The following is a 72,089-nucleotide window of genomic DNA, read 5'->3' as shown; positions in this document are numbered from 1 at the left end:
TCCATTCCCACAATATCTGAAATGTCACTTTGCAGTGGAGCAGCTTCCATCCTTATATCAATTACAACATTTACATCCAGCTCCCCCAGGGTTGCTGGCATTTGAAGAGACTGTCCAGTCCAGTAGCTCCCAGCAATTTCTAATGAGAAATGTCAATAAGACATCACTGCTTGTCCCTCATAATGGTAACTGTGAGCTCTCTGGAGCTTTACTTTAAGCTACTGTCTTACTTATCCCCTTACTAATCATTGACCTTCCTCTGTCCCCTTGCCAGCACTTGGCTTTTAAGCCAGAAATCCAGAGACGGCTCCATCCGGGAGGACAAGGGGTAGTGAGTGCCATGTGCAGCCCTTTCCTTCACAGAAAAGGGGCACAACCCGTGAGTCAGGTTAATGGCACAGGCAGCAAATGCAAACCCACCCCTTGGGAAGAAACAGCAATGGAGGCAGCTTGTCCCAGCACAATCTTCCTATAGCATCCATCAGCCAAACTGGTTTGCAGCATGCAAGGGCTTACATTTCTAAAGCAGGCAAAAAAATACACAGTGTAAAACTCAAAACAAGTCCACTTAAGAATTCCCTCTGATATCTCTAGTCTTTCATATGACCTATAAGAGACATTAAAATTCTGTCTGATAACTGGTTTCCTGAGAGCATGAGAGCCAGGCGAGACCACGTCAGCCTCAGACTCTACCAATATTTCCCCTGGATTAAAACAGACACTAAGATAAGCCTGGAAGTTATCTATGAAACCAACCTATGTCTTAGACTTTGAAGATTATTCTATGATTCACAAGGAAGCAGAGAAAACCAGAGGTTATTCCCCTGGGAAAAGGTAGAAAACCATCACTGGAAGCTTATATCAGCCCTTATATCAGCCAGCAGCTGGGGCAACTGAAGGGAGGTCGGCTGTGGCCAGGACCGGCTCTAGCAGAACTTGGAATGCTGACCATCCATAGGCAGCATTTCCCCAAATCTCTCCCCACATGCACTGCTGGTGTTTACAGACCTGGTAGGATTATTGCTGTCTTTGAAAGTGAACAGTGACCCTAATGGAGGCAAAAGTTAGTGAGGAGAAGAGGGAGGGTATAAGCGGGCACAGAGAGACAGATCATATGACTGCATAAGCCTTACTTTATTAGAAATTAGCTTAAAAACAGTTTCCTCTTATTCCCCAAATCTTTACTTTCTTGTAATTCTCACTGGATACAGCAAATGTATACAGTTCCCACTGCTGTAGTGTTTCACCTCACCAGAATATTTACTGTATTCTGATTTAAGACACTCCTGTCAAATAGTTATTTCTTCACCTGTGGGTTTAGTTAAGACATTATCAGCCTTTGCTCATCTGCACTCACATTTATGCCTGTGGCATCGAGTGGGAAACCAGTCCCAGAGCGTTGCTGCAGCCAGATCACAGAGCCCTTCTAGGAAAGGCTCTGTAGCATGTGGAGGAAGTGCAAAATGCATCCTTGACAGCCTTGAAACAGAAGCTTTTGGCTTCTGCAGTTTTGTCAATCCAAAATATTGACAGTTTTTCTGTGCCTGTAGCTGTGGATGAGTGTAGGGATAGAGATCCTCTGTGCTGAAAACAATTCAGAGCCCCTGTGCCACACAGATACACACAATGGTCCAAGGCATGTTTATAGGTTGCAGGCACTGGCACACAATTCCACCTCTGATCTTACTGTGACTCCAGGAGAGGAAGAAACTCCACACTTACACACAGCTACTCTGACTTCAGCTGGCCTCTGCATGAAGCTCTTCTTGGGTAAGGTCCACGTCAGTGCCTGCACAGCCAGGGGAGCAAATATTCCAAGTCAACTTTTCCATAGTCTCAGAATAGCTGCTGTAAAAAAAAAACCAACAGACTTTCTCAGTGTCTATTCCAATAATAATAATAATAAAAATAAAATAATAAACCCATTGGTATTCACAAAAAGAAATTCTAACTGCAGCCTTCCACCAATATTGCCTGAATTAGCACAGCATCCCAACAGGATTGCAGACCCCACCCGAGCCACGTGGCACCTTCTCCAGCTGGTGTCTGTTAGGACAAACCCACACAGGTACAATCACCTCTAAAATGCTGAGGCTCAGGTATTTCTCACTGCTTCACAGTCTCCATGTCCATCCTGCTGGAGCACCACCCAGGAGATGGTGAAAACCTGCTGTGTTGCTGCTGATGCCTAGAGATAATTGCACAAAGAAGGGGCTGCTTAACATGGTGCAATTCTCTCCCCTTTATCTTATATTTTTGGACAGTGTAATTTCTTTCTTGTTTTCAGGTTTTTTGGGGGCTAATTTATTATCTGGACACCTTCACTCAGCAGGTTACCTCCTTCCCACTTTCAGGCCAGCTGTTGTCTTCAGAGGCACTGGACAGCCAGATGGACTGAGGGATGCACACATCTATTTGACACTGCACTCTGTCAGCACTGCTTTTTGTGAAGGGTAAGAGAAGGATATGGCCAACACCAGTGGATGGGGTTTTTCCACCTTTTCTTTTTAAAATGGCAACCTCACATATGTTTATTCCAAACAGAGCATTTTTTATTTCTCCTTCTCAGAATCAAACTGTGGTGGAGCAAGCTGCTGCACAAACTGTCATTACTAGCAGTTAATGCATTGTTAGTTTTTAATGCATAGAGGTGGGCACTGGAAATAGATGCCTGTTGGCCCCGCAAGTTTATATGGAAGGATGTGAGAGGGAAAAGGATCATCAAAAGCTGAAACAATTTCTGAAGGTGGGCAACAGTGGCAAGTCCTTGTTCAACACTCTGATCCCATACTGTGGCCGCAGGGGCAAACGACACCCTTTTCCAGGGCGAAGCTGCCTTACCATGGAGGCCAAAATACTGGATTTGGTACTTGCTCCTAGAACTTTTTGAACATATACACCAGGGAGTCGAGCAAGTAAAACCACAGCTGCCAAATTATCTGCCTTCCATCAATATACAACTGAAGTGCTAATACCTACCAGCTGTACCTACCTGTCAGATTTTTGAAACTAAGGTAATTTCTTTGTTGTACCAAGAGGAGGAGAAGGTCAGCAAAGACATCCTAAGTCCAGGTTCTGAACTGATAAGAGGGCTAGTGCAGGCTCTTAGTTCTTTCCTGCTTCAGGAGGTTGAAAAGGCAGGAGCTGGACTCTCCTTCAGCACAACCTGACATTAAAATGGCATTCTTTGAAAAGTGCCTGCGATAAAACAGCATCTTCTTACTGAAAAGATGTGCTCCCAGCAAGGATCAAGGTCATATCTGCTGATTTTAATGACAGAAAAAAAGCTTGTGACATATTACTTGTGCAGAGTTAACTTGGCCAAGAGATAATTAATGGAAGATGTGCGGTTGAGTCCTGTGTGCCACTCTGAAAATCTCAGGCTGTAATTGGTACCACTGGCTTTGGTAAAATAAACTGTACTTCTGATCCAGCTCAGAAATCAAAACACAGCACACACACACACACAGAAAGGCATTTTACTTTAAGAAGTGTCCTTCTGATACAGTGATTTTAAAATTCAGAGTGTTTGAAGTGAGTTTCTAGCTTCTAGTGCTCTTACTCTCCTCAATATTGTGTTATATACTCTCTGATTTCCCTGCCACAGCTCATACTTTATGTAGCTGGTGACTCTTGATGACGCATTTTGATGCATTCAGCACAACCACACACTAGCATGAACCAGAGATCACCATATTTCTGGCTGTGGATCTAGAATAAACATGGACCTGTGCCCAGACAGAGTTGGCAGTGGCTGGAAAACCAATACTGAAAGTCTAACAAGAGAACTGGCAAAAAATCTGTTCCACTGAAAACATAGTCCTGGAGCAAATATGTCATCTTTCAGTGTACCGAGGGCTTTCAGGCAGCCCAGTTTTGGTGTCAGGAGCAGGCACTGCTCATCCCATTTCCCTGGCCCCTTCCCACTCTTCACAGTCACTCAGGAGCCATTTCCACATATCCTACTTATGCACACAGATCAGGCAGAGCTGATAAGGAAGGACAGGAGGGTCTGATAGCAGAGTGGCTCTGCCGCTGACTCTCTGTGTGGCCTCATCACTCCACGGCTCAATTTCTCCCCATAAAATGACTAACGGCACTTCCCTACCTCCCGGAGGGGTTGGGAGGATAAAAACAGTGACAGCCAGAAAGCACAAAGTTATTACAACCATCCGTCCAGAGTGACTGTCAGCTTTAGCACGTAGGCTGCTGTCAGACATGACACTGAGAGCATTCCCAGCAGCTGCCCTGTTGGATGGAGCATGTGGCAGGCTTCTCTGGTATAGGTGCCTCTAGGCTCAGAGAGTTGAACCTCATACAAATTATATTCTGCCTCAGAGAGAAGAAGTAAACCTCTTTCACCAGGTTTCTTATTTTCTTCCAGGAGAAGGCAGCAAAGGAAACCTCCGCCACCTTGGACATGCTGTGTAAAACTGAGCGTGGGCTCACACTCTGCTCTGCAACAGACTCCTCCCCTGATGGGAAGTAGCTGAGAAGCAATACTGAGAGCCATACTGGAAGCCTCTGCTCCTCCCTCCTCCACAAAGGCAACAACTAGGTGTGGAAAGATGCTGTCAAAACCTTCACCACATCAGTTCTTGCCACAAGTGCTCCCTTGCCTCTAACCACCCTGAAAGGAAGCACAGTGTAAACAGTCTAGTAAGATGTATTCCAGACGCCTGCTGTGGTGCATCAGGAGATTAACATATTAACTCTTAAAAGCCCTCTAATTTTAAGGGGAACTCTGTACTTAAACTGAAAGAAGTTTTGCAGAGATCAGCAGAGTTTCTCTGATGCTAGGGAACCAGGGAAACCTGTTAAAAGCAGACTTTGTGCATAACTGAGAAAATTATTCAATGCTGCTTTTAAAGTACTTTGGATTACAATATTGCATGGGCTGGTAATACTTTTCTTCTAATCTTTTCAAATATACATTTGCAATGGTTTGTTTATTGCTAGGTTTTGCCTTGCAATCAGACAAACACAGGCTTTGCTTCAACTGGAGCTTCAACTAAGCAGAGTAAGCCAAGTCAGACATGGCAAGAAAGACCATGGACAAATATGTCTACTTAGTGCAGGAAGTTTGGGGGTTTTTTCAGGAGTGGCTTTGAGTATAGTGTATTACATACAATCTGCCACTGAAGTACTATTTGATAAAAACCAAGAGAAGAAACCAACATCTCGAAGTTGTTCAAGGACTTGAGATGGATACCAAGGCAGCCCACGGGGCAGGGAGAGGAGAAGCAAGTACACGAGAGAGCTCAGCACAGCAGATGAGAGGGATAAACCTGCTGAAGTACACAGGACTGGCACCATGCCCCATATATGCATCCCAGAGCCTGGCAAACTTCCCCTAATAACAAGTTTCATGAGCAATGCTCCATCAGTTAACTATCCTGCCACTGGGTCTGATTAAGGAGAGCAACCTGCCTATGACCGGCTGCATCTTCTAGGTAAAAGGGAGGAAGAGGGGTGTGTTACACCTCTTACGCCACAATTTTCTTTGTTTATGTGTCTTTAACCATGCTATGTGCATAAGCTTACCAAGCTCTACAGAAATCAGCAGTGACAAATTCACAGCCAGCTGCTCCCATGCCTCCTTCACTTGGCCGCATAGGCAACATATACTTCTTTTTTGTTATCAAGGAGCAGTCACAAACAAACGCCATGAAAATCTCAGAGCAAAAATTAGCCCTGGAGCAATTGGATGTTTAGGCGTGTTTCCCACTTTTTCATCTAGACATGCTAAGCAGCAAGAAAGCTGGTAAAACCAGAGACCTGGCTGCTGGGGTCAGGTCTGGAGGATTGGTGATTGGTCTGGAGGAGCTTCTCCATGCTCCAGGGCAGGCAGTGCAGCTGGAGAAAAAAGGAACACATCTAGGGCAGATTAGGCTGCCAGGGAGCCACAGCATGACATGGCTTGCAGACACCAGTCCCAGCTTGCCCTAGAAACCATGTCCTCGACACAGTGTGGATCTGTCCTCTTCTCATTCCTGAGCAGCACCACATAAAGGGCCCAGCTGGGACAACCACCTTGATTTAAAAACACAAAACCAAAACTAGTCAACAATTCAAGAACTCAGAGCTCCTGCCTTTCTTCAAGGTGGATTTTTTTTGAAGCTAAGAATCTGTATTTCCTTCTCAGTCTTGTCAGCAATGGTCCAGGCACAAGCTGTTTGGATAAAGTAGGCTGTTGCCCCAGTTTTGTCTTTGTCCCTTTCACCTTTACCTCACATGAGGACAATGCATATTCCATTTCACATGAGCCCAGAAGTATGTGAGTGATTATGTGTGACCAGCTACATATAATTATCTTAGATGTAGGCCTATAAATGATTCATTAAGATCTGTATCAGCTGGTTATTTAATGTGTCCTGCTAATTAAAACTTTGTGATAAAGACAACTACAGCTTTTTGTAATTATGCCTCTGGACAGTGTGATGCACTTCCAACTAGTATTTGCAATCCTGGGCGTAAGTTGACACCTAAAGTAGGGTAGAAAAATATAGGTTAACTACTGCTCTTAATTGCTCTTTGTTACTAAGATTATTGTAGAATTTCATTGTACAACACCCCGAGACTCTTCTGCATACTGCACGTTACAGGCACCGTTAGGGTGCTTACACTGCATTATCCTGTTGTATACCTGAGAATCTTGTGGGGCAAAACCCCAAAGTTTACAAAAGGCTATTTCACCTAGAAGGAATGTGTCTGGCTTGGCTCATCCGGGAGGGAAGGGAGCGGACCAAACACGTTTGAGGAAATGCAGTGTGTTTTACCCTACATGATCAAATTTGGAATTTCTTGGTCAAACCAGAGATCCTGCTAGGCTTACCAAGAGCTTCTCCTGAGTAAAGTCCACAGATCTGTGGTCACCATATGCTTCCAGAAGAAAGAAACACAGCATTTCAGAAAGCAAAATAGGTCCTGTTTTGTTGGTCAAAAAGGAAGCTGCACTAAGTTTATGTCAGCGTAACTAAGTAGGCATAACTCAGTTTGTCTCCAGTCTTGTTCTGGGAATATGTTTATGTATGAAACAGGTAAGGACATTAAAACATTTTTTTGGGATGGCTATCAATGTAATAAAACATCACTATCAAAGTGATAAATGCTAAATAAAAGAAGCTTTTCCTGAGAAACTTAAGCTAAGAATATAAGTCTTGCTCGGCTACCAAAAGGCTACATTAAGTGTCATCCTTCTAATCTCATTGGCAGCCTGATATGACCACTAGGAGAAATGTTAAGATTGATCCCCTCAGTTGAGGCTTTTCCACTGCAAGTTCTGCTTGGTTAAACACAATGGGAGATGACTGTGCTTGTGTCGACACTTGTCATCTCCCGTGAGGATGCTTGGCTGGCTTCTGTCGTCATCGGTCAAGGACATGTTTCTCCCACGGGAATGACTCAGGTATAACTTGTTGGCTCTTGTTAGCCACAGAGCATTGCCTAAGCCCTGAAGTCTGCATCCCATGGGAGCAATGCACTAATCGAATCTCTGGTTAGTTTCTATAAACACTAATTTGTGAAGACAAAATGAAAACTATAGAAGATAGAAAATCAATCTATCAAATGTGTTTGGGTCCCCAAAGGTGACCTGGTATAGTCCGTACCACTGTGACCAGCACCATTAAAACACCAGTGTAAGAGAAGCAAGAAGTAAACTCCATGCTGACCCTAACTGGTTTCTTCTCCCCGCTGTCTCTTTCCAGCTTCTCATATCCACCCTCATTCATGTGGTACTACATCCTCAAAAGCTACTGCAGGACAGAAGTAGAATGGAATAGCTACAGAAAGTCTTCAAATATAATTTTGCTTTGGTTAACAAAGTTTTTACTAACTGACTGACCTTGTGCCTATAATAGCATAGAACTAATATCTAAAAACCTTAACCATATTGTACAGAAAAACCTAATGAAGCCCAGTTTCCTACAGACCTGTGCCTAGGACCACCTTACAGTGCCTTCTCTATTTACTTTTCAGTTACTTTCACAATATAGTGGATGCGATTAGTCCTCGGTAACTCTTGTCTCATCTGTTCTTTGCCACGTGTTGATGTCTGACTTTCAGGTTAAGCTTTTCAGTCATTTCTGATTACATTGCTGATAGCAGCCTCTGGTGATTACTCAGGGGAACACTCACAATGTAGCTTTCTACTCTATGGGAGCATTTCACAGAGGTTCTCTATCCAGTGATCTACTTTAATTAAACTGATTAGAGCTTAACTATAGTTGAGACTCCTACTGATAGTTTATCAAAAGTGATTCAGACCGGGCAGTTTCACATAAGGAGGTACATAATAATAAGTGTTAAAGTCTCAAATTTCCCATGAGATAAAAAAGTTCACAACACCAGATAACCCAGTGAGTGCCAGCTCCAGCCTGTGATGGCTCTGACAATGCCAGCACATTGTTATTAACTTCTAGAGAAAGGATCCAGGCTTAGAAAAGAGGGAAAGGAAGCTGAAGCTGTTCAAGAGTTCCTCAGCAAGCACCAGACTTGCTCCTCTATTTGAGGAATGCTGTTGTCTTTGAAAAATGCCTCAAACATCTTTGTTCCTCTTTAGGAGCATCTTGCAGTGTAGCCCCACTGACCAGCACTATTCCCAGCAAGGGAAATGGGGTAGCAGGCAACCCTCAAAGGGCTCATCTGTAAGTGACTCAGCTCCATTGTCCCAAGCTATTTGTATGGCCACCTCAGCAAAGCACCCAGGACTGACAAGAAGTAGCACCACTTCTATGGGGTGATAAAATCCAGTCCAGTTCGCCCCAACCTGAAACTATAAGGAAAGACAGCTGATCCCTCTCAAGGTTCACGCTTGAGCGATATCGTAGGGCTGTAGCCGCCAGTGACTGAATGGCAGGCATAAGCAAGGCTCAGGCTGAACTGCAGACACAGATGTGTGGCCATGGCAGTGCAGAGATGGAGTACACACAGGGTGTTCTGACACCTGGCACAGCAGCAGTGGGAACACCTAGACCCTGAAAGGATAGGGAGGAGAAGTCTGCCTGCTATCCAACAAGGGCCACGTGGAGCCCAGCGAGGGGAGAAGGGAGACTGTAACAGCACTTACTGTGCCCCGGCTCAGCGAGCAGCTCCACAGCTGCCAACAGCCTTGGTGCAACTCAAGACTTGCTGTGGTTTTCATCTTGCATATTCTCTAGGTGCAGCAGCACTGCTGGAAAAGGCACAAATTCCCATTGCAAAACCCATTTCACTGAAGCACTTGAACAGGGGAAATGCTATTTCCCACTTGCGCTGCAGTATTTCCCTGTGGCCTTTGGGTGACATCATCCTGGCATTCTCCTCCAAAAGCAGGTGGTTACAGGCATTGACTGATAGTAGGAAATGAATTATCATCTCCCCTGAAAAGATATGGAAACAGAACAGGATTAGATATCTTACCCCAAGGGCCATGAGGAGAAATAGGGTCAAATCCAGAACTAGAGTGAAGGTGCTCTAACAGTAGGCTACGAGCTATAGGTTTGCATGCTGCCTAGCACAATGTGGCCATAATCCTGCTGAGGCCTCCAGGCAGCTCAGCAATATGCATCATCATAATAATGAGTTTCTAATCCAAATCAAGTGCCCAACCCAGTAGGCACGCCTGACTCACAGAAAGGATTAGCTGACAGATGTAAACAATAGTTGTGGGAGTCACTGGGTCCATTATGCAATCCTTTTATGCTGAGTATACAGAAATAGCTGAGAAAATTAGGAGCTTTTGCTAAGAACATAAGTAACTGAGATTTTCAAATATAAGTAATGGGTAGTCTCATTCTTCAGCCCTAGGGATAACCCATCGATATCATTGCACCCCATTCCTAACTCTTGAATCAACCAGATTAACAAGGACAGGGATGCATGTTCATACTGTGAGACAATAAAGACAAGCTACTTACCAGATGATCCTCTGAAGCATCCAGATCATGCCTGCCTTTTCCCATGAAGAGGTCCTACTTTCTTTCATCACAGAAGTGCCTCTGTCACAAGTCAGAATGTGTGGGAGAAGCAGGGGGTGCATGGGAAAAATCAACAGAAATTAGAGAAATTCACATGTCTTTATGAGAATGAAAAAAACTGGAGATCAAATAGATGTTTTTATATTGAAGTGTATGCTACTAGTCTAGAATTTAATTCCAGGAATAGATGAGAGCTGGCATCTAGGAAAAGGTCAGAATTGCTTGAGTTACCATAACTCAAGAGGACAGACAGTGTGGCTCAGCCACCAACTCTGTATTACAGACCATACTCAGAGACCACACTGTGCAGTTTCACCGAGCTTGGGCTTCACTGTTCACCTCACAAGGGAGCTGCCTAAGCCATCCACCCAACTCAAGTTACAGGGGAGATGTATTAAAAAGGAGTCAGCTAGGGACAGTCTTCAGGTCACACTTCTAGTTAACGATGAAGAAAAAGAAGTTGTTTTTTATTAATTTCCCTCAGTATCCAGTCTTTGTAATTTATGATGTTTTCATGTAAATAATTTCTAATTTCACCACCTTTTCCATAAGAAAAACAAGATATACAATAATAAATCAGACCTAATACATACCATTCCAGGTTCCTTGGTAGAGGAGACAAAGCAGGCTCTCAGAAACAAGGATTGCTGCTAACCTTGTCTGCAGGCATAAAAAAAATCAAGGGGAATTATGTGTGCTAATTTTGTTATCTTTCTGAGGTTTGTGATCTCAAAAATCCTCAGGGGTTTTTTGAGATGCTCCCTCTCTCTCTGTTTCAAATAGGAAATGCGCTCCATGCGCATTCCTCAGATGAACAGCAATTAACAGTGAAACAGCAGTTATGATAAATGATGAGCAATAATACAACAACAATGAAAGGAGCAGTAGCTCCTGCCTCTCCACTTGCCTCTTATGCACCATCACAGCCTACACTTTTTTTTGACCAAGCAGGACATACTCCAGCAAGACTGAAGGCAAAGCACTTGTGCTACTGACTTCAGCAGCAGCAGCAGGACAGAGCTAAGTGAAAGGGATTTTGGTATGATCAGCTGAGCCCTGTAAAAGAGCCCTTTAAGCTTTCCCTGCCAGGTGATGGTGGAGCCGACAGCAGCAATGAGCACTTTGTTGGTGGCATAGTTGCGGTCGTGCCTGTTGGATGTGTGTGGGGGCTACTGTCTTGCACTGGCATCCTCATCAGCCTCTGATCCACGAGGTGGCCCATGAACAACAAAGATATTAAACTCAAACATGCACGGCCAAGGCAACAGAGGGAAGGGAGGACGGCAGTGCCCTATCTGGGAAAACTCCCCCCACACCCCTCAGTGTAACTGTAACTAACAGAATTAGGTGTTAAACTAATGTAAATGTTGCTTACTATCACAACATGCTGAAGTGAATATCGCTTTGGGAGGAATTACTCAATTTACCCTTCTCTTTGGGCTCCAATTTTCACTTTTCTCACATGCTCACGTGCTCATAAGACAAGCTTCACATAGCTGTCTAATTTTGGTAGGTTTCAAGTCACCTACCAAATCACCACCAGGATTGTGAAAGAGGTGTACAACAAGCCAGAGACTACTATTTAAAATAAGCTTACTTCTGTAGAAGAGAAAAACAGCTAGGGAAACATGGGCCCACATAGCTGTTGTTGGGTCGAGTTGTCAGCTCTACTCGACCCAAGTAAAAGCTCGCTCTCAGTGAGTCCAGTACCAAGTCTCATGTTGGCTTCGAGCCAGGCTGAAGTATATGCAGGTTGCTAAGAACACTGAAAGAAAGCACTAGGGCTGTTCATAAAGGCCTGGAAGTAACGTGCCTAAAATAAAAAGAATAATCAAGTGCGCTGTAAGTACCTCTCAGACTTACAGACAATTTTTATCAATGTAACAGCAAGGGAATAATAAAGGAATTTTGTCATTAACTGTAAGGTTTAGCATATATTTCCTTAGTTTCACAGGCCTGGCAATGATTTAGTCACACACAAAAGCAGAAGGTTGCTCCTTACATGTAGTGCTGCCCCAATACCATGGTGCAGAAGACCATACTTCTGCACACTAGAGCATCCTGCAATTCATTTGTTTTCCAGAGAATGAAGTCAAAGGCTGCAGCTGACTGTGCAGCTTATTATTCTCTTTGCCCTCTTCCTTTCTCTCCAGTTTATTTCCAGATAGGCAATAATGTAGATTATTTTTGCCGTTGCTAGAGTGTCTCTGTAAAGCAGAACAATCAGATCCATCCATACCTGTTTAGTAAAGCAGGGGAAACAGTTAGAAACAAAGCAGGGCTCAGTGACGGGAAAAGGCGAGTATTCAGCTCTGATCACAAGGCTGCAGAAAGTCAAAGAATGTGAAACAAGACTCCAAAAAATGGTCCTTGAGCAATGCACAAGAACAAGACAAACTCCAAGGTTTTGCCAGTTCGCCACATGAGGAAATTCCTTCCTATCCCAAATGTAGCCAGAGCTTCAGCAGCATGTCTGGGAGCAAATATCATTAGGGCTGATCTAGCTTGTTTTTATCCAGGCGCGACACTGGCACTCAAAAGATGATGTTAGGTTTTGATCTCGCATTTCAACAATCACACAAGGAATCTCCCACGGCAAAAAATTCCAAATAGTGATTAACCTTCTAGGGCAAAAGTCAGATTTTCCATGTGTTTGATCTAAATTCAGTTATTTTTTAATTTCAAGGAGTGGCTTTTTTTCTTCCTGTCACTGCTTAGTTCACATATATTCCTGTGTGGGTCCTGAAGATTTCCTGAAGACATGTCAAACCCTACATAGAGATCTGAGGTTCAGTAGGAGTTAATGCATTTAAGCTGTGAAAACAAGTTTCTGTAAGTGGCAGCACAGCTGTGTAGAAATCTTGAATATGAAGTAACTTCACATACAAGGAATGTCTTGCTGTTCTTGATGGAGTTAGGTTGCTCTTTTAATTTCCATCCTTGGGGTGGTAGTGGCTTCTCACTGGCAGAGAAAGCAGTGTGGGGCTCTTACCCCACAGATGAACCTCCTGGGGAGGCACTGAGCATGTTGGCTTTCAGGGAGTGCAACTGGAGTTGAGGATATTCAGCACTACAAAGGATCTGGGCTTTCAAATGCTTTTCACTGTTGCAGGCCAAAATAATAAAAAAATCAGGGGTATCCTGTTTATATAGTGATGTTTCCCATGTCCAGGCACTTTATGATACTTACAATAGTCATATAAACTGCTCCTAATCTGATCTGGCAAGCTGGTCTAATGACTCCTGCTTCTGATTAGAAGTGTTTCCACACTTGCTGAGTGAAGGTTTAACTCCAGCTAAGCCCTTGCACTGAAGTGATGAACAGCAGATCCAACAGATCAATTATAAATACCAAACCTTGTTGTTTAGTGGTACTTGGCACAAACCAACTTCATTGCTGCCTACCTCTCTGGATCCACCTCAGAAGACAGATAGCAACTTTCTGGAAGCATTGGGTGTCCCAAGAGTGTGGGAGCAGAAATTCAGTCTCTATAATCATGAGGAGAAAAACTGGGCTCAGTTCTGCTAAAATAAGCAACAACAAAATAAGCAGCATTCTTCAGTCTCCTTGCAGTTCATCATCAGCCCTGCTCTATGTAACATAGCTTTCCCCAAACAAAAGCTGCACTAAGGTATAGTTAAAGGGAGACAGTTCAAAATAGCATTTTGGGATAAAAACTACAGACATTGCAATAATCCAAAATCTAAGCACAAGACATTTGGCATGAAAAATGCACTGAGAAATAATGCAAGCCTGGCTGAGCACTGAAGTAAATAGTCACTTGCAGTCAAACTATCTTGCCTCCGTTCTAAGGTGATTAAATATCATGACCATGAAATAATCTAAAACTGTGGGCATGTATGTATGATTAGAGTATATAGTCTGATTATCTTACAAAAATTTAAGGTTTAAGATTTAAAAATTAATAAATAAATGTAGAGTCTGAACATTAGCTGGCAGGACAAAACAACATTACCCTACAATATATTTGTAACATGCTTTAACAAGACTCTTGTGTCTTCCCTCGTTCTATTGCCTGAGCTAGTGTATAAATATTTTTGTAATTAAAGAATAAAATATCCTCATGTAAGGTGGGGAAAGACTGTATTCTGATTAAGTCCTTAGGAGACCAAAAAAGAGGATGGATGAAAGAGTAAAATTCTATATATATTTTATTATATTCCTGATCACAAATTTAAGATCAGAAACATGTAAGTATTTGATCTCTCATCATATTAGCTATCTGAACAATGGGACTGATGGAAAGCAGAGAGTAGGATCAAGCCTCTGCATCTTACTTGGAGCAATTCCCTTCCATGGAGTTATCTGGAAGCTGGTAGCAAGGAGATGTCCATGGAAAAACACACCCTCTGGTGATGGCATTAGTGCCATGGCCAGCGGCAGTGTGGAGAGAGGAAGGAGAGGGAAACATCAGTACCTGAATTGCAAGAGTGCAAGTACTGCTCTTTCCTCTCAGCTTCTCAGTACATCCTGCACCAGTAGCTCCCTAAAACCAGACATGCTGAAAGAGCCACAGTTCTCTTGCTCTTTTGCTGCAGTGCCTTCTAGCCAAGCTCCTCTCTGCGCTGAGCTTCTGCACACGCTGATGCCTTCGCTCATCATCAAACCTGCAGGAGACAGGAGCAAGAGGGAATTTGATGTCAAGAAAAGCTGATCACAGAGCTATAACTACATGGTTGTCATTGGTGATGCTGAATCTGCTTGCTGCATACCCACTTAGCCTCCTATGAGACCTCTGTGTCACATTTAGGACATTGTCCTATTTCAGTTTAGCTGCTTTGTTTTTATTGTGCAGAGCAGTGGATTTTAAGATCTGGGAATACTGCAAACCTCATACACTGCAAATAGCATCCAAGCATCTTTCTGCATCACTGGAGTTCAGACATAGGAGAAATCCTTTCTAACCTGTGGATTTTTCCAATCTTTTTTCCCTCTTCAGACAGGAATACACACAGAGCTGAGTGTTTTATTTTATGCTAAAACAAAGGATACATTACATTATGTACATTATGTACATTACATTATGTACATTAATCTGTGCTCTAGGATTCATTAATTCCTCTTTTACTCCCATGCTGTCCCTAGGAGCCAGCCTGCCTTGTTCCTTCCAAGGCTATGAGCACCACTGAGATCCTGTATGTAATCCTGGTCTCTTATACATGTTTCCTGCCTGGCATTATCTCATCCAGGACCTCCAGCCTCTCCAAGATGCAAGAACTTAGATGTTTGTTTGCAGTTTAACTATCCAGACAACCAGGGAGATTTGCAAAACTTTTAAAAACCTCTTCCTAAACAAAACCAAGTTACTTGTAGATCACAGTAAGGAGGTGTTCAACTGTAGAAAAGCAGAATGCTGAGCACATCTCCCTACCACCAGGTACCCATGCTGCTATCAGGCCCCTGATATTTGCAGGAAACCCAGGGACTCCAAGCCTCCTACTTCTGCCTCTTACTCCAGAGAGTACCTATTCCTTGGTGGAAGGCATTTCTCTTTAAAACTATTAGTCCGAGGCACTTCTGCCCATTCCCTCTGTACTAGGATTTTCCATGTGCCAGTCCTCAAGCAGAAACATTGACAGAGCTATTTCAAGTCAATGACTACCAGATGCAGCCAGGGCTTTGCCAGGGTGGGGTTCCTCAAGGTTAGTGTGCCTTGCTTCAGTGTCTAAGGCTGAGCTGGTTTTCTGGTGCCAAAAACCTCATTATATGCATCAGAACAAAAACGCATTCATAGGCTGCCACTGATGCTCTCAAAATCTTTGCTGTCTTTCCAACTTAGGAAATGGAAAATAGAGAAGTTCTTAGAATCTGCCTTTCCTACATGGGGTAGGCAGTATACAAATTGTACCTTACTAGTTTGGGATTTAAAACCTTTATTCTTTTAATTTGAAACCATAACACAGTTTCCTACACATACTGTATGAGAGCAGTTCTTGCTCAAAGATGCATTACCAGTAAAACCCCCACCCTGTACTTGCTGTGGGTACCCAGGGTGAGATGAATCCTCAGAGACTGCACACCACAAGTAGAAAACAGTGGAAAAATCCCTGTGAAGGAAAAGTTAGTCTCCTGTTTATATTTAGAGCTAGTGTTACATGTAAGTTGTGATGTTACAAAGTCAAGCGTGTGTAGTTTTATAAAGACATTTCTCCTTGCCCCTTTGTACATAGCTTGACAGAAGCAAGAGCAAGTCTCTGACAGATGCTGATGAAATGAGCTATCTGGTTACAGAGCTGAAATATTTGGAAAGGACACAAGTGAGAACAGAATTTATTGCCTTTGTGAAAAGGGGATTTAATTTCTAAACTATCCACACGTGGCAATGAACAACCTTGTCTCTGCCCTCTGGTGACAGCCTGCAGGCACCATGCAATTATGATTAAAGCCTTTTATTGTTTTTGTCCCAGATTAGATTAAGTTGGTATTTAAAGATACAATTTTCTCATTGCATTGTCATGCCAGAACAGAGACGTGGTTGTCTGTGCACTTTTACTGAGGTGCAAAAAAGAAATCTGATTGCTTTGAGGTAAACATGGCTAGCAAGACTCCTAACTTCGAGGAAGAGCAGGAGAAGTAATTACAATCCTTCTAGATTATTATTAATATTAATTCTTATTGTTCGGTTTAACTGGGAAAACAATCTGAATGAGTTCACACTGCCAGTAAAGACAAGGCAGGGAAGAGAAGGCCACTGTACTTGTTTCTAGTGCAGCCTACAGCAGAGATCCTCTCCCTCCCTGGGCACAGCAAGGTCAGCATCTGTGCTCCCAAAATCATGCCATCTTTGCACATAGCCACACTGGGTACATTCTCACCCTGCAGGATTGGGACATGTCTTAGTAACAAATCTTAGCATACAGCATCTGGAATTTATGGATCAATTTACACAGAGAGACCTATGGTTCGATCAGATGATGACCTACGTAAGGATCACTGAGCTATGTGCATCCTTCATCACATAAAACAACATCTCAACTATTGTTGTTAACACTATTATGGTTTTACACTACCTACACAGGTAGCTCAGATGGCTGCAATAACCACAGGTACACAAAGAAAACCAGAGTGGCTCAATGACATATCAAGTGACCCATTGATACAGAGCCACTGTTTTTTGTCCCATGACAGTGTGATCTCTTGCCTAGGCATCACATGGGCTCTCTAAATTGTACCTTGTTTGTCTTGTGATGGTTTTATCCAGTTAACATCACTCTCTGGCAAGCCTTGCCTTTTTGCTGATGATTTTAATCCACCATTTTGAAAGTCAACAATAATTTCTCTTACAAAATAATTTTACTAATCCTTTTATATTTCATACCAATCACCTTAAAGCAACAGTTTGCACATTCATCTCTGGCAGCCCTCAGGCATCAAGAGAGGGCCGTGTGGACCCCAGTGGAAGTGCTGCAATGCCTTTCCCTTTTCATCTGACACTGTTGTACTTCAGAGGACACCCCTGCTGGATGGGGGTGGTCTGGATACTATCCCCAATCCCTGGGAGCTCAGCACAAGCTTTCCAACAGGCTGAGCTCCCCCATCATCTCTTAAAGCTGCATCTCTCAGCAGGGAAAACCTTCACATTCCCAGGCCAGTGACAGTGCAGAAATGGGACTCCAGCCCTTGTTTTTGTAAATACTCAAGATAAAGTAAGTGACCGTCTGCAGGAACAGAGAATGAAAGCAACCCCACTCCTCTTTACCTTGGATAGAAGATCTTAATCCTCACCCTAGGAACTTGCTTTTTTTTTCCTGTGGGCCACAGGGAATATGGCAGTATTTGTGTAAAGCAAGACAAGTTTGGCTGGGGGAGTAGCCTTCAGCAGGGTAAGGAAGAGTTCCATCTTAGAAGTGGGAGATGGGGATTCACCTGCTCAGAGGCAGAGGACAAAACAGAGCTCAAATCTTGCACAGTCCAGGAATTCACCTTCAGGGATGGTCATCAAGAAAAGCCCAACACAATGCTGGCCACAAGCTACCAATCTGAAGCAGAAGTGCCTCTGCCAGCCTGGCTGGGTACCCAACCACCTATCCATGGCCCTGTCTGTGCATGATATGACAGCTGCCTTGCAAACTCTCCGTTCAGGGCTTTGGGGTACCCTTTGCTCAGCCCCTGCTCTGGTATCTCTGACCATGGGGTACCAATACAGGGCAAGCCTGTGTGCCAGCACGCTGCCACAAAGCTTCTCAGATCAACAGAGCTGCTTCATGTAAGTCCTGGGTCCATGGGTCCCTGCTCACCCAAATATTTTCCTCATTACAGATATTTGAGTCAGGTCACACCAATCAGCTGTACGCACGGGACGGTGGAAGGTGGCTTTAATATTGATGTCTCAAATGGCCTCACCTCAGACTTATCTAAGCTGCTGACTTGACCATTTTTAACCTGCTATAATTATAGTGATTACATGCAATTTTTAATAATTAGGATATTTACAACCTAATATTTTTCAGTGTTACCTGGGTCCAAGATTTCATTTTTTTATATGGAGAGTGTGAGTTATCTGTGCTACTCGGACATCAGGAGTACTCATAGTAAAAGATTTGGCACAAGTACTAACCTTCTTAAAGGGCAAAACCTATAACTAATTTTAACTCCAAGTTAGTTAAAAGATATATTTGAAAATTCTCAAAAAGAAAAAGTGCTGTTTCTATTCAGTGAGTAAATGTTGCAAAGTTTGTAGAAGACAAATTGTATTTTTCATAAAAGAACATTATATGTAAACTAAACCTCGATTATAACTATAGTATCATGACTATTAGCTCAAAAATTACAGTAGGAGTGGGAAAAATAAATAATAATGACTTACACTAGTTTGGATAAAAATCATAGTACTCATTAGCTGTATTCCAGCGTTACAAAGCAAATGAGTCTGAGTGTGAGACAGAGCTAAGAAAAGCCTTCAGAGCAAGGAAAAGATGAGAAGGAGCAATGCACAAGTACTTACAAATATCTAACATTCCAATTTTAAGAAAAAGGACTAAAGGTTACAATGAATAGCTAATTGACCAAACAATTTCAGAGATAAGGGCATGAAGGAAAGAAGAGACCAATCGGTAAGGAGGCTGAGATGGCATGACAATGAGCAGCAGCTTGAAACTGAAAGTGCAAATGAAACATTTTCAGGAGTGCCATTTAAATTCCCCTTCCTATTCCAAGAAGCAATGGTTGGCTCAGGGGGATTTCTCTAGCACACCACTTGCCAAGTAGGCCCCAAGGGACTCTGACTGAATTCTGTCTTACAGCACTTTTACTATGGGAATTTTCTACACTTTGCACAGAAGGAAGACTCCTGATTTGTTTCAGGATTTGTGGAAAATCAGCTGATTTTTTTCTTCCTGTGGGGATACAGAAAGTTGCCCAAGAATTGAAAATCACACCTTTTTACTATGAAAGTGCATGGAACAACGGAGTCGTATTTCAGTGTGTCACTTATCAAATGCAACAAGAGCTCCTCCAGCAGTCACAATGGTGCCAGGTAATGAGGCCAGCACGTGCTCATCCAACAAACAAGAGACCAAAGGAGCTGTAGGCTTGCTGCATACAGAACCAGAAGCACCAAGGACTCTTATATCAAAACAGCCTTTGGCAACATGACATGTTTGCTCTGGCTTGCATGGGCTTTTGCTTTCAATCCTTTGGGATTGACTGCGATGTTCTCTATACCCATTCATTTCACCTCACCAAAATGCACCAAAAAGACCTTATGGCAAGATATTAAATCCAGTGCATCATGGGCAACACCCATGCAACTGATTGGATTCACTGCCTGATTGCCCAGTCTGTGCAGTATTGCTGCCTGGACAACATTACACTCAGGGGTTAACTTCAGCTGTACTGGCAGCAAAGCAGTGCCCCAAATGGGCAGCTGGTGTGGATGGATACCAGTGCCTTCTGCAGCATGCTGTGCTGCAGGCAGCAGAACCTCTCCAGTGCCTGATTACTTCTAATTATAATACCTGGCAGATGTGCAGTGTTTTGGCACAGTGTTTTATGTTGCTTTAGATTGACTGAGGGAAGCAAGCACCATCAGCTGAGCTGCTCCCGGGGCATGTCCGTCAGCAAAAGCAATGCTCTCCAAATCAGCAAGTCAGCCCCTTCTGCCTGAGCACCAAAGTTCTGCAGAAAGAGCAACTTTCTACCAGCAAGCAGCTGAGCAAGAGCTCCTGTGTCTGCCACCACCAGTTCAACCACAGTGAGATGGGGGCTCTGCTAGAGGGCAGCGCTGGCAGAGATGTCAGGCTGGTACTCAGGAAATTCCTGATGTTATCCCTGTCTCAGCTACCCAGGCTCACCAGCTACATGGTGGGCCCTTCCTTACCCCCGCCATCCTTTGCCTTATACATCTATGGGAGAAGATCCTCAAGGCAGAGAGTGCCTTTAATACGAGGCTGGGCGACAGCGCTTCCAAGGAAGCCCAATTTCAAATGCAGCCCCATGTGCTGTTACACAAAAGATTATGAGTGATCCCAGCTTAAACTGATCTGGAAAAAGACCCTAATACTTGCCTCAAAGAGACAAATGGGTTCTATGCCCTGTCCTGCAACCTACAGTCTAGGCAGAGCTGAATGGCCTGCATTAGCAGAGCACGTTTACTTTTTTTAAAAAATAAAAACCAAACATTTTATTGACTCCTTCAATGTCATCTCTCAATCTCTGATTTGGGAAGTGCGTTTGTGCCATTTTTAAATTGAAAATACTTGAGTAGTTCATGAGACGCTGAGAGTCGTATAACATGCAGAAAATCTATCAAGTCCCCATAGAAATTGGGATAAGTGTGGCTCTATGGCTTTCTTTAAAAGACACTTGAGAACAAGACTTCATAACAAGCAATGCTGAGAATCTGCAACTGTCACAAAAGGGAATGGAAATACAAGTACTATCTTAGAAGAGTCTCTCTGACACACTTAAGAAATAAAGTTACAACAGCCCCTTCAGGGTAATCTGTGTGAAAGATCTAGCTGGAGAGATGTATTTCATATACAGGCAGAAAATTCAACTTGTCTTCCATTCCTGGGCTCTGGAAGCACTTTCTTTAGACCTGTCTGAGATTTTTCTCCTAGTTTTTCAGCTTTTACCTGATGAGCTCCTGCTCACATACAGTCCTATTCACATGGTTGACCACCCTGAGCTCTAGCTGGGCCCCTCTAATTATTTTTCAACAATCTAGCAAAAGATCTGAGAGTAAAAAAAAGTGACTTCTGAATAGGAACATCCAGAGACTTAACACAATTAAGAATATTAATTTCATGGCTCTAGTGTATTTGTCCTAATAATCACAGGCATCCCACTAATGACTGCTCTTCCCCCTTCTCTCCTACCCTCATTTAAAAAGCAGTAAAATTAATGGAGCCTGTGTTTCTTTAGACTTGCGTTTTCTGTTTCCCAACAATCCTCATCATCCCAGCAATAATCAGCTCCTACCCTCTGCTTCCACTGCCATATGGATGGGCAAGATGCTGGATCAGCATCAGATGGACTGAGCTATGAGCATGGAGCCCTTAGTGGACCCCTGGCTGGGCCCAATTCCTTGATTTAATGAGACTCTTCATAAATCTGCTGAGAATATATAATTAACTTTGAGACTCCTGAATTTATCTCAAACTCTGATAGATTTGGCCAGTGGGATCAAAATTTAACAGTAGTGAAAAACAGCTGAGGGTCACTGCCCTGACACCGGGGACTGGAAAAGGTGTCCATTCCATGAGTGAGGAACAAACTCCTCCATGGTGCCCACTACCCTTTGTCTCGTACTGCCTCTCCTCATACAGTGGGTTACACTGCTACTGCAATAGAGTGTTTCTGGGAGGCAAGGAAGACTTGGCAATGGATGGATGTCAGTGGGGATCTTTTTTGGGGTGCTATTCCCAGTCATTTCGCTCTTCCCTTACCTGCTTTCTGTGAGTCTCACAGCCCATTTTTGAGTCTCTTGACTTAATTGGGTGTGCTCCAGATTGTAGACATCTGCACGCACCCCCACTAATTATACTGCACAAATAAATGCTTCGTACAGAGAAAATAAAGGAGGAAGACATGAACTCATCACCCTCCTCACCTGTATTATCAGGGTGTTTTACAAACACAGCATCCCTGGCTATGCCCCCAAGCTTCAGGAAAGACACCCAACAAAGTCACCTGTGTCTGACCTGGAGGCTACACAACTGCTGGCAGGAGGTCCCAAGTAGCCTTTCGTGATGCTCCAAGCTTTCTCAGTGGAAAGCTGTCCTTCTCAGCTTCAGCTAAAGGAGCTTCCTCCAAGGGAATAAAATCTCCCTGTTATGCAGGCTGAGAAGGGTCTATGAACAACTGGCCTTGGAAGTGACCATCCAGGATGACCTCCACACTCCCTAGGTTGTCTGATCGATACACCTGCACCTCAATATTTAAGAGACACTCCCCAGGGTTGTTAATAGCTTCTTTCTTTACTCCTGAAAAAGCAAACCAAACTGCTGCTGCTAGAGCACAAAGCTTCCAGCATTTTAAAAGCATTTCAGGAGAGAGTGCACCCTGTAAGGATGAGTGGCCCCAGCACCAGCCTGCTTTGTGTCCATTCTGGAGGAATGTGGCCTCTTTCACTGCCTTTTTCTCTGGCCACTGAGCTTACAAATCTAGCACAGACAGTGACATTAATATAGTGAGTCCTCTGAAAAGCTAAACAGAAAGAGGCTTTTGGAGGAGGAAGAACAGTACAGGAGAAATGTGATACAATGAATTAAGTTTTGCAATACAAAAAATCCCTATTTCTTTGGCAAATAAAGAAACGAAACTTTGCTTTCTGAGACGGAAAAGAAATGTGTAATTTCAGACATTGCCAATCCCCACCCAGGATGATGTCTGGCACATCCAAAATTCTTGAGGCATTCAGGAGAGCAAGCAAAACCTTACCTGGGCATGAGGTTTGGAGGGTGAAATCATGGTCTGCACAATACAGGTCAGGGCTGAGTCCTCTCACGACCGGTCGCTCAAGTGAACAGTTACTGAAACAGGCAAATGTCTGCGAAGAGTTTCAGTGAATCAGCATCTTACAGCAATATAGATTACAGAGGAGAGATGAACTCCAGGCTGCCAGAGGTCGCTAGTCGTCATGACCCCCTCACCTCACAGTCCTCAAAGGGCTCTCAGGAGCTTCCCCTCACCCAGTCTCAGATTTAAAGCCCAAAAACTGCTGCACAAGCTGCAGTTGCCAGCTGCCAGTTGCATCTGCAAGCTGCCTCTGCCAGCTGTGCTCGAGAAGCTGGTCCAGGCACTTTGGGCTCCCCAGACCTGCAAAGGGGTGAGAGCAGCACTGCAGCCCCATTAATGAGAGCTTCAGTCACCCGGGGGTGCTCGGATGCCCGAGAGGCACCTGAATGCACACTGCTTGTTTCTGCACAAATTTGCTTGAATGCACAAACCTGGCTATTTTCTTCCAACAAGAAAACGTGAAGCAGTCACATCAGCTACAGGGAAGGTAGGAAATAAAACCCCAGAGAGCAACACCCACCCTTGCTGGACGAAGTCCCCAAGATAGTCAACTGCCTAGGCAGGCCATGTGCTGCCTGGGGCACATGTCAGAAACCTGGTTTTGCCAAAGAACAAGGACAGTGATTCTGGCATAAGATCAGGCATTTCTCCTTTCCAAGGGTACCTGCTTGAGAAGCAGGGCCTGATTGGTAATTTAAGAGAGAAAATAGGAGCAAAAGTGAGAAAAAAAATCCCCATAAGACTTGCAGGTGTAGAGACAAAGCATAATTATGCATGCACACACTTTGATTATTTCATACTCTTAAAATGGGAAACAGCTTCACTCAAAAAGATAACTTCTTTTTTAAAAAATGAAGCATTATTTATTGTGGTTTTTTTCTATATTTCAAGGATGCTCTTTAAAGGTTTCAGTTTTGTAAAAGAGTCTTTGACTTTTCTATATCTCTCTGTCTCTCTGTCATTGCCTTCCACAGCTGGGAGAAAAATCTAAGGGCCTTAAATAAGTTTAAATATGAAAGTCAAAAAAAGGCTTTGAAAATAAGCTGTGAAGGAGCACTCTGTATTTGAACTCCACACAGAAAATTAAAATCAAGGAAAAACGTAGAGCTGAAACAGTAATACATCAAATTTTTACATGTATTTATATATATATATTTCAATCAGAGGACTCAATGTCTTACTGCTTTCAATGGGACTTTTGTTTGTCTAAAGATGGAAGAACAGAGCTCTGTTTCACCATGGCTCTGTGCTTTGTCTGCTGTCTCCAGTCCCCAAATTTTTACTCCAAACCAGGGTAGGACACTCGCCTCTCAGAGCAGCTGAGCTTGTGTAGATCAGGAGTGTGCTCCTTTGTGCAGCGCTGCCAGCACCAAAATCCCAGCTCTGCTGAAATCAGTGGCAAAACTGCCCAGCTCCAAGAGAGCTGGCTTCCCACTGCCTGGCATACACGGCCACCTTGCTGACTTCCCCAGCACCCTGCCACCCCATGGGGCGCCCGTCATGTAAAACCAGTTGTGCTTGTGCCCACAGGGACTTTGCCTTGGTGGGTTTTCTTACCTAGGGATGAGACGGCCCTTGCCACAGCCTGAGCTGCCACTGGGCTGGTTTCCATCACATGCTTCAACCCCCAAAACCAGACTGGAGCAAGGCAGGGCCAAAGGCTGCGTGGACACCTATTTGTGTTAGGTGCCACCCTCAAATGACTGCTTCTTCCTCTTCACAGCTTGCCTGCTGATGGTTGTGTGAAGGTCTCTGTGGAAGGTTCATCATCCATTCATTGCCAACCACACCAAGGTGAGCCTTTCCTAGCAAAATCTGATGGACACCACCCCCCACCCTCCATGTTGCATGTCCTTCTGCACAAAGTACAACATCCCACAGTAAGGAAGCACTGCCCTGCAAACAGCCCTAACTCAGTGAAGAGCAACAGACATACTCTGCAGGTTTTCTTACATATTTATATGGCCTGCTCCTTCTATCCATTGAGTCATAAAATATGGCCCATCAGTGTAACATCCGAGCACAAGACTATACATGGTGCACACTGCAGCCCCAATAAACTGTTCCCCTTTGGTGTCAAGGAACATGATTTATAAGCAACAAAAGACTGGACAGTAATTCAAGGGAACAAATAAAGTTTCCTAGTAACTCCAAGGCAGAGGAAGGCAAATCCTGCTACTTTTACTGTTGTGTTCGTAGAAGCAATGAGTAAGATGGCTGGAAAGAGTCTATTTTAACAACAGTACTCACAAGCCAGAGAGGGGAGAAAATTGTTGAAGATTCCATCAGTGTCGCGCGGTTTCCTTGGTTCCATGTGCAGGGCTCCAGGGGACACAGCAACAAGCGCAGCATCACAAAAACCTCCTTTTTCTCCCCTCTTCTACTCCAGAATCTCTCCAGCCTTGAAGAAACCTCTCACCTCAATGCCATGGCTCTGCCCCCAGGAACAAACACAGTACCCACCTGCATGAGCCACTGTGGACTCCTCTGCTCACCAGGACTGCACGGATGCCAGGTGCCTAATTGCAGTACGTTTTTCCTCTCTTGTAAAGCCAGTTCTAGTTCTACCTGGATTAACTTGCACAGAGAGTGAGAGACCTGCTTTCTGTCCTTGTCCTTGTCTCTTTCAATCACAGAGAGACCACGGCAGTGCCTTTTGCTTTTGATTAAAAGAACTTCAGGTATCTGTTAAAGTGCACTGATCCGGCTTTTATCGACTAACCCCACTGGTACAGCTCTCTTTTGGGAGGCTGGATCCCTCAGTGGAGCTATTACAGCAACCTCACATCCCTGAAAAGGGTAATTCTCCAGAATAAAAGCTAAATGACGGAGCGAGACAGAGTGGGTGACTGTGTACATAAACATTAGACTTTGTTTGCTAATGCAAACAGCTCTTGGGGTGAGAGGGAAATAGCAGAAATATTCGGTTAAACATTTATGCAGGATTTACATATGGTGACATACACAGAGGTGGTGTTTGAATGGCTGACACTATTGGCAGTGTTGGATTTTTTAGGGATGCTTTCCCAGAGCATTTTTCTTGCCAGGAGAATCTTTACTGAAATTGTGCAAGTGTAACAGATCCATCATTCACATACAGAACTCTGCAATTTTTCTTCCATCCAAAGAACAGCTTGTTCCCCTATTTACAAGGTATTAATATAGGAGGACCTATTTCTGAGGCTTAGATACAGCTTATCAGGTTTCCCACATGGGTTCAGATTTCAGCTGATGTAAGCCAGTGAGGTCAGCACATAAGATTGGAGGGAAGTTAGCAGGTTAAGAATCTTTTCTTTAAACAATAAAAATGTTTCTTCTATGTACATATTCCCCTAGGAAAGTAAACCCCTGGGCCAAGGACTCCCTTAGAGCACTTGCTGCTATTACAGCACTGTGCTAAGGGATGCAGATGAAAATTTAAAATTAACCAGAAACTCTGGAAAAAAAAAAAAAAAGAAACTGAATTTTACTTTTCTCAACCCAACTAAGATGTAAATTAGATAAATGATGCAATTACAAAAAAGCAGAGCAGGATCCCGAAAATTGTGTGAACTTTGCTAACTCAGGTTTTGCTCACATTAAGATGTTCTTAAAGAAGCAATATTTTGCCCAAACAGACCCTGGGATAGGATACTCCAAAGTAGTGAGGTCCCATTTCAGTCACGTGCTTGAGGCGGATACATTTCAGGTGTGCCTTTAACTTCTCATCAGCTGTGAAAGTCACCTGCATAACTGACCTTACAGCTCCAAACAACAGGGCCTGATTCTGCTGCACTATAACCAACCTGTCTCTCAAATTTATGAGACAAGGACTCAAAAAAGCATTTATGAGATGAGTCTACTTACCTCTCTACTTACGTCCTCATGCCTGAGTTCTAAGGGTTCCCTTTTTCAATCTCATCCACAATTAGAGGCAGAAACTTTTCCTCTCTTTTCTTTCTGAAAAGGACAACTGAAATGCAGCAGGACTCTCACGACTCCAGGAGGAGCTGCAGCTGTAAAGAGAAATGCACAAACACTTGAGTGCACACACTGAAACCATGAGGTTGTTGTGAGAAGTGCCATTTTTCCTGGTCCAACGGCAATTAATTGGAACATTGCTACTGTTTCCAAGACCAGCAGGACTGCCTTTTCCTGCCTGCTGAGCTCTGTGGCAGGTGAGTTTCAATGGGATGAATTCCAATTTAATTAACAGAAAACCATTTTCTTAAAAAAAAAAAAAAAAAAGGCCCAGACAACAAACTGTTCTTACAGTTCTCTCAAAATGAATACATACATCATATAAAAACCAAAAAGGTAACACAAAGAAATTTGGATGCCTTCCACTTCTAGCAGATGCTGAAAACCCATTTGATACTATGTTTCAAATACCATTTTTACAAGCACTTGAATACCTTAGTTGGAAGACCCCATGATGGATGTTTTTTCCTCTGTGAAAAGCATCCCTTTCCTCTCTTAGGCCACAAATGTAAATATAGAAATGGATCATTCTGAATTGGTCTGTTTACAATTATTTATTTAATGGCTAACCACAGTGTCTCGGGCTACTAATACATAATTTAAATGTCTCACAAATACAGCACTTTGTTTCCAATTCATTCTTTGTACATATTCAATAAATTGAGCATGTGAAAATAATGAAGAAAGCAAGGCCTTAGTTATCGATTCTGACAGAGTTCATGGTCCTCCTAAATGTGTCTTTAAGTCATTTTAGCTTGCCTTTGAACATAATGATCATGACAGGCATGGCTTTAACTAAGTCAACAGAGCTTTAAAATAAATACTGGAAGCTGCTTGCTGAAAGTTGAGGCAAGGTCTGAGTCCCAGTCTGGCAAACATCCCCATTTCCCCCAGCAGCCCCAGTCCTGGCATAGCCCTGGCAGGCTGAGGATTCCCAGGACCTCTTTGCTAGCCAGGGTGAGGGGTATCAGAGATGTCTGCTGGAAAGAAATGCTCAGCCTTGAAATTCAGCTTTTGTCATCCCCCCACTTCTTCTTCCAAAAATGATCTGGATTTGGGGTCTGTTTGCCCTTTGCACAGTGGTGAACGTCCCCTCTGTGCACCCCAGAGGAGCAGAGAAATCCTCCAGGCTTTCTGCTGAAGTCCAACAGGACAATTGTGTTGCCTGCTCTTCTGCACATTTTCGGTGCTTATGCTAAAGCTCTTTGCATGTCAAAGCATTGCAGCCCACTTTTCATGCCTACACTCATCTAGGCTTTACCAGCAGATCCATTTCATATTGCAATTAAAAGCTACTCTAGCATGCTTTTTAACAAAAAGTGCACCTTTAACATTTAAGCACACTGTATCGTAATGCAGGAAGTCAGATATTCAATGAAATCTAGTCTGCTTTGATTAATAATTGATGACATTTTTGCATAGGAAAGTAAAAAAAACCAGGAGATCCTTTCTATTGATCTGAGAGACTCGAGTAAATTAAACAGATTAAAATTTTTGCCTATGTTAGTTAACTATTGATTAAATGGCAGTACAATGTAAGCACAAATGTAAGGATGGTAATAGAGAAAGCCTTAAATGCATCATGTCCAATTTCTTAAAAACTTAATTTGATGTTGAACAGCCAGAAAGCCTGTGTATACTGGCAGTTCAAGGTTATGCATATCTTCCATAAGTATTGCAATGTTGTTAACATACAAGAAGTAGTGGAAATTGTGCAGGCACTTAGATGACTGAAAGGGTTTGAAAGACTTTAAGGGCACATCTTGAGCTGGGGAAAGAAATAGTTTTAAAAGTACAGTTCAATAGTCTGACCTCTATCACGTACAACTTTTTCAAACAGATATTGGAGGAAATAATAATCAAGATGCAGAAATGAAAGGAGGTAAAAATGCAATGTGATTTTAGGAAAGACAGATCACGTCAGACTAAGATTGTTTGGGTATCTGCTTGACTTGATCAGAGAAAAGTGATAGATGTAATCTATGTGGACTTTGACCTAGGCTCACATGGAAAGTTATAAGCAGAGCTGGAGAAGACGTGGATTGATTTTGTTTGTGGTTTGGATTTTTGTTTGTTTGGGTTTTAATTAAATGCCATTGCTCCAGTTCACACTAACAGAAGATTAATCCTCTTCCAATTACAACAGCTTTCACTGAGTTTGCAGGTTGAGAGTCTGAGCACTGATGAAGACAGAGGGTCTCCTCCAAGCAGAGGCTGCCGTGGTTTCCCTGCAGCTGACAGCAAAACCAGCAGAGTCTGAGCAGGACCCAGTGGGCAGAACCTCAGGGGCACAATGAGCCTCCACAAGCCCAGGGAGATGGTGGAAGATTTTCCTGGGTAAGGTGCAGCAGTCCACTGCATTTGATCTGTGGGAGACATTTCAGAGTCAAGGTGAAGGGATTATAATTAACCAGCAAGGATGCACTGGGAGGGCATTTCCAAGAAATGAATATTTAATTAGAAGAGCTAAGAGGAGAGGCAATCTATAAAATAACACTGATGAGTCACTGACTGTCAGTCTCTGCCTTCCTGGTGCATCAATATTTCTACTGGAAGTTCACAAATTTAAAAATATTAATGGGTCAGATTTGGCCCCAGGAGTTTTGAAAAAAGGGTAAGTAGAGTGGAATTACTTCCACAAACCATTTTATCTTTCCAGCTACATTTAATTAGTGGCAAGTACTGCTGTTCTCCAATGTTTCTAGTCCCATTTCTTCTTTCCAAACCCAAACTCCCCTTCCAGACCAAATGGTCTGTGCTTGAGAAGAGCTCATTTAGTGTACATGAACATTTATTAAAGCGCCCTCCTAAAAAAATTGCCATTGCACACAATTCTCCCCAACAGGAATATAAAAAGGAACGAGTCTCATATGAGAGACATTGGGTACTGTCAGGGGAGGGCAAGTCAAGATAAAGAACGATGTCAACAAATCAAACTATTCAGAAGGACCAGCCCCTTGAAGGCTTTTCCTTCTTGCATTTCTATCTGCTGCAATACATCAATGGTAGAAAGCAAAACAGAAAGCAGAGTTAAATATATAAAATGAATTTGGTGTACGAAAAACAATTAAAGTTGACGTTGCTCAAATGAGAAGTGAATACATTCAGGTAACTTATCTTTACCTTTGACTATAGCACTGAATGGGACAAAGCTGGGAGAAAAAAACCCAAGAGTTTCCATTCCCCCAAGAGATCAGTAGAAAGGGCAAGTATCCACCCCAAAAGCCGATAAGTTAAATGTCCAAAGATCATCGTGTTTTGACACACCATATTTTCTTTTATGTTGGATGGTTTCAGCCTGCAGTTTTACGCCTAAGAAATGATTCTTGGTGGAGATGCCTGGGTATTCACAGGTCACTCCTCGAATTACTGATGTCAGGAGAACTGCCAGGCTCTGCTTTGGTTTCCTGGAGTTGGTAAGTCAGTGTCTAGTGATTTCCCACATGATTATGGCTAAAGATTTCAGATTAGAATCTGTGTCTATGCTTATGCCAGGGCAAGTATGACAGATGTGTTTCATGGTCTACACCACTCTGCAAATATATTAGTTACATCAGTTAATCCAGTGACATCAAAATCCACTAGCATTGTATATTGACTTTAGTACAAACAGGATCAGATTCTGTATCACCTTACTGCCTGCAACATATCTTACAAAATAAGGAGTTAAGAAAAAAATTAAATCAATCATGAAACCCCTGTTGACTCTGGAGACATGGGAACAAGCCTGTGGTGTGAAAAGCCAGCAGGATGCTTTCTGCAGGAAGAGCTAAGCAGAATTGCTTTTCACTTGGTAAGCAGTAGAAAAGCAGCAGCTACCAGACAACCTCTCACAAGCTGAGTGTACAATTGAATCAATACTTTTAGTTTTACACTCTTATACATGCAGTAGAGAGAAAAGTTTGTATTCCAATCGTGTTATCTGATGGCCCAACAACAAAGACCATTGAAGCAAAACGAAAAAACATTTAAAAATTCATTGGGTGGCAGTGGGTACCTTGCCTTTATGTAGAAAATGCTTTTTCTAAAGTGATTTCAGCAAAATTAATTAGATCATCACAAAGATTTGCAAGGTAACTTCACTGAGGTAGCAATCTGCATGAAGCAATCTCTTGAAATAGCTAGCAGAACTCTATAAAGAAAAATTGCTTGCTGGGTGTATCCCTGCAGATTAAACAGACTTGGTAGAAGGAGAAGCTTTTCAAAAAATTGTGTCAGTCTTCTTTCAAGCAGTGAATGAAGAAAAATACTCCCTAGCCAAGTGCCCAACTTTAAGCATGTTCAGAAGCATTGTTTAGGTCAGTGAGAAGCAAGTCTGACCCAAGTCCTGCCCTTTAAGCAGTTCAAGCCCTTCAGAGAACAGGGCTTCCAGTGGCACCAGAGTTTGCCTGCTGGAGGGAGGTAACCTGTGCCTCTACACCACTTCTGGCTTAATGTGGAGGATAGAAGGCTGTGGCACATTTGGACTGCTGCAGACCACAGGAAGCAGTGTGGGACTCAGCTTACAGCCAGCCCAGTGCTAGGGAGCAAAAACTGGGGGATTTTTGTCTTGTTTATCCTATATTCTGTGCAATTAAGACTGGTGCCTCTCTATCTGCGTATCTGCTGGTGACTGAGTGGTTACAGCAGCAACCCAGCAGTGCACTTAAACACATGCTTAGATTTCTCTCCAGTAAGTTGTACACCTGGGTGTTCTGCTGAACCCTAAGATTGTTTTGCATTTCTCTACAAATCCCTCTGCTCAACAAATGAACTCTTTTTGTTAAGAACATTGGATTCAGAAGCAATGGTTTGGACTGGGCTGCTATTCCTACGGGCTCTCAGAGAGAAGGAACAAGAGTCATCACCTCAGAGGAGCTAATAGCAGAGCAGAATATAAATTCTGTTGCCCAAAAACTAGGTATAAAGAATTCTATACAGCCACAATACTGTGCACAAGAGCAAAAGGGATGGATACACCATCTTCAAGGAGTGTGATGATGGGGCATGATGCCCCATTGCTTTACGAGGCACAAATATGCTTACCTTTCCTTATTTTCTAAGGCATATCCCATTTTCAAAATTGAATTGCAGTGAAAGGCTTGTACAGTAGCTACATAATTTTTGAGGATGTAGTCTGAGGCCTCCTTCATAATTTCTGAAAATTTTATGTAGACTGAATTGCTCTTGAATATGTGAATGTGTAGAACCAGGCTCAGGCCCATGAGTTGCAGGTTAGTGCCTTATGTGGGCACAAGCACAGGGATCCTGCTCCACATTCACAAAGGCACTGTCCAGTCCAAAGGTGAACCTTTGTGGTTTGAAATACATCTTCCTTGGCTACAATGAGCAAAATGTGCAATTCTTTCATGCCTGAAACGGGCTGCACAGTAGCCAGCAGACCCTAGCATTTCACAGCTGCTGACAGCTCATCTCGGGGAGCAAGCGACTCCAGTGATACTAAAGCTTGAGTTATTTCCAAGAAAAAAAAAACAAGCATTTTTTAAAACACTAATTAAAAGCAGACTTGGGTTTCTAACACTAACTCATCCTAAAGATCAGGAGGAAAACAACTACCATAGATAGAAAACTCTGACAATGCTGTTGCAGACCAAAGTGAAAGGGTATGAGCAATTAAACAATCATTATTTCAATTACTGGCTTTCTTTCCTGATAAGCATGAGAAGCAGCAGTTAACCATCTGCCTTGTACAGTGCTGTGCTGCACAACACGGGAATGCCTTCAGCAGAAGTGTGCAGTGATTTGTGCTCACACACTGCAGTAAAAGAAATACTGAGTGGTAGAAAGGGAAATCTGCTGGGTTTTTTGTAGTGCCCCTCTGCCTGTACATATTCTTCCCTTTTGAATGTGCTGCTCTTGGTCAGGGCTGGCTCAGAGAGCCACTGTTGCATGAGATACATTTTCTTAGTCAAGTCCATGGGCAAGACTCTATGTCATTTTGCAGCCTCTACCTTAGGTAGAAGACCGTGTCTTCTCCTGAATTGTTTGTCTGTGACACATGCCCTTGTGACCTAGATGTGCTCTGAACTTCCAGCAGACCTTCATCTTAGTAATTTTGGAAGAGAGGAAAGCAGCCCTCTGAGCTCCTTTTGTGGAAAAGCTGCAACTCTCCAGGGAAGCCTTTGCAGCCACCGTGCACATAAGCCTTGCAGCTGGTCCCACACTCCCACAGCTCCCTGGAGAACATCTTCGACACACTTGTGAGCCCCAAGAACAAGGGTCTCTGTGGAAGATCCTCCAAAGCAAGACATCAGAAGCCACACTAGTCATAGCAGTCAGAAAGTAGCTCTAAGAGGAACGTGGCCTCTAAAGAGCTACTCTTTATTCAGGAGACATGGATCCTCCAATGTCCACACCAATATTAGGAAGGGCTGAAATCTGCAGAGTGACTCCTGCTTTACTTCCAGGCCCACGGGTCCCTTGAAACTCCCTTACTATGTTACCTCTCTCCAGATGGTGTCTCCTTGCTTTCCCAAAAAGTGGCAGAGGTCCTCAGGCGAGTTGGTCCGTGGTCAGAAATACGTTGCTTCAGTGCTGAAAATCACCATGTGCAAAGTGCCACCACTTCTTCCATACTTGTGGCTCACCTATGGCAGAGACCAAGGACATTTAACACCAGTGGTGACAATTTAACCCTTGGATAAGGCATGTGTGTAAATACTCACTGTAGCAGCTGCTCCTGGTACTAGTTACCATACTCTTAGGGACTGGGGCTGTCCATACCCAATGTCTTGGTTGTTTGCATTACCAACATCAGTGCACACAAGCTGTCCCAGAAGATCAAGGATGCTGGGCAGCCTGGAGGCAGAGCACACAATTTTCAGTTTGCTTGGCACCACCTTGCATTTCTTAGGAATTTTTCTTCACTGTGCCACTGCAGCAGAAAGGAAAAAAAAGAAAAAAAAGACCCACAGTTTTACAGCTGCCAAAGGGAAGAGGTCATTTTGTGCCCTGCTCTGGCACAGTGACTCAAAGAGATGGAAGAAGAAAAGGCAGGACAGCAGATGGGATTCAGTGCTGCATAGTGGATCAGCTAATGGAGGAAAAACAACTCTCTGAACAAGAAAGGCTGAAGCAATTATAGAACTTAGAGTGCACAAATAAGGGTGGTAACAAGAAGATAGTGGGATGGAAGAGGAGAAGGAGGTATTAACCAGGACATAAAATGCTGTGGGATCTGGACAAAGGCTTTTAAGTACAGGAGCAGAGAGAAAAATGCAAGAGCTCTACTGGAAGAAACAATAAGCTCTGGAAACAGAGGCATAAATTCTCACAGGACTGGCTGGTAGTCCTTATGGACTGGTGGTACCACACTGTAAGATACTCCACAAACCCATCATAAGTCTGCCAAAGGACCACCTGCTGCTCCAAGGGGGACAGCAAGCTTCCTTCGGTTATCCCTCAGTATCACCTTCTCCACATCTTGGCATCTCTCCCTGCACTGCAGCACAGAAGAGTTGCTCACCCTCCAGCTCTCTAGGGCAGAAAATACTTTAGAGAAGAAACAATATTTCCCTCCAAGACAAAGAGAAATGGGCATTGTGATAGTGGATACTGGTGTTGTGATCCATGCAAAGACAAAAACCTTTCAGTGCAGCGTGGTGTGGTTTCTGGGGTAGTCTGAGTGAAGGGATGAGGCTGGTTTTGGTGTGGGGCCCCGGGAAGTGGGTCGCTTTGGAAACTCAGTCACAGACTCCAGCAACGAGGTGCTGAACAATCACTGCTGCTCTTCCCAGATGCTGAGGGGAGAAAAAAAAGCCTTTGAGTGAAGAGTTAATTATAGGGATTGTATTCCACTTCCTACAATTAAGGGAACCCATCTGTAGAGATTTTAATTAGTGGAGATCTTATGGGGAGTTTCAGTTTGGCTGGAGGGTCTTACCGAGTGTACTCTGTCTCCTTGGTATTTTCTGCAGTTGTGCAGTCATGAGCATTTGCCATTAAAGACAGTGTTAGATGGCAATAAATAAGGAATGGACAACACAATGATTTTCATACACAGCAGATGTACGTATTTGCCTTTTCCCCTAACTCCCATCATCTTTCCCAAATTAATAGAACCACTAGCTACAAAAGTCTTTTTTTATTTTTAAAAAAATAGGTGGATGGTACAATTCATGTGCGTGAAGCCATTTTTAAAAAATTAAATGAGGACATTTCGCCCTGTATACTAAATCAAACATAAAAGGCATAGGATGGGTATTAGGAAGAATGATCCAAATAAACTCCTTTTCTATCTAAAGCATTCCATTGCTTTCCTATGTGTTACATTTAAAACTTATTAACATTACTGTTGATCTGCCAGGTTTTTTTCCCAGCTTCTTTTAGACATAGCCCTTTTTCTGCATTGACTTTTTTTTTCCCCAGTTTAACCCACTAAGTTTCTCGTAAATGCACCTCAAAATTAGCCGTCCAAAGAGACATCATGTATGTCACATTTAGTAGGTGCCTAAGACACCACAATGCACTGAAGTTTGTGCACCCACAAGGAGTGCTCAGCCAAAAGCTCAGATCACTGGGCATCTTCTCTTGCTGTCAGGGACTTTGGGTCTGCCCTAGAGATAAATATTCCTTCACTTACAAATTAACTGAAAGGTCCCACACTGCTGGTTCCTGCTGTAGACTACTTAGGTCTTGCTTGATTTGAATTATTCCTCGTGCCCTAATTATTCCTTGTGCCTTGTTTCCCCAGACACAGCTGAGGGAGTGGGAGCTGGCTGAGGGCTGAGAGCTGCCAGGTTTGCTGAACAGGCAGGGCTAGTAAAGCCCTCGTGTGAAGGGGGGAGATTGAGCCCTCCTGGCTCACCCTGCCTGCAAAATCAAGTCCTAACATAAAGCCCAAGGAAGTCATCAGGTCAACCAAGCATGACCGACTATCCTTTGGAAGACTCCATCACACACTGCCTCCACCTTCATCTTGCCTGATCGTAAGAAAACAAGGGCCTGGGAGGGAAACTCAGAAAGCAGTGGAGGCAGCAGCTCTGTGGTTGCTCGATGCTGCATGTTGAATGCAATGGCCCACATCCACCTGTGTTGCAGCCCAATCCAGACCTTCCTGCTGGGCCCAAGCTCAGCTATGTGTAAGAGGCTGCTCCCACAGGGAGGGTCATGGAGCAGGAGGAGGCTATTGCCCAGTGCTGTGGCCCCACAGATGCAGCTGGAACAGTTTCTCCACTTATATGTAGGTGCTTTGAATTTCCTGCTGCCTGGATCTTACTTCAGTTCCTTCTCATTTTTTTTCCCATTTTCAGAGACCATTTTTCATTCACTGTCTGTAATGAGACATTCAGTTCCACAGCAATATCCAACTCATCAATCTTTTCCTTTCAAGACTACTGCTGCTTTTACTGGTCCTCTGCTCAGGTTTATTATATACAAGGCCATACACACACACTCTTATATATATATGTGTACAGAGCAGATTCTTTTCCCTTTTGTCTGTCTTTTTGTTCTTTGCTGTGTTTAAGTTGTTTGCAACATTCTTGTAATTACCTGGCCTCTGATTGTTTACAACATTCTTGTGATTACCTGGCCTATTGTTGCTTCTAACACTCTCTCTTACAGTCTCTCAGGAAAAGTATTAACCACATTTCCTGTCATTCCCTTTCTCGTGCCATTCCTGCTTGCTAGCTGTTCATTGGGATCTACCTACTCATGCATAATTTTCTGGTGAAGTGTGCTCTGCAGCAATGAAGTATATCTATTCTGACCTTCAGAGAGTTAGTCTAAGGTGAATTCTTATTAACCTCAGATTACCATTTAAGAGGTTTTATAACATCTACCTTCCTAACAAGGTCTGCCATGTTGCTTAGAGCCCCAGAAGACAGCTCTGCTTCCTCCCCTCTTCGTGCTCATTCAGCTCCCAGTGCAATCATTCCCAAATTTTCAAAGCCAAAAAGCTTTACATATTGTCTATTCTCCATCTCAATGCCTGGAACAAACCATGGTGGCTTTTACTACTCAGTCAAGTGTTACTGAGAATGTGGTAGATAGACAATATGCTATGCAAACCAGCAGGCCTTTGGGGGTTTGAGGCATGGAGCAATGCAACTTCTCCTGTGGGAGTGGTGCAGAAAAACAAACCAGCTGTCTGGATTGAAATCATGAGCAATTAAGAACAGTTTCAACTACCCAGAACTGAACTGTATAAATATTACACCCTACCTATTTTCACATGAAGAGTGGCTACCCATGAGAGAGCTTTACCTAAATCAGAGGGATGTTGTCTGAGGGAATCCTGAAGGTCAAGGGTTCAAGAGATATTTTGAAATGATCTTCTTAATTAGAAGCAGCACAGTCTATTCTTCTGTGTGTAGACAGGCACAAGAGCTACAGATCAAAATTAGAGAAACTGGAGGGGAAGCTCTGCCAGTGGGTTCTCATCATAAGAGATGGAATTCCAGCGGGAAGAGATCCCACCCTCGCCTGCCTCCGGCATCCAGTGGAGACGCCACAATCGTCAGACTGCAGTTATCATCGGAGAAAAAGGGCCCATTCATCTATACTTGTCCCGGGAGAAGCAACTGGCTTGAAAATGAGTGCTCTTGCATACAAGAAAGATTTCTTTGGGTGGGGATGGGACCTAGGTTTCCTTTTTGAGGCACTGGATGCTGAAAGTAACTTGTGGATCATAATCATTGCCATGTTAAAATGCATCATGGTAGCTCTAGAGACAGAAACCCACCCTAGAGTGTCTGATAAAAATAGTTAAGATAAACGGGGAATGGAATCCACCACCACCTCAGTGAAGCCACAGGAATCTCTTTCCATTGTAAATATGCTCCATACAATGATGCCGCTCTCACAGGAGCGATAGTAAAACATAAATCACACTAACTAGTAACAGGACCCACCAAACAATGCAAAATGGCTCGCAACTGAGGCTTGGCTCTGCATGCAGGGAACTATGTCTAATCTTAGAGCATTTGCTAGGGCAGCCAGAGGAGAGACTCAAGGCTCTGCTCAGATCATGAAGAGGAAGACATAAGCCTGGGACACAGTCTCCACAGATAAATCACACACCTATGTATTTTATTGCTAGCTTGCTTATCGGAAGATTGTAAGTAGTCAGAGTGTCTAACAGCTGAGGTCCAGGTAAAGAGTACTGGAGTGAATTTGGGCAGGAGCTACCCTCCCATGGTACCTGCATGAAAGAGGCTACTGCCCATCAGTGCCAGATGAGAAATAGCTCAAAACTGAGACTCTGACTACATTTTGCTGTCATTAATTATTTATAAGCCATCTAAGTCTGATTTAGATCCTGAGGTCAGGTATGCAAATTTGAATTGGCATACTCCCATCTCCCACGGTTTCATTTTTTAACAACAGCAGTAAGAGAGAAGCAGCAGAGTGACTTCTTTCACCAGTTCACACTCTACCAGCCCACCGATTCCAAGGGACGTGCACACACAGCCTGAGAACCAGCCCAGGATTTTCTGTTGGCGGTTGTAAACTGTGAATTAGATGAAAGCTCATCAAGCAGTGCTGTTGTGGTTTCAAAATTGCATTAGTCTTCATCTGGATCCACAAATACAGGTTTGATTAGGGCTGTAAGCACATGACAAAATGCCTTGCAGTGCAAATGCTGAACAGTCATAAACATTTCAATAATTTTTCTTCTATCTACAGGCTTCATTTATTTGGGTGACATTTTATGGTATGGACTGTAAAACTGTAAGAAATATTTCAGACAATACCTTCAAACATGCACTGAGGTGATTTGGCATTACCAGCTGTGAGTTGATTATTTTTTGCATGTTTACTCAACACTTCTGACCTTAAACCAGAGGATTAAACCTGTGCTTTCCAAAGAGTGACCATTTACAGGCTCTAAGTCTTGTCTGGAACCCGCAAAGAGCCCTGTTAATGGCAGCTGTCTCCCAGTGAGCTGCTATTTGCTCGAGCCCAGGCAGCAACAAGAAACTAAGGACTGGTACTTAATTCCCCCTACGGTGACTTGGACCACAGTGGGGCAGGCCAGGTTACTCTGAGTGTTATCTGGTGTGTGATGTGTGCAAGGAGTGTGCAAGGAGTGTGCAAGGAGTGTGCAAGGAGTGTGCAAGGAGTGTGCAAGGAGTGTGCAAGGAGTGTGCAAGGAGTGTGCAAGGAGTGTGATGCCCTGCAAATGGCTTTTGGTGCATATCCACCTCAACACTTTCCTTGCTACCCAGGAGCAGAGCTGGATGATGTAGCTGTTGAAGTTCACCAAAACACTTGGTAACCACTCAGCACCACAACCTCTGTAAGCACCTAAAATGAAGGCTTGTTCAGCCTCAAAACACATGTGACACAGAAAATCCCTCTTGCGAGTCTCGGCTTCTCAGGCAGAAGCCTAGCAACAGGAGCCACAGCAGAGGAGGTGACCCCTCATCAGTAAGTGTTGCAATTAGTAGTATTTGGAGTGACAAATAAAATCAAGGCCTGACTGTGCTAATTACAAAAAAAACCCCAAAACCAAAACACACATGCAAATACTTTGCATGAGGCAAGACCCTTAAGTGCCCAGCCATGCTTTGCTGAGCTGGCTGAGTGCACAAGGGGGATGCTGAAGCACCCAGAGGGGCAGCTGCCCTGCAGAAAGGAGAGAAGCTGGGTGTGCTACCCCATAACTCTTCCCCAGAGGGGCTGGTAGTAGAACTGGGACCAAACACATCAAAATCCACAACCACTTGGAAACCAAAGCCCAAAGCGCTCTAAGTATTTCAGAAAATCATAACATTGTAAAACCTAAAATACCTGCAAGGATAATTTTCTCCCCTTCTGCACTCTCTCAAAAAAGGCTTATGTCATGAAAGGACAATTATCCAGTTAGTCAAGACACAGCAAATGTTAAGTGTAACCATCAACCCTTATCTGCCAATGGACTTCCATTTCTTATCTGATTTTTTTCTTCTTTCCTTCACCTGGCTACTTTCCTTGCACCATCTCTTTAATTTTCCTTCTTCCCTCTCTGAGGTTTCTGCAAAAATCCTTCCCCACTTCCATCATCTTCCTTCCATCTATTTGCCAAGCTTCCTTGAAATGCCCTGCTCTTGTGTGTGTAGCAGTCACCCCGACGTCTGAATGCAACATTATTGATGTTTGCTGGTGCAAGGCATTCGTCAGAGCAGTGCTCTTTTTCTACCACTATCAGGTAAAGATGATTTTGCTTAAAAATGTTCCTAGTTTGGTCAGGGTAAAAGGCACTGAGAAACAAGTATAGTCCAGATAATTAAAGACCTTGTGATGACCACATGGTCTGAAGCTCTAGAAAGCCAAACAGACCTGAAGAAAATTCTCCCTCTCTGTAATTGCTGCCTATAAATTGCTCTTATTATTAATTAATGTGCTTACTAGCTACTCCCAGTCAGAATAATCACAGTTAACAAGATTATCTTCTTGTGCTTTGTGTAATTAGCAGGGGTAAGAAAAGCAGAGAAAAGTATAGTTTACCTTGCATTAGGTGCACAAGCTTCCACTAACCACAGATCCCTGGATGTGATCCTGCACAGTGGTTGCACTTTGGCATTTTGCAGCTCTTCTGAAAGAGTTTTGGTTTACGAAATTTGCACTAAGATGTCTTTCAAGCAAGCAAACAAACAGCATCCTGAAAAAAAGAATCTCCATTTGGGCATCTTTTCAATTTTTTTTATACCTCTCCCATTTTTCCATTCTGCAGGGGATTTTGTAAAAACTATTGAAATCAGATCTATTTGCATTTTTTAATTTAACATTGAATTAATTTTGCATCTGCAGTGCACACAATTCAAAAGCAGGAGCTTAGATCCCTTAAAATCAACATTAAAATGATCTCTCTGTCTGCTTAAGATTTCCATGTGGTTTTTGGATCAATGTAAATTTCCCCTCTACCCAGAAATTTTTACCACCTTTGAAAATAAAATTACTTAAAACATTCAAGTTGAAAGCTGAGGTAACAGCTGAAGTGTGAGAATTTCATTTGCTTGGCCTTTTAAGGGAGAGAATTCGTCCCTAAAGAACACTTTTCTATTGGAAATAAGGAGCACAAAGAGGAGAAAGGACATTCTCTTTCTAACCTGCTTCTTCTAAACTAATCTAATCGCTAATCTAATCTAATTTATAACAAAGCACAACAACACGGCTGCCAGCAAGAGCCTGTGTAGGAAGGCCTTGGGAATGGGCAGAGACTTACCTAAGGCTGTTTAGCAGGTCTGTGATAGAGCAGAGACAAGAACCGGGATCTCGGGGGTCCTGGCTCTGTGCTCTGGTCACAAGTGTTCCCGGGGGCCAGAAACAGCCCAGGAAACATTGCAAGTAGGTAAAAGCTTGACTGTACTTAAAAACCGGCTTTTGGAAACAAGCTCTAGGCAAAGTGCATGTAAAAAGAGAGCGTATGTCTAAGCAGGCAAGCACACAGGGCAGCGTGTCTGAAAAGCAACTTTTAGAGTAACAGAATTTACTCAGAACAACAGAAATTGGTTTCTGATTGGGAAGCACAGAGTAGCTATTGCGCAGCACTTCTACCATTTCTATGCATTTCTCCTCCCCCAGCTGCTACCAGAATACTCTGGATGGCGAAGAGCTGATTTTCCCCCCCCCTCTCGGAACCCAGTTTCTCGCTCAAGGCCAACCCGCTCCTCCCCGCGCCCACAGCACCACCTGCAGACCGAGGGCGGGCGCGGCGCCGGCACCGTCCGGCACCAACAAACCACCCCCGGGCTTTCACCCCGGCAAGTCTTCAGCACGAATCCGAAACACAACTCCGCAGGAGCTGCTGCGAAGAAAATTAACGCTACCCCAGCCAACATCGGCACAGACATTAGGAACTTGAAGGCTTTTGTGTTTTACCTCTTGAGCATCACTTTCGGCAGCGCAAACGACCGGTATTCCAGTTCTCCCGGCGTTTGCAGACAGCTGCAGCCAGCGCTGCCCGGAGGGAAGCCAGGCTTCAAATCATCACCCGGGGGAGTGGCAGCACCTGGCTGCCTTTGCAAACTGCCTTTTCCTGACCAGGTGGGGAAGTGGTAAACTGTGCGTCAAAGCTCGCTGCTGCTCCCTACTCCCGTCAACAATAGGCAGTATTTCTAAGTTACGGAAAGGGCAGTGACGCTGATCTTCAACAGAAAACAGTCAACTATGTCGCTGAGTCCAACACAAAACTAATTTCTGATTTGTAACTAACAGGTGGTTCTCATTCCACTTTAGCCCAGGATTCCCTCTGCAGGGCCTTCGCAGGTTTGCTCTCAATTTAACACCTTTTGCTCCCCTCCTTTCAAAAACCTCTGTAAGCAGGCAGCACCACTATGAAGCAGACCACACAAAGTCCCTTTGGAAACAGTTTCTGAAGGCTTGAAGATGCTTGAAAGTTGGGGGTTTTCCTGTTGTTGCTTTTTCTTTTTTCCCATCACAAATATCGGCTAGTTGTCCTGCATACTTCCAGAGTACATTTTCCTGGTATTTGGTTTCCAAAAACTATCAGTCTGCAACACTCCTTTCCCCATCTCCTACCAGCCCAAGGAAGGGCCAGCTAAATCCCTTGGGAACAGAACTTTCTTGAGGAATACTTTAAGCTCCATTTCTGGAGGAGAGGTCTAATAAGAAACAATATCCTGGCCTTTATCCATCCTGGATTTGTAGCACATGTCCAACTCCTTCTTGAAAAATCACAAGGGGGTGGGGGGACAAACCCCCCACATGGTACAATGGTTTGTCATTCCTGCGCAGCCAAAGCCTTTGCCTTTTCTTATTTTTTTTTTTTTTGTGGTCAGCAAGTACTAGGTGGGAGGGGAAGAATTTGAGGCAAAGGGCTTTTATGAAGTTATTGCTACTCTGAAGGCAACTTCTCCCCTCTCTCACACTAACCTAATTACACACTGTTTCTTCCACTGCAGTTCGGACAGCAGAACTCCTTCACACTGGCACACAAGTGAAACATCATCACCACGGATTTTCATTGCTAATCTAAGGACTTGCCTACACCAAGAAGAGGAACAATCCCCTCAGCAGTTAAGGAGGGGAGAATTAATTTACCATAGAAATAAAATCCTTGGGACATTTCTTCTTTCGCCTATTGAACTTCCAGACTGGTTGAGGGGAAAGTAATATTTAAGTGTACGTTTTTACCTTGATGAAGTTTCTCTGTGGGAGCTTCATAGCTTATTCATTCAGAAAACCTAGGTGGAATATTACATTTAGATGATATGATTTCTTTTTAATATAAGTCAGCAGAAAAATTCAATATGATCTTGACAGAATCAAATACTTCCTATAGTACTTTTTTTCTTTTTCAGACTACTTAAATGAACAAAAGAATTGTATATTCTACTGATTACATATGTCCCTAGAAAAACCCTCCATTCTACTTGGACTGATCTGTGAAAAATATTTAGCATCTGCTTCTCAATTCTCACCATTTTTTTTCTTCAATATCAATCAAAGATTCTCTGCCTCAAGACAGTAAGCCTGTATTTTCTTATTAGTATTTTTAATTTTGCTAGTGTATACAAAGCAGTACATAGAGATACTTATATTAATAATGATAATCTAAAAATCTAGTACCATGGCAATTTATTCTGATGCAAGTGCCCTGCTGCATATGTTGTCAAACCACAAATCTAATCTGAATTTTAAATGGACACAGGGAAGTGCCCCATGTCTGGAAGTAACCAATGTGACACTAAGAAAAAGATAGTTAACTCCTCCCACTTTAGAATTAATAATTAACACAAAATAATTAATACCAACCATATTAATTTTAACAAAGGCAAGTGCTGGGTTCTGCACCTGCGATGGGGCAACCCCAGATGTACAGACTGGGGAATGAGGTGCTGGAAAGCAGTGCCACAGAAAGGTACCTGGGGGTCCTGGTCGATGGCAAGTTGAACATGAGTCAGCAGAGCCCTGGCAGCCAGGAGGGCCAACCCTGTCCTGGGGGGCATCAGGCAAAGCATCTCCAGCCGGTCGAGGGAGGGGATTGTCCTGCTCTGCTCTGCACTGGGGCAGCCTCACCTTGAATATTGTATGCAATTTTGGGCACTGCAATATAAAAAGCATCTAAAGCTGTTGGAGAGCATCCAAAGGAGGTCCATGAAGATGGTGAAGGGTTGAGGGGAAGCCATACAAGAAGCAGCTGAGGTCACTTGGTGTGTTCAACCTGGAGGAGACTGAGGGAAGACCTGATAGCTGCCTACAGCTTCCTCAAGGGGGTAAGAAGGACAGGCACCAATCTCTCCAGTGACCAGGGACAGGACCCGAGGGAATGGCATGAAATTGTGTCAGGGGAGTTTCAGGAGGGATATTAGGAAATGGTTCTTCACCCAGAGGGTGGTTGGGCACTGGAACAGGTCAGAGTTCAAGTGTTTGGACAACATTCTCAGGCTCATGGTGAGACTCTTGGGGCTGTCCTGTGCAGGGGCAGGAGCTGGACTCAGTGATCCTTCAGGTCCCTTCTAACTCAGGGTATTCTAAGACTGTAATCTGTGCACCCACTCAAGTAGGTAACTGACCTAGTTATATGCAAAATGTAGCAATTCATACTGGGTCTTCAGAAGTGTTAATGGTCTGAAAAAACATTTAGATATAACTTCTTAACAATTGAGACAGTACTGACTGAGAATTCAGCAAATCTGAAATGAACATCCTTGCAGAGCAGCAAATTAGCTGCAGTGCAGGAAAGACTTCCTGGCTATCAAGCAAATTATAATTATAGCAGGGAAAAAAAAACCAAACCAAACACCTGGATTTTGGAGAAACACTTAATAAATACATTGGTGAAAAACATTTAATGGTCAGAATACATACATGCATGCAGTTTCAAGAAGAAGGTCTGGATAATTTGAATAGTGTTTTGCTTCAGTATCATGAAATTTGAAGTGAAAGATAGCATAGTTCACTGTTTATCACTTCTGAATTTCATCTAAAAAGTGTATTTCCCTCCTTTTTTCCAGAAACAGTTTTGTTTGGAAATATGTACTGGAGCAATAAGAATACAAAAAAGACAAACATATGTATCTATATATACAATTTTCTTTTATTAACAAGGTATCTCATTACTGAACAAGGCAACTGAGAAATACAAGGACTGGACATATACATGTACAGAATTGTACAACTCGACTAAAATTGGCATATGTTTTATACACAGATGTGATTAAATCATGTTACAACTCTACTGTATTTGATTAAACACAGTCCTAAGCACTTACATTGGGAAAATATGAAGTTGATCATACAGAGCTCAAGTATGGAATCTAAAAATAATAACAATTTAAAAATTTCAAAACTTTCTATGTTCATTGGTTTTACAGAACAGCACTACAGCTTTTCCTACTACCATATACATGAAAGATTATCAAAAATATATTGATGGGTCTATCGCTAATCATGAATATTTATATTTACAATAAGTTAGCAAATTCTTCACCAAATACTTTATATACAAAACTCAATTTGCCCTTTGTGAAAGAGTCATTAAAAAGTTAAAAACCATAGAAATGCCAGTTAGAAATAATGCATTCCAAAAATTGGACTTGTTTACATCAACTGAGAACAATTGAAAATAATTTATGAAAAAGTATGTCATTTTAGAACATGAACTCTCACAACACTTTAGTTCCAATACAGAGTAGCAGGAATTTTGTCCCGTGTGTTCTTTGAGTGGTAAACTTCTTTTCCAATAAAGCTGCAAGAAAAAAAGAAAAAAATATTCTTAAGCAGTTTAATGTGAGTCTTTGAAGAAGGCAGAAGTAATTCAAGGGACCAAAATTCTTTCCCCCCTTCTCAGTGCAGAAAGCACTGTCCCCATTTGTATAAGCCCAAATACTCAGCATTCTTATTTCTCACTCCCTAGAGGCTAAAAGGGGGGGGTGGGGCGAGAGAAAAGAAAAAAAAAAAGAAAAGAAGAGAAACCCAACACAAGCCTCTGTACTTCAGTGCTATTTAGAAGTGCATGTCCTTTGGCCAGCAGTGTTTTTGAGTGTGATCTTGCTGATTTTTGTATTGACTATAATGTTTTTGCAGCATGCTTTGAGCACCCCTAGCAAAATCAGCCTTCTCTGCCAACTGGAAACCCCTCCAACCTGTCTCTCAATTGAAAAAGAGCTTAGACAGGAACCAGATGTTTGCTCTGCAGGTACTTCTTCTACACAGACACGAGCACCTAAGGAATTCTGCAATACAAAACATGGATGCTGAATGAATCTACACATACTAAGGATTAGACAGCTGTTGAAACACAGACTCTCTTGGAATTACATTCCATTCAGGCCCATCCAAGAACCAGAAATCAGCTTGAGAACATAGAAGCACAGTTTACAGGGCTTCCAGTAAGTGAGAAAACAGCAGATGGATCAATCACTAAGGTCTCACCTCAGTTTTTCAATTGACAGCATTATGGAAACAATGCTGTGGTTCTGCACTGAATCAAATCACTACAACACAATTGTTCACAATGCACCACAGTAACTTCTGACAAAATGCTGACGCCACATAACAAGCAAAATTAGATCTTGCTGTCAAATCCACATGAAGTAGACTGAATTTCCCTTTTTACCTCTAGAGATGCTAAATGCATCTCCTATACTTGCTCTATGGAGTCCCTATCTTCCAATTCCAACAAAGTTTCTCCGTGTGCTATTATCTCACCTTTTGTGCTAGTCTTACCTTTCTTCAAACTCCATAATGACCAACACTCCACTTACTTTTTAAAAAAAGATAAGGATGGAATGACATCTCAATAACCTTTAATCCACACAGCCACACTCCTAGTTTTAAATCCTGTCTCCTCTTGCTTCAGACAGTCCTCCCTTCTTTGGCTTTCCCCCTAAGCAGTAATTCTTTAACTTAACTTAGTCTTAATTCTTTTCAGGTCATCTTCCTTGTTCCTCTCAAATCAAGCTCACTGGGGAGGGGGTATAACATCTTTGGGTTTCTCTTTTCTCTATCCTATTCCCAAGTAACATTATCCAAAACACAAAATCCAGTTATCTTCTCTATGCTGATGATTTTACACATAGCAAACTCCTTCTCCAATTTACCGCTTCTCTCCATATGTTTTTGCACCTGTTTGTGTGTATCTATCTACAATGCCTCCTTCTCCAAACTCAAGTCCTTTTCTCCACAGCTTGACAAACTTCAGCAATCTGAGTACCCTGCTTCAATTACAGACTAATGACAAATGCTCACATCTTCAAATCGCATTTGTACCTACATCTTCACATACAGTAACTACACCAGCATTTTACAGGTTTTTGGCAATCTCTCTCTAAAACATGTTCTGCTTAGTCCACTTGTATGTCTAAAACTCTAATTCAGGCCATGAGCTTTTCCTTGTAAGTTGCCTTAGTCTTCTGATTCAGGTCACCGTACATTCACACAAACAGTACTACTGGCACAACTCAGGGTGAGATGTGGGAGCAGAGGGTAACTGAAGCTACTTAAGCAGCTCTGCTAACATGTAAAACCAGTCTATCCATCTCCCTTTCATTAACACCTGGATCTGTGTCTGATAATCTTTAGTCTGGCTCTATTTTTGTAACTACTTCCTATTTCATAGTTCACAAACTCCCTTAGAGCCAGGATTTTGTAGTTTGTACAGTACCTGGAACAGAAATATTCACAGCAATAATTTAGGATCCGGTGCACTGCAGTGACATGAATGTTATCATAGACACAAAATCTGTACAGAAATTTGATAACTTTAAGGTGTCTCAGATCTTACCAGTTTAATTTGTGCTCTGTCGCTGGACTTTTGGTCCAACGCTCTGAGTATCTTCTTCTGGATTTGGGCGTTTCCCTGCACTAATGCCAGTACCAAGGGCCGTTCTTCCTGATAATTTAAAATCAGTATTTACATTAAGGCTCTATTGCACCTTTATATAGTCAGGAAAAGTGGTTTGGGTTTTTTTTGTTGTTGTTTAAATTACCTGCTTGCAATAAGTGTGATTGCTGACTGTCTCCATGAGCATAGTGTAAGATACTACTTGCTTGACAGTAACCTGTTCAGATACAGTAGATATTTATTATAATAAGTAAAATTTAGAACTGCAAGCAAGTGTACAATTATGTTCTTTACAACAACAAAAAGGAGCCAATTGATTTATTTTCCATCTTCAAGAAAAATCCTGCCAGAAACCATCCTGAATGCAGAATAGTTCTTACGCAAAAGAAAAATAAGCCTCACGGCAGCCCACAGCAGTTAAATATATATGCACTTATTTATGCAGAGTGAACATTAAGTGCCTACATATTTGTGCATTATATTTGAAACAAGCAGAATGTTTATATGTCCAAACACTTTAATTAAGTTTAAATAAATTTTAATATTACTTCTGCCAAGTCTCCTCATCCTCTTTATTATTTTGTTATTGCAATACTAGTGAATCTTAGTTGTGGAAAAATAAAAAAAAGCAAGTGTAACTTAAAAGAAAGACGCAAACTTTCTTCAGATTCACGTAAACTATCTACTGGCAACCTTGAAACTCAGTGTTCTGCATAAATAGTGCCATTAGCAGAAGCAGTTGCAAGGTTTCTTGTTCTGAACAGTTGCGGTGTTCCGGTTACGTTCTGGATGCTTAAACAAAACACAGATTACAGTACTTCGTGATCAGTAAACACACCACCTCTGTTACGACTGCAAGGAAAAATAGTTGTGTTAAATTTGATTGCAACTTTGATCTAACACAAACCACAGCTTAAGATTCTGTATAGTTAAACTAACAAAAATTTGCTTCCACAATATGAGAACATCTACACAAAACTATGGAAATTGACTGTATACGGAAAGAGTGGTAGTGAAATCCAAGAAAAGATAACATACAAATTTTGCTATCCAGTACACAAGGTGGACTTCTTTTTTCAGTATCTTTCATTTACAGTAGCCTAGGATAACGTTTATTATTTTTTGTTTAGTCACACTTGTGATCCCTCCCACTCAAAACATACAAACACTGCTCACTTTAGAGATAAAAGTGACAAGACAAGCAAGTTCACTCTAAGAAATAATTTTTATGTTTCAAGAACAGAAACAAGGCCAGTTCACGTTGTAGACAGCAACTGTCACCCAAAATCTATCCATGCTATTTTGATGTTTTGCCTGGTTTTCCACAGTTGCAAGGATTTGGAGATCCTCTACAGACAGGCACTGCCATAATACCTTGCTGCTGAATTCCACTTGCTCCTGTATGAGAGTCTCCCAGGGCACATGACTGAACAACTGTATGACCATCACCAGTTCCCAGCTGAGCTCCTGGAGAGGCAGGGAAAAGACTTAAACATAACAGAAGATACAATTCCAGTTTTGGAATTTAAAATGGAGGGGGTGGGGGGTGTTCCCCTCTCTTCAAGAGGTAGACTTCTTACTGTGGCCTTTTTTTTTTTTGTCAAACCACCCCAAAACGGGTCCAAAGCTCTAATGCTTTTGTCTTTCCAAATTCAGATGAATACACTGTAACCTGCTACAAAAGGAATACATTTTCTGATGTGAAAAGTATAAGTACATGTTTACATTTCAGTGCATATGAAGGAGAAAAGAGTGCACATAAAGTTTATTTTTTAAAACTAAACCCTTCTTGTCTTCTAAATCTTTTGAACTTATAAAAGTTCAAGCACCCAGCTTTAAGGAGTCTAGACTTTAAATCTTCAAGAGGCTAAGAACAATAAGCTCAATCTTCTTCCACAACATGCTTCTCACCTGGACTAAAGCCTACAGAAAATATAAACCCAGTAAATTTTCAGTTCTGCTGTATCCCTGTACAATAAAGAGTCCAAGGTGTACACAATACTGAACAGTCTTAATCCTGTTCTTTTTTTTAGTAGCAATAAATTCCAGTAAGCAATCTAATGCCAGCATCAGAAAACTTTACAAGTTCAAAGTTCTGACTTGAAAGTTCACAAGTCGCTCCTTATTATAAGTGTCAGGATGCTTACAGACTTCTAGGAGAAAATCAAACTGTTTGATACATGTTAATAAGTAATTTTTAGAGGGGAAGAAAACAGGTTAAAACTTCTTACATATTTGAGATTAAAAAATAATTTGAAGATGTCTCTATACAAATACTATCAAACAGTGAGTAAATTTGAAAATGTTTCTGACTTGCACTCAAAACTGTCTAGTGGAAACAGTTCTTTCTTACAATACATAATGGCAAAGGAATTATAGAAGTTCGTGTGGTTCCATTCCAATAATTCTATGTTTTGAAAGAATTTGACTGACCTCCTGTACTACCACAACCAGAAATGCTTTCTCCTGGTGAATAGCCCATTAGGCCACCATTTCCATTTCCATTTGGATTAGAAGGCACTGTTGCAAGAAGACCTAGGCAACAAAATAAAATATATAAAGAAATACAGCAAAAAACCAGAGTAAGCATAGCATGCTTTTTTCCTCATGATAGCTATTCTCCCCCCTCACCTTGAGTGATTTACCTTTATAAAAGGAGAACACCTCTCTGTCTTGCCTGCTTCTGGGATCTTCCCAAGTAATTTTAGTTCACATTTGCATAACTTTTCCAATATTTCTTAGTTACACGTACTCAATATGTTCCATTACAGTGCAATGCATCCTGATTCAATATCCAATACCTGAACATACTCTCTGCTCACACCTTGCTCTGAGCAGTACCAATGCACATGGTTTACCTCTCAGAACAAAGGGGAAGAATGATACCAGGGGATGCATTGATACCTATTCAAGCAACACCATTTGCAAATGCAAATACAGTATGGTTGAAGTTATGAACCACATTAAATTTCTAATCACTGATATTAAAACCTATCTATACAAGAGTATCAGAATGCACAGAAGGCCCAGTTTAACCAAAATACTTCCAAAAACCCACAGAAAAAAATTCAGGGTAATATTTGGAAAGAGGCACTCCCCTCAAACTTCTTTCCTTTCTTGATTACATATAATATTTTCATTTATTTGGATACACAACCCTGGTCACCACTCCGAGCTTACACCTTATTACCACTGTCATGGGACTAAATTATTAATTGCTAGAAGATGACAGAAATTTTCAAATAAAGCTAATAGTCTATAACCATACCCAGTCCTCTGTATCGTGAAAGCTGCTGGTAGATTTGTTTCATCCTCTCAATATTCAGACGGCTTGCCTCTGCGTGGTTTACCATTGGTTTGGGATAATTAACTCCTATAATACATTTTGCAGCCTTCTGGATGCTTTCTGGGGCATTCCAAGGATCATAGATGTATTTTGCAGGGAAACCTCTAAGTACTGGCAAATAACGTCTTAAAAAATAATAAAAGGGTCACGTTAAGTATAAAGCTACTTGACATTATAAGTAACATCCATGAATCAATCACTGCAATTTCTGGATTGTGAGTTACCTGATATAATCCCCATTTGGGTCTGTTCTTCTGCCAAAACCTACTGGACAGTAGCAGTGAAAAAACTGCTGAAAGAAGGAACTGCAGGATAGCCACATCCAGCTTCCAGCATTCACACTCCAATCTGCATCAAGTAACAGCTCTTCAAACACCTTAGGAGATTAGAGCAACAAGTTAGTCTGAACATGACACACCTTCAGGACACCTACTTTTTCATTATTTTTTCCTGAGTTTCTGATTTCAGCTCTTTCTTACCCGGCAATATAAACAGAATGCTCAGTATGCAATTGCAAATACTTACCTAAATGCTAAACGCAAGAAAAAAAGGAAAAAATAATTCAAGAACAGGCTTTTAACCTGTAAGCAAACTTGTAAATATCTCGAAAAGCTACACATTCTTACACAAAAACAGCCTTGAAAAATAAATCCCCAAAGGATGGCTGGAGCCTGACTGCTTGCAATTGGCATTTGCTATTTTCAGAAGAGTTGCTTCATCACATCACAATTTAGTAAGCTTTGCAAACTTCCAGAAAACAGGGAAGGTACAAAGTACAAATTTAAACTGTTGGTCTGAATACCTCAACTTGCACGCTCTCACTATGTGAGGAATCCCAAGAGTAGAATTCAAGAGTTTCAGGGTAACACAAACATTCAGAAGTTGTGTTCTTGAAGGCCAATAGTTAATCTAGTAGGTCACAGTTTTGAGAATGCATTCTTAAATTCCAAAGAAACCATCATCTTTCTTCATGTCTCAACATCTTACTACTGCCATCCAACTTCCACTAATATTAATCCTATGCAAAGTCTAAATAAGACAATACCATTAAACAATAATCTCTCTCCATATATTCAATAAGGCATTCATTCCACAGTATACACTGAATAAGTGTTACAAAAGTATCTTTGTCTAAATATCTGCAACTATTTGGAAAAAACAGTCTGTTTTGAAAAAATAAGATTTATCTTAAAAACATTTTCAAAAAACATTTTAAATAGAAAGTGACTCATAATGCAACAAGATCTTCAGGCATTAAGTGTTAGCACACAGTTGTTCCACTAGATGCTGCCATGTAATAAGACTCTGGAAATAACATCACGTGGAAGGCCAGATTAACTTTTGCAAGCTATGGACCACTGTACAAGCCTGGGCCCTCCATATATCTGTATTATTGCAAAAGGAGGAACAAGTAGTCATTTATCTGTATTATCAGCTTTGTTGTTGACTGACTTATAAACTGCAAAAGGAAGATTCCTAAAGCAGCTTATTTTGTTGTGTAACCAATTTATTTTTAAATGAACAATGTTTGCTTACAACTGATTTAAGGAAGATAAAGTTTCCTAAGAGTATATACATACATAAACATGAGGTCAGAATCCTGATGGCAAGTAAGTTCTCTTTTAGGTTAAAAAAACAATTGTTTGATTATCAGATTTTCATTGATTATGATTGCTCAGTAAAAGATGTGCTACCTTTCTGAAAATGTAACACTGATTCAAAGGCTGAGATTAAATCATTCCATTGTTTTCTTCAGAAGACTGACATTTTAAATTTGAACTTCAGCATCTCTTAGATACTTGCATAGAATTAATTGCACTGAACCTTCAGCCAAATCATGTTGCCCTTACTCACACTTCTAACACTGGGCAAAAGGACAGAAATTGCTGAAAGGACATTCTCAGCTTTTAGTTTTCTCCCTTTAATTCTCGTAGTGCTTTCCCTTTGCAGGGAAGCAGACGCAAGATGGGAACAGTAATTGTTCACACAAAATGATTGGAAAAAAATCTCAATAGTAATCCATGTTTATTTGCCAAGATTTAGGAGGAAATCTCAAATTTAAAAGAATTTCAGACCTATTATGACTGCAAGAAACACTTTAATATTCCAATATAAGGGGGCATTTGAGAGGCAAAATTTCAGCACGACTGATTTAGTTTTGCCCACAGTTTAAGGTTTAAATTTCAACTTACACGGCACAGTAACAAACAATTCTAGAATGACAATCAGAAACTCTAATAGGCACTTTAAGAAATTCAAGAATAAGAAATACCTTCATTCCTTCTTCCCAGCTTATCCAGAGGTCACCTCGAGTCAAAAAGCATGCTACAGCATGCCGGGCTAAATGGTGGATCCAACCTTCTTGACGAAGCTGTGTCATAATTGCATCGATCCACGGAAAACCTGTCCTGCCTTCTGCCCATTTGGCCAAAGCCTCAGGATTCTTATCCCATGGAATTTGAACACAGATAGGATTCCCCTCCATTTTATCAAACCGTGGATTGTTAGTCGCCGCTGTGTAGAAAAACTCACGCCATAACAGCTGGCCATAGAGGGAGAGGGGAGGGGAGCTGTTCTTTTTTACCTGCAGATCATCATGAAATAAAAACATTTTATTAGGAGAAGTAGAGGAAAATCATGGCATCTAAGAATATGCAGCTGACTACACAGAAATCCTACCTTTTTGTACAGATCCGTTAACTTGAAATAAAACAGACGACAGGACAAGCAGCCAAAGCGGAGGTAGGGACTAAGCCCTGTAGGACTTGCCAGAAGGGAATTTGCATTCATTCGTGGTCTTTCAAAGTTTGCTACCCAAGCCTTAAGAAGACAAAAGCCACACAGCAATATCAGACTACAGGCTATGTAGCAACTTAGAAAGGGAGAAATCATACACCGTCTCTAACCGAATCCAAACAGTGCACAGATGATCGTGTTACCTACAACATCCAGGGGTTCCTTCTGGATCAGTGGAACCTCTGGAAGGTAATCCATCTTAATGCAGAAGGCACGAACTGTCTTCCAGACCTATCTGTCCCTTTCTTTTAAATACATTGGAAACCTAGCCAAACTAGCTTTCAGAGGAATTCCTCTTCAAAATTATAAGTAGTATGTTTCAAATGAAATTACCTCAAAAAAAAAAATTCTTTTTAGTATAAAATAGTAAAACAGACTTTCTCTAAAATTCAAAGACAACCTGCTATCATCTTCTAAAACTAAGAAACAAACTATTGATTTATATCATTATATTGAGGCCTGAAGTTTGTGGGTTAGATTTTTTTTTTAACAGGACTTGTCCAAATCCCTTTACATTTCATAGCAAAGAGTAATTACGTTTCCCAGACACTTTTGAGATGATCTGAAGCACACCTTTCGTTCTAGATGCCTTTCCAGTCGTGTGAGAGCTTCTGTTTCTCCCCCTGGCCATACTGCAGAAGGCAGACCATCTGTATCAAATCCTGAAAGACAAATTGAAATAAAGAAATTCCTTGTTTGCTTATCCTGTAGGGCAACAAAATTCTAGCATATTGATACTTGACTATTTTACTGCGTCTTGAGAAAAACCCCAAGTTGGACACATGTAAAAGTATAAGTTTTAAAACAGGATGTAACCAAATCTTCTCAAAGCACATCCAATACCTCTAACTTGCAGCAAAATTAAATTTTTACTTTTACACTTACATTAATATACATTACAAATTTTACATGCTGAATGGTCTTACTGCAATCCCACTTTTTCTGTGGGTTTTTTTTTTTTTTGGTAAAAGGTGACCTTTCTATCATTTTCTGAATTATTTGCAAGTTCTCAGCTTTGCAATATGCAGGGTAACCAAAATTACAACTATTTTACTTTAATTTATGGAGTTGATTATCCTTTTTTGTTCCTTTTGTATGTCATAACTGTATTGGTATAACAATTAACCACAAGTAGGATCTCTCTCATTGTTATTTTAAGTGGTAGATTACATCTTTCTTGTTTCATAATGTCAAAGCAATCCTAGAACATACCCAGCTCTTCAAGTGATGGCACACCGTATTTCTCATCATGGTCATCAGAAACTGGAGTGGTACATTTTTTCATTACTTCTGGGGTTATGGTCTCCACAGGCATCTCCAGTGGTTCCATTCGACTAATGAGGGTCTGAAATCGCTTGTAAGTCAGAGGAGGCTGCCCTCCATTTAACTCTATTATTCTGGATTAAAGAAAAAGAAAAAAAGCAAAGGGGCATGTCAGATAATAGTATTTAAACATTTTGTTTTATAAAATATACACAGCAATACACACAGAGAAATATCTCATTATCTTCCTCTAGCATGCTATATAAAAATCACAGATACACATGGTAATCCAGACACTTTGAACTTTATTTTTACCATCTTTTTTTCCCCTCTAGGGGAACATAAATTAACTGTTTATAACCAATTCAATTTTCTTCATTCCTCATGCATGAGGAAGTAATGAACATGGACAGCTCAAGGCAAAGAAATAAAAGACAAATAATAAAAGAAATAATAAAAGACAATTAATTAACATAAACATTATATTCAAAAGAACCCCAAATTAAAACTGCATTTCGGATACAGTTACATATAATTCTTTGGAGTTCCAAATTCTACTCAGTATATAATAAAATTTGGATGGATGAAAAGAAACATAAACCAAATTTGTAGTTTCCCTAATTATAAAGTGCTCTGTGTAGAAAGTAGCACACAATACCTAAACAAATACTACATAAAACTCTAAGTTTTTCTTTTTTCTTTTTAAAAGCAGAGGTAATGGTAACTTACTTGTCTAGGTCATATAATGTATGGGAAATCCGAACAATGACCTCCACTCCAGCTTCACTAGCCAGTTTTTTAATAGCTGCATCTCTTTCCTTCCCAAATGGTTCAGAATCATACTCAATTGAAAGTTTTGCAATGTTCCACTCCTACAACACAAACCAAAAATGTGGTCCTTCAGCAACTCAGCTGCATGACGGAGGGTGAGGGGAAGGAGAACTGGAAGGACAGGGGCAGAATGGAACACCAGCTACTATCTGCAGGTAGTTATCAGAGATACAGAAAGGTCCAAAATACATTCAGACACCCAGAATAGCAAAACCAAAGTCCAGTTTTTTGGCATCTAAGTAGGAATCGGGCATAAAAAAGCCTCCATCTGTTCTATTACTGTGGGTGCACACAGTAACAGGACTACTTCTGTGCAAATTTTGAAAATTCATCTCTAACTTTAGGATCCATATACCTTGAGACACAACAGAAGGGAAAGATGACACCTTCTGAACATTGATCAGCAGCAGTGTCTTGCTCTGCAGAAAAGCTTTTTACATGTGCCTGTCAACTTCAACAGCAGAACTGAAGTTTCAGGGGCAGAGGGCAGAAATACTGCCCTGCCTTCAAATCAAACACAATGTACTTACTTTACCTTTTCGATATCCCTACTCCTCACTCAGACAGTCTTCAAATTCTCAATTAGAAAAAGAAAAAAAAAGGCTGTCTCCTAAAAAGATAGTGCCTTATGCCTTGAAGTCTAATATCCTTTATGTCACGGATGCTTTTACTAAGCCCAACAGTCACAGGTGGGGAAAAAAGAAGTGAACAAAGGGATCAACTAATGGCTAAAGCTTCTGCAACAGCAGAAAATTGGAAAGCTGAAGTATGCACAGAATGATCCTAAAAAGGCATCATGCCAATTGAACTCAAAGAAATACCTTTCTAATCCCTCAGAATCTTAATCACTTGATTTAAATACACAAGCCAGAGTATTTCAGAGAATTGGATTTAGACTAATGAGACAAGGGCACTCAACACTGTTCACCTGGGGTGTTATTTCATTTTCAAACTCTAGCTCTCTCTTAGATGAAGCCCAGCCCCAAGGATAGGCAATTCCAAGGAGTGCTGGTTCTCTGAAAGAAGGTTCTGTCCAGCCTTAAGTCTGCCAAGACTAACCCAGCAGGCCTTGAATCCTCAAGCAAACTCCTACACCATCATAGGTGTAGGAGTTTATTTCCCATTTCATAATGTAAAACCACTGTTGCAGCAGATAGTCTTCTACATCTTTCTTTCCTCTGGCATATTGAAAAGACGACCATAAAAAATGTGTCCAAGAGCCAGAGTCACGTCCTGAAAGGAGTCAAGGAACTCCAAGACAAGTGCTACGTAATGTGAATACACTCAGATCACATCACCACGAGCTAGACAATTAGAATAGTATGGACACAAATAATCTTGCATATACTGCTGGATGCTTTTAGCAACTTGATGTGTTCAAAATATTAGTGATTATTCCAATTCTATTTCCTTTACTGAGCCAGAGAGCAGCCCAGAACAAACTGAAGAGAATGAGGCAAGAGCAAAGTGGAGATTGGTGGCTGTCTTGGCCACAGCGACCACAAGGTGATTAAAATCTCTGTTGACAGAAGGAAAAGTGCTAGCAAAGCCTCAACTCTGGACATGAGGAGAGCAGACTTCAGGCTGCTCAGGGAATTAGTAAGTAAGACCCCCTGGGAAAATGTTTTTATAGGTGCTGGGGTCCATCAGTGCCAGTCACTTTTCAAACATCACCTCCTAAGGGCACAGGAGCAGGCAATTCCCAAATGTTGGAAGTCAAGCAGGCGAGGTAGAAGTCCAGCTTGGCTGAGCAGGGATCTTCTCTTGGAAATAAGGCAAAAAAAAGGAAGGTGTATGCCCAGAGGAAGCAAGGTCAAGTGACATGAGAAGAATTCAGAGATGCTGCTTGCCACTGCAGGGAGAAAATCCATGAGGCCAAAGCTAAGCTGAAGTTGGTCAGAATGTGGGAGACAATAAAAAGGGATTTTTCAAATATATGAATGGCAATAGGCAACATAGAAATATCATTGGCCCCCTACAGCATGAGGATGGTCACCTCACAAACAGGGACAGAGACAAGTTAGAGGTGTTTAACACTTCCTTTCCCTTTGTCTTCACACAGATGATGGACCAAGGGAGTCTCAGTGCCCTGAGCTGGAAGATCATGAGTGTGAGAATGATTAACTCCCAATCAGTCCTGAAATTGTGAGGAGTCTGATGTTCCAGCTGGATCCCTACAAATCTATAGGGCCTGATGCGATTCATCCTAGAATCCTCAAAGATTCCAATGCTGTCATCGCAAAAATCTTTCTTGATTTTTGAGCAGTCTTGGGAATCCAGAGAGCTTCCAGCGGACTGGAAGCTGGTGAATGTTGTCCTGATTTTCAAGAAGGGCAAGAAGGAGGACCCCAGAAACTACAGGCTGGTCAGTCTCACTTCAGTGCCTGGGAAAGTTATGGAGAAGATTATTCTGGGAGGTATTGAAAAAAACCTGAAAGACAATGCAGTCATTGGTCACGGCCAGCACGGCTCCATGAGAGCAGAGTCCTGCTTATCGAATCTGATTTCCTTTTATGACATGGGAACCCACCTCGTTGATCAAGGGAAGCCAGTTTATGTAATTTTTTTTGATTTCAGTAAATCTTTTGATACTGTCTCTCCCAGGATCCTTCTGGACAAAGTGTCCAGCACACAGCTGGATAAACACATCGTGTGGTGAGTGAGCAGTTGGCTCACAGGTCGAGCACGGAGGGTGATAGTGAATGGGGTGACATCAGACCAGTGACCTGTCACTAGTGGGGTTCCACAGGGCTCCATCTTGGGCTCTGTGCTCTTCAACATCTTCATAAATGACTTGGACACAGGACTGGAAGGGATTCTAAGCAAGTTTGCAGATGACACAAAACTCAGAGGAGCTGTTGACTCCCTCGAAGGCAGAGAGGCCCTGCAGAGAGACCTCAACAAATTAGAGGGCTGGGCAATCACCAACCATATGAAGTTCAACAAGGGGAAGTGTCGGATTCTTTCCTGGGATGGGGCAACCCTGGATTTACGTACAGACTGGGGAATGAGGTGCTGGAAAGCAGTGCCACAGAAAGGTACCTGGGGGTCCTGTTCGATGGCAAGTTGAACATGAGATAGCAGAGCCCTGGCAGCCAGGAAGCCAACCCTGTCCTGGGGGGCATCAGGCAAAGCATCACCAGCTGGTCAAGGGAGGGGATTGTCCTGCTCTGCTCTGCACTGGGGCAGCCTCACCTTGAATATTGTGTGCAGTTTTGGGCACCACAATATAAGAAAGATATTAAGCTGTTAGAGAGTGTCCAAAGGAGGGCAATGAAGATGGTGAAGGGCCTTGAGGTGAAGCCGTATGAGGAGTGGCTGAGGGCACTTGGTCTGTTCAGCCTGGAGAAGAGGAGACTGAGGGGAGACCTCAGCACAGTCTACAATTTCCTTGTGAGAGGAAGAGGAGACACTGATCTCTTCTCTATGGTGACTAGTGACAGGACACAAGGGAATGGCCTGAAGTTGTGTCAGGGGAGGTTTAGGTTGGATATCAGAAAAGGGTTCTTCATCCAGAGGGTGGTTGGGCACTGGAACAGGCTCCCTAGGGAAGTGGTCAGAGCACCAGGCCTGACAGAGTTCAAGGACCATTTGGATTATACTCTCAGGCACATGGTGTGATTCTTGGGGATAGTCCTGTGCAAGGCCAGGAGTTGGACTCAATGATCCTTCTGGGTCCCTTCTGTGATTCTGTGAACCAACCAAAACTTGATTGGCATGAAAGAGCCTCAAAGTGTTTGAGGCCTTTTGTAAGGACAAAGACAGATCAGTGCTCTGCCTATTGAAGGAATTGTCCTTCAGCCTGTGAGAAGGAAACCCTTACCAAAACATGCCTGTGATACATTCATTCCCAGGGAATCCACATATGCAGGCATCTGTGATAAGACCCCTGACACCAGGCTCTACAGAAATTCCACTTTCTCCTACCATGACTTAACTAAAGCTATCTTTTCCCAGCCAAACTTAACTGAACTCATCTTGTCCACATGTGTTCATTCTTCAGGATCAGAATCGCTGCATTTAATGAGGATGATCTGAAAACCTTGGTTCAGTATTATAAGCCCTTCACTGCACTGCAAGTGCCTGATGTAAAGCTACTGCTCTGGCAAAAGAACCTGCGAGATTAATTACATTAGGTAGATGCATATTCCAGGTAGGCTTCAGCCAGAAGTGAAGTCCTCAAGAGCTTCAATAACTTATTTGAGGATAGAGGATGTCCTAATGTCCTAGTTTCCCCTCAGTGAATCAATACATGATAAAGACACTTTTTGATAATTTGAGGAACCAGAAGACATAGACAGATGTGAATGTTCTTTTTTGATTGCTGTATGCTATCTATATAACAAGTTATTTTCATTATCTTCTCAGCATTAAAATTAATATTCTGAAAATATGGCAATCCAATGCTGTTAGGCATAGAAAGATCAGCCTAGTAGCAAGATCTGAAATAGGAATTGTCCAAGTACCACTGAAGTATTTAAGAAAATTTTTCACATGTTGCTCAAACCCAGATGGCAACATAACAACAGCAAGATCTTTGCCCCTATTTAAATGCAATCAAACTAAGTTTGGCAGAGAAATCTAACAAGCTTGAGTATCTGAGGGGTTGCAAGCAGCAACTAATGCCACAGTACTACTGGTAGGAAATTTTTCACTGAGGAGAAATCAAGGAAACACCAGTAGGAGTATCAGCCAGTTAGCATTTCCCAGGGACTAAAGCACAAGAATAAAGATGGAAATGTGAGTTTTGGTGGAGTTTTCAGCTTGGTGTTGAAGACCTGGGAATAAAAATCTTGAAAATATGACCTCTTTGGAAAAATGGATATCTAATTTTTCCCCCACAGTCTCACTTCTTTCAGTCACCTCAGTTCAAATCAATCTGCAAAGTGTTCATTTTTACTATCCTATTATTACCTTAAATACATTATTATGCATGGATGACATGTTAGACCCTCACAGATTTAATTTACTCAACAATAAGACTCCCACAAAAACTTTAAACTTCTTTGACTAGAAATTGTTTTTTAGTTGCTCTATGCTTTTAACAAGCCTACTACTAGGAAAAGGCTTATTAAATCACCTTTAATGAAAAAGTAATCACATTAGATATTTGGCCTAAATAAAACATTGCTTTTACAGGTCAGGCTTTGAACCTGGATTCATGTGCACAGAATTATATTTCAGTATTACAAAGGGAACTTGAAAAGGAAAATGTAGTAATATTCAGTACCTACACTTAGCAAACTATTTGAAATCAATTCCATTTCTGGAAAGAAAGAAAGCAAAACCAGTAAAGTCTAAGAGCAATTCAGTTCAGTTGGTGATATGTACATTAAAGGGGAAAAATTCAAAACAAACAGAAACAACCTTAATGAGAAACTGCAAGGACAGTTAAGTATTTGTATGGATAACTTGCACTGAAGTAAATAGTGCAAGAAATATTCCTAGTTGAAATCAGTTTGTCAGTCATATTTGTGGACAGAAACAACTGCAAGAGGTATTTACCTTAAAAAGTCTGGGAAAAACATCTGCTGGCTGCCCACGAATAACAAACAAACGTGAATTCAGTTTCCGCAGATTAGCATCAAGATCCTCAAGACACTGAAGCAGGAATCTGCAAGGAATTGTAAGGAAACATTTATTTTCTGAGGCAAACCAGACCATTTAATAATAGAAAAAAGTAACAAAGAGGAATAATCCAACAATGATTATGAGACCTTGAGTATTTGGTGATGCATGCAGTTCACATCTGAATTACACTTGGCTTGCAGTAGCACAAGATCATATAATATAGTCAACAATCCATAACTCGTAAAACCAAACCGTGTTGTCATTTCAGTTTTCACCTCAATGCTATTGAACTCTGGAATGGACTAAAAGACACTCTAGTCTTAACTAAAACTACAAGTATCTTGTCAGTGTAAAGACAAACCCCCCCCCACTACAGAAAAGAACCCAACAACAAACAAACAGATAATCAGCTGTTGGCACACTGCTACTAAACTTAATCCAAGTCTCTCTTACAACACAGCAGCCTGAACTGTTACTAAAAACAGCAAAGCAGAGGAGTACAGAGTCATTATTATCCCTTCAGCCTTCATTTATAGAAACAGTCCTCTATATAACAGTTTCATGCATCTTGGCTGTAACCTCACCTGAATTATTTAATGAGCAAATATGCAAATAAGGAAAAAAACAAACTGGGGAGATGGGATGCTGCAAATCTGCAAGTCTTCAAGAGAAACAGGTAGTTACACAAAGGATGTTGAGACAGGTTCACATGTGCAAAGATTTATTAGTGGATAAAATCTCCAGTGGTGAAAGTTCTTTGGAGAAAGAAATAAAAATGAAAGGAGAGGAAAAAAGAACTCTACCTTGCAGCCAGACAGAAAGAGCGATGCCGGGGGTCCCCAGGTGAGTGTCCTTCCCCTGGACTCCTCTCCCATGTAACAAGTGGCTCCTCCACAGTGTTTTTCTCATGTGGTCAGCAGGTCCAGGGAGGTGATCCTCTCCCTCTGCTCTGCCCTGATGAGGCCACATCTGGACTGTTGAGTCCAGCTCTGGGCTCCCCAGTCCAAGAAAGACAAGGAACTACTGGAGAGGGTCTGGTGGAGGACTACGGAGGTGATGAGGGGATCAGAGCATCTCTCTTATGAGCAAAGGCTGAGAGAGCCAGGCCTGTGTAGCCTGGCCAAGAGATAACTGAGGGTAGATCTTATCAATGCATACAAATATCTTAAGGGGGCTGTCAAGAGGATGGGGTCAGACTCTTTTCAGTGCTCAGCAACTGGGCAAATAGGCACAAAGGGCAATAGGCACAAACTGAAACACAGGAAGCTCTATCTGCATATGAGGAAAAACTTCTTTGAGGGTGACAGAGGACTCAAAGAGGCTGCCCAGAGAGGTTATAGAGTCTCCTTCTCTGGGGATATTCAAAACCCACCTAGACATGATCCTGTGCAACCTGCTTCGGGTGCACCTGCTTTAGCAGGGGGGTTGGACTAGGTGATCTCCAGAGGTCCCTTCCTACCCCAACCATTCTGTGATTCTGCATAGTAACATTTTTCACCAGGAGCTGCTCAAACCCTCTCAGCCATTTCTTCTTACAAAGCTGCTGGCATTCACCAAAGCACACACTGATCAAGACAACTGCTGAGTCAGTGCCTGCCAGTCATTAACCTCTGTGTACACACGATCGCAATAAACCACAAGCTACACCCAAAGGAGGGGAAAAAAAAAGAGGTGATTCCAACACTGCAGGTCATTATTCCTGAGAAAACCTGCTGTAATGACGCTATGTGCAGGTCCAAGGTCACAGTGGTAACAGCTCAGATACAATCACCAGATGAATGAAAACGCTTCACCTTCTACGAGGGACATAATGTACACGATTGTTGTAGACCTGCTAAAATTAATTTTCTGAAGATTTAGCAATATGTAAGGGATGTCTACTTAACACATGTTGCTTCCAACTTTATAGGGGAAAAAAACTGACCAAAAATAATATATAAAAGGCTGGCAGGAACCCCCCCAGCTGCTATTAAACATCTAAACTGGGTAGCTCACTAGACCTTGAAAGACTGAGAGCAGGCCTCTTGGCAGCCAGAATACAAGAATACAATGGCTCCTTGGCTGGCAAACTATGCTTATATGCTTTATGTCTGCAACAAACCACAAATGCCTAATTTTCTCACTTTGTTAAGTTTTGTTTTGAAAAAACTCTGAGGTAGTAAGAAGATAAAAAGAAACTCCTGTATACCCATTTAGTTAGAAACCATGCAGGAGTCATTTTAAGAATCAGATGAGAACAGCATATGCTTCTATGAGAGACAACTTGAGCCCCATGTTCCCAGGACAAAGTCAACTCCGTTTGGACTCTGAAAATTACAGCTTCATTTGATAAAGTTTTTTTGAAACCTGGAATGACAGACATTATTCATTGATCTTATTGATGTGAATCTCCCTTTCAAGGAGCATGTCCATTCACAAATCACTATAAAGACAAACTGCAATACTGTCCAGGATACCTTTGTAATAGTCCAGAGGAAGATTTTTTTGTGGTTTGGTTTTAGGGCGTTTTGTTGTTGTTGTGGCATTTTTGTTTTGTTTTTTTAAACTTCATCTCACCAAGCATAGGGAGAGGGTATGAAGAGAAACTGATGACATAAAATATTTATAACTATTCAAACTAAAAATCTGTATTTCAGGAAACTTTTCAGTTCCCTCTATTTTCTCGATTTCTTTTCTTCCTACCTGACTGAGCAGAATATATAACTTCTAGTTTGGACTTGGTACAAAATCCTATTCAAGAAGATTACATGCACTGACCCAGTCTCCAATTCACATCCAAGATCCCTAAACTTGCCCTTAATACTGTTTAATCTCTATTTGTTGGTTCCCCAAATCCACTCTATTATCTTACTTAACTATCTCTTACCACACTCAAGCATTTCAATCTCCATAAAACTCTTCTAGGTATTTAACAAAAAATAACAGTGTATACTCAAACTGTTAAATATATGCAAGGAAGGGATCAGGAGAGTGGCCAGGGACACACACACACACACATTCCCCCTCACCACGACAAAAACCAGAACAAATGAAAAACAGCCAAATCACTGCTTGTGTTGTAAGACTCAAGGAAAGCACACTTTTAAAAATAATAGACCAAATCAAACCCTAGTGACCCTATGATATCTAGAGTAATAGCAATGCAAAAGAATACTGCTTTTGACTTTCAGAATACAGATTCAGTTTACAAGTGGCTACTCAGAAGCAGCATGCAGTTTATTAAGCATATTTGAATCTTTCAGCTAGACCAAATGCATTTTAACAAAATGTGCCACAATCACCTATTTCATTTTCACCAATTATATTTATGCTATGCCACATCTAAAGGCATTTTCTCATTAAAGTGTTCATAGGAGTTCTCTAACATAAAAGCCTTTACACAGATTTATAGAATCGCAGAACAGTTTGGGTTGGAAGGGACTTCTAAAGGTTATCTAGTCCAACCTCTGCTGCAATGAGCCTTGCTCAGTTAAAAGTGAACCTTCTTAAATAATTGCATTTAGATACATCCCCTACCAAAAAACTTAATAGCTGAATCAACTACTTATCATAACCAAAAAGTTTTTACCTCTTCTTTTTCACGATTACCCTTAAAACTTGCAGAAGCAACACCTTTACTGTAGTTGACTGCACGCAAAATTATTTGAGTTTCTCTCTGAAGAGATACACCAAAGTGCTCACAAATACGTTCCTTTCAAAGTATAACAAAAATTAAAATTAATGGTAAATTAGTCTGTGAACTGAAACCAAATATGAAACCTCTGTCTCACAAAAAGTATCTTCTTTTCAGTATATAAGCTCTTGAGGTAAAGTTTCTTCACAGCAGCTGTGAAGTAAGAGCTACCAGCCTTTAACTCTATTATGCTCTACACTAGACTGTGGTAGTTAGAAGCTGTTTAAACCTCTCCCTGCAGTAACAGGTCACGTTGCTGAGTCTGCAATCTAATATAATTTTTTTTTCCCCTCAACCTAATAATCAATGGGAAAGCACTTTCTTTTTCACTTTGAATGAATTGTATGAACTACAGGACTTCATTAAAAAGACACAAAATGGATGCATGGACATTTTTTATCAGATTGGAACACCAGCCCAGTTTTTAGTATTTGGCTGAAAATTTCCCTTGGACAAAACAAAAGAAGGAGATGTTCACTATTAATTTCACAGTAGCAAACCATGTGAGGTACGTGCACAACTGACATGATGGAGGGACGCAAAAAAGACTTACTTTAACACGGGGAAGATGCTGATGCAAACCATACCTGTCTGCAAGCAGCATTCTTAGAGAGCATCACACACAACACCCAGAGACATCTAATTCTGATATTCAGAATTTTCATGAAAGCTGCTGATGACCACATTCTTTAAAAGACGTGAACATAGAATCTTAGCAGTTTACTCCAAGAAACTCCACAATCTTCCCTTCATACAAAGTGTGCTTGGGGTCTAAAATACAAACTAATTGTTCTGCCCCCCTACATCTTAAGAGTGATTGCCAGAAACAGAAAACATAATACAGATCATAATTTTGGCTGCCATGCAACTGAAATAAACTGGTACCATCAAAGCAGCTATTCAAAAACTTAAATAAACAACCGTTAACACAGTTAACTGTTAACAAAATGAACTAAAGTAAGCACATCACACAACACTCCTGGCTCTGCACTATTAATATGATTAAATACTTTATCCAGGGAAGAAGTCAGAAGCAGTCTGTTGAAAAGGTGACACTTTTATTTGGGAGGCAACTAATAAGAAGGACACTTATAGACATACTATTTAAGGCTACTGTTAAGTCTTGTTTGGGGTTATTTTTAGGAGTAATAAACACCCAGAAACCCCAGTCACATGGGACCATCCTTGCCAGTATGAAATGAGGACAGTTGCTGGGAACTGAGGGGACTTAAAATGCCAATGACTTCTCTTTCAGGTGCCGTTCACATCTGAAAATGGTAGTGGTTAAGCCACTAAGAATCATTTTTCTGAACTAATCCAGATTCTGAATTTAACAACTAGCAGGAGCATTAGACTGCACAGACACACAAAATAAAGGAATTTAGTCAGGTTTCGCCATTCTGAGAAGGAATTTAAGAATCTGAATAAAAAAAACAGTGCTAAAACTTGTTCCATTCCTAAGTTTGATTAATACTTTTACTCACAAGTGGTCAACTTCCAGCAATCTATCCAAACTTATGTTTAACCTGTCTTTGTAAATACCTTCTATCTACCCACTAGTCCTCACGGCAAGCCATCAATTTCCACCTCTTCAGCAACAGAAAAGCACAGCCAAACAAGAGACCCATCTCATTATGGATATTTGATCACCACCCAGACTTTGTCTATCAGAATTATCTTAGGCATCTAACATCTGCTACTTTTATTATCCCATCCAATTGCTTTTTTCAACACTGCTATCAGATATTCCTCCTTCATCTTTCAGAGTTTAGTAGAGCTGGATTCAATAAAAAGAAAGAATATTACATATTATATAATACCAACCACCTTTCATTCGAGTATTAGACCCCAATTGTATTAATCACACAAATCATGCACCATTTATTTCTCTTCATGAGAAAAGAGAGAGAGCTCGCCTTTCTTTCACACATATTTTGCCCTATGTTTGGTAGATTACTATGAAAGTTCAGTATCAGGTGAACACACACCTCATACCAGCTTCTACAGGAATCACAATGTGAATATCAAATCTGATACTTCTCAGTGTCTCATACTGTGTTTTGGTATCTCAAATTTGATGCGTCTGTATACGAATATTTAATATTTCATCAGTAATTTTCCTGTTTGATTGTCACCCACCAATGTGTCTTAGTGCAAGCAGTATAGTCTTACGAAACTGTAAGAAGATTAAGCTCAGACAGGATTTAAGTGTTATGTACACTCCACAGCATCCTTTGGCAGTCAGCCACAGTAGTATTTTCCTGCTACCAAATCAAGGTCACAGAGGCAGGCCTTATTGTACTACATCGTTTCAATGAATACCACATACAACTTCCACATCCAAAAAAGGTATACAATAACAGATTTCATAAAGGTATTATCCTTTAATCATATACAAAAGAGCAGGAAAAAGTTCATGTTATTCAACTCTAGATACTTAAGTGAAGTAGCTGTGGGAGCTAACTAATCTCCTGCAAGGTTGCTCGACAGTCAATGGAGAAAAAAAACCAGCTCCCTGAGAGTGCAATTCAGGACTCCAGCATCTTTCGTAACTTCGCAAGAGCTGATCCACTTGTAAAAAATAAAACCAAACATTGACCATGATGTGGGCCACTTGGTTTTTTTTTCCTCTAATATTTACTACTGTTATAATCTTCAAGCCAAAAGCAGAGGTGTGACGAAGGAAGAACACAAGATACACCCAAGCCCATGTACAGTTGTAAAAACAGTTCTCAGAAAAGAAAAATAAAGATTCAATTCTTTGAAAATGGATGAAAGAAAGGACTCCAAGCTGAGTCCTTTTGGGTGAGTCTTCTTTGACCATAAGGAGTAAAGACCATTTCACATATGGAGTGGGACTAGAATATCAACTATAACAAGCAATACTGCTTTAATAAAACAACAAAATCATTTGAATCAGACCTAGCTCACACTGGACAGAAAGCCAGCATTTCCTTACATACCATCCCTCATTAATTTTTTTCCAACCGAACTACGTTTTCCAGGTTAGCATTTCCCAAAGGAAGGAAACACACAATTTTTTTGTCCTATTCGAAAGATGTTCATAATCTTCCAGAGATGAAGGAAGCAGGGCAATAAATAGAATTACAACCTTGGACTTCTGGAGAGCTATTTTTGACCTCTTCAAGGACCTACCTGGAGGAAACCCATGGGTTAAGGATCCAAAAGGTAGAGAGGTCTAAGGGAGCTGGTTAATATTCAAGCATCACTTCCCCCAAGCTAAGGACCAGTGCATCCCTATGAGTAAGAAATCAAGTAAAAGGTCAGGAGACCTGTATGGATGAGCAAGGAGCTTCTGGCAAAACTGAAACAGGAGTAAGTTTATGGAATGTGGAAAAAGGGACAGGCCACTTGGGAGGAATATAGGCATGTTGTCAGAGTATGCAGGGATGTGATGAGGAATGCTAAAGTCCATTTGGAATTGAATCTAGCAAGGGATGTCAAGTCCAACAAGAAGGGCTTCTTCTATACCTTCCTATCTTTTGCTAAAAGTAGCAAATAGAAGACTAGGAAAACTGTGGGCCCATTGCTGAATGAAGTGGGCAACAAAGGATACAGAGATACAGAGAAGGCAGGGTTAATGAATGCTTTCTTTGCTCAGTCTTTACTGCTAAGGTCAGTCCTCAGGAATCCCTGATTCTGGAGGCAAGAGCAAAAGTCTGGGGAAAGGAAGGTTTTTCCCTTGGTCAAAGAGGATCAGATTAGACAGCATTTAGTAAAACTTTACATCCACAAATCCATGGGCCCCAATGGGATGCACCCATGAATGTTGAGGGAACTGACAGATGTTATTGCTAAACCAGCCTCCATCATCTTTGAAAGGTCATGGAGAACAGAAGAGGTGCATGAGGACTGGAGGAAAGCCCATGTGACTCCAGTCTTCAAAAAATGTAAGGAGGAGGACCCAGGAAACTACAGGCCAATTGGCCTCACCTCCATCCATGGAAAGGTGATGGATCAACTCATTCTGGATGCTATCTCTAAGCATGTGGAGGAAAAGAAGGTTATTAGGAATATTCAACACCGATTCACTATGGGGAAATTATGCTTGACCAATCTGACAGCCTTCTATGAGGAAATGACTGGCTGGGTAGATGAGGGGAGAGTAGTGGATGCTGTCCATCTTGGCTTCAGCAAGGCATTTGCCACTGTGTCCCATAACATCCTCATGGCTAAGATCATGAAATGTGGGCTGGGTTAGTGGACAGGGAAGTGGGTTGAGACCTGGCTGAACATGGGAGGACTGTAACCAGTGGTGTAGTCCAGCCAGAGGCCTGTAGCAAGCGGTGTTCCCCAGGAGTCACTCTACTGGGTCCACTCTTATTTAACATACTCACCAATGACCTGGAAGAAGGGACAGAATGTACCCCCAGTAAGTTTGCTCACAATGCAGAAATGGGAGGAGGGTCTGATACACCTGAAGGCTGTGCTCCCATTCAGCAGGACCTGAGCAGGCTGGAGAGATGGGCAGAGAGGAACTTAATTTAGTTCAACAAAGACAAGTGTAGGGCTGTGTAGGGAGGAATAACCCCAAGTACCAGTACAGGTTAGGTGTTGACCTGCTGGAAAGTAGCTCTGTAAAGAAGGACCTGGGATTCCTGGTGAACAACAGCTTATCCACAAGCCAGCAGCGTGCCCTTGTGACCAAGAAGGCCAACGGTACCTTGGGATGCACTAGGAAGAGCACTGCCAGCGGGTTGAGGGAGGTGACCTTCCACTCTACTCTGCCCTGATGAAGCCACGTCTGGAGTGCTGTGTCCAGTTCTGGGTTCACCAGTTCAAAAAAGACAAGGAACTACTGGAGAGGGTCTGGTGAAGGAGTACAAAGGTGATGAGGGGATCAGAGCATCTCTCTTATGAGCAAAGGCTGAGAGAGCCGGGCCTGTGTAGCCTGGCCAAGAGACAACTGAGGGTAGATCTTATCAATGCATACAAATATCTTAAGGGGGGTGTCAAGAGGACGGGGCCAGACTCTTTTCAGCAGTTCCCAGTGACAGGGTATGGGGCAGTGGGCACACACTGAAACACAGGAAGCTCCACTTGAATAGGAGGAAAAGTTTTTTTACTGTGAAGGTGACAGATCACTGGAACAGGCTGCCCAAAGGAGTTGTGCTTCTCTGCTTCTCTGGAGGTATTCAAAACCTGCCTGGACACATCCTGTACAAGTTGCTTTGGGTGAATCTGCCTTACGGGGGGGGTTGGACTTGATGATCTCCAGAGGTCCCTTCAAACCCCAACCATTCTGTGATTCAGTGAAACAGCAATCTGTATTTGGTTCCTATTTTGTGAGCCATACATCACAGCAAATAGTGCATTTAGCTTCTAAAAAGTCTGGATCTTAACTTCGCATTCAAAGGGCACCTATTACTCATCTAAACTATTCCCATATAACTAGAAACGAACATCTCAAATTACTTCATGTTACAAAGGTCAGCCTTCTGGTGATAGGAGACTAACAGACTAACAGCTTCCTAAATCTCTCTCCTCCAGTGTCTTCCATTCTTTAACATACATATTCTGTGTTTATTTTTTCCTAATCCTCTAATTCCAATCTAATAAATCAAAGTCTTTATTGTTTGACTTTAATTCCTTATGCTTGCTCTTTCCAGAGTGAAACCGGTTGGATCCACAAAGGAAAACCCAAGAGCAAACAAACTGTACTGGGGACAGCTGGGGAAATATTACCTAAGAGCAAATTACAAAACTAAGTTACTTGAGAATACAGATATGCTTGTATATAAATAAATTGAAAACACCCTATTCTCATGTATCCAAGTTCTCTTATTTAAATGAACAGCTAATAAGGCTTGATGTAATTAAACCAGAGCTGGCCTGCTTTATAAAATAGTTCAGCCACGTTTTTTTGGCAATTTATGCTGTCCATGAGAAAGTAACTGCTATGGCTTATTTCAAAAGAGCAAGCACGATAAGAGCACTCTAACAAGATAGTCTTGCAATCTGATTCCGAAGGACAGATTTTACACTGCCCTTTATTTAGTTTAATAAAAGCATTTTACTTTCCTTACATTAAAGTGACCTTTTTAAGGTTACAATTAGTGCTAGTAAAATTTTGCACAGTTTTAAGTTTCCTAGAAATGACACAGTGTCTAAAATAAATATATTTCTCAACTACACTGTATAAATTGCAAGTCCTCAAGGTACAATTCCATCATCTCTGGCTTCCCATATCTGAAAAATCTATTAAACTAACAGAAGAGAATTAAGGATAGAGATGAAATCCTTTAGCAAGTACAGAAATGGGTAGAAAGCTTGGAAAACAGAAAAAAAAATTATCCTGAAGGTATTCCTGGAAATCTTAATTAAAATTGACTGGTACCCGCCTTATGGTGATCAGACATTCAGCATTGTCTTAACTTTCCATTGCTACTCTTATGAATCAAAAGGCAAAAATATTCTGAACTGATCTTTCAGAATCGAAAGTAGTCATTTATACCTGAATACAAGGTAAACATGATCCAAATGTATTCAGTTTGTCATGGTTTGAGATAGTCCCAAAATCCAATTCCCTAGTCTAAGCCCCCTCCCACATCTCAACCTAATGTGAGATGGTTTTTTTCCAGACAAAACACACCAGACTCCAAATGGGGTTTTTGTGTAATCATGTAGAAAAAAAAAAATTAAACATCCCAAACAAATAACTGAAACACAGTTTTGTTTATCACACTGCGTAAACACCAAAAACCTCCACTTTGTCCCAAACTTCCTTAGTGTGTGGGTAGACTAACGGAGGTAACTTCATGCTGCAGGGGCCTTCCATCTCAAAACCTAGAGCGGACGCAGAAGATGCACAGAGCTCAGTAACGTAAGTCCTGGAAAACAGGACTGAAGAAAAGCTCAAGACATAACAGATGAAAAAATTCAAATAACCTCTAGATAAATGTGCTATCTTCATCTGCCAGAACTACTGCAGTTCTCTGAAATACTGAAGGTCA

The 72,089-nt window shown here is 41.7% G+C and overlaps 1 protein-coding gene across 1 annotated transcript; it reads right to left on the bottom strand.

Moving 5' to 3' along the window:
- Positions 1 to 44,865: 44,865 nt before the first annotated feature.
- On the bottom strand, positions 44,866 to 65,700 carry CRY1 (cryptochrome circadian regulator 1). The gene is made up of 14 exons (XM_029963404.1): positions 65,669 to 65,700; positions 61,377 to 61,485; positions 55,770 to 55,912; positions 54,990 to 55,174; positions 54,351 to 54,439; positions 53,661 to 53,801; positions 53,254 to 53,565; positions 51,206 to 51,357; positions 50,904 to 51,106; positions 50,069 to 50,170; positions 49,010 to 49,102; positions 47,781 to 47,852; positions 47,576 to 47,683; positions 44,866 to 45,538 (listed from the first exon to the last, which is right to left on the bottom strand). Exons 1-13 carry the CDS (start codon positions 65,698 to 65,700, stop codon positions 47,580 to 47,582), a joined length of 1,737 nt encoding a protein of 578 aa, XP_029819264.1. The 3' UTR covers positions 44,866 to 45,538; positions 47,576 to 47,579.
- Positions 65,701 to 72,089: the final 6,389 nt, after the last annotated feature.

The sequence above is a fragment of the Manacus vitellinus genome, unplaced genomic scaffold (genome assembly GCF_001715985.3).
Source record: "Manacus vitellinus isolate BGI_N305 unplaced genomic scaffold, ASM171598v3 scaffold_5_pilon, whole genome shotgun sequence".
Classification (NCBI taxonomy): Eukaryota; Metazoa; Chordata; class Aves; order Passeriformes; family Pipridae; genus Manacus; species Manacus vitellinus.
This window is presented reverse-complemented; position numbering and strand designations above follow the sequence as displayed.

Excerpts from the sequence above, each read along its gene's own strand:
- CRY1 (XM_029963404.1), bottom strand. The coding sequence starts at position 65,700 with ATGGTTTGCATCAGCATCTTCCCCGTGTTAAA. Across the intron at positions 51,358-53,253 it reads GCTGGGAAGAAGGAATGAAG|GTGTTTGAAGAGCTGTTACT; the intron begins GTATTTCTTATT and ends TAATCTCCTAAG. Across the intron at positions 51,107-51,205 it reads CCAAATGGGGATTATATCAG|ACGTTATTTGCCAGTACTTA; the intron begins GTAACTCACAAT and ends TTATTTTTTAAG.